The sequence below is a fragment of the Danio rerio genome, chromosome 7 (genome assembly GCF_049306965.1).
Source record: "Danio rerio strain Tuebingen ecotype United States chromosome 7, GRCz12tu, whole genome shotgun sequence".
In the NCBI taxonomy this organism is placed as follows: Eukaryota; Metazoa; Chordata; class Actinopteri; order Cypriniformes; family Danionidae; genus Danio; species Danio rerio.
In genome coordinates this window covers 3447452-3500299 of record NC_133182.1, presented here as the reverse complement: position 1 = coordinate 3500299, position 52848 = coordinate 3447452, and the positions used below count along the sequence as shown (strand labels likewise).

Sequence of the window (52848 nt, the reverse complement as noted above, 5' to 3'; positions counted from 1 at the left end):
AGAGACAGGACAATCACCAGCAACTAGAGCCGCGTCTTTATTAGGAGAATACTACAAGCAAATCCGATCTCAGCGTTTGCAGATGAGAACAGCTCTCAGGTAAACAATGTTCCTCCTTAGACACATAAGTTATTATTGTCGAGCGTCGCGTACACTGTTAATCCACACGTAAGACTGCGCTCTCACAGAGAGAAAATAAAAACAAAACCTAACGGCAGCAAACTATAAAAACAACACTTCACGCTTGTTTTGCCAACACAACGTGGCGTCTATGTTGTGTAAACACAGTAATGAATATTAATGAAGTTGCACAATAGAGCGCGCTGATTGGTTTGAACCAAGCTTTACTCATGCATTAATGCATCACACTGTAAGACGTAATAAGACACACTCTGGCACAGGCATCCAGTCTGCACGCTGGAATACACGCTATTATCTCATGACCGTGACGCAGCTTCAAAAATTCGTTTTAAACAGGAAGTACGAATTTGCTTGAAATAACACAAAAACAACCAATTCACACTTTTTAGTGAAATATAGGTGTCCTAATAGTGTTTTTAGCAGTGTGGGACACATATACGACTGTCAACAGCTCAAAACATGTGTTTTGGTGTTTCATGACCCTTTAATATGGAAATTTCAGCTTCCTGTATGGAATGCTTTTCCAGGGATGATGGTTTTTACTGTGGCGCCTCCTGCTTGTGTTTGATAGTTTGACAACAAGAAGAATTCAGCTCTCAGTTTCCTGAAATCTAGTGTATTGTTATATCTTCAAATGTGGTTCAACTAAAATACGTATTTTTCATGCACAGTAAAGTGGACGGTAATTATATAGATATACACATATACATACTCGCCGGTCACTTTAATATGTACACCATACTAAAACCATTTGCTGTTTGAGTACAGTGAACTCGTTGTCATGTTCAAGAGGGGGAGTTGGGTGGCTTGAGGAATGCTCCTGCAGGAGCTAGAGCTGGGGAGTGACAGTAGAGCGCTAGTATAGCTGTAATCAAGCGATAAAAATTAGGGCCCGACCCCGACATGTACATTTTGATTGACAGCTTTATAAAGCTTGAACCTGTTTATAGCCCGACATTATTCAAACGTGCACAAGCACAGCTCTTTTGCTTTTTTTTCAAGAATGAGTCCTTTATACGTTTTAACATATTTTGTTTTGTAACAAACACTGGCTATAGCACTTGGAAAAAAAGTTGGAAAAAAGAAACAAAACAAGTGCTCTGTAACATCGTAACATCTCAGCACTCTAAACAGGCCTAGGCACATACATTTAGCCTTTAAATTGGCCAACATGCCAATGAAAAGAAACCTTTCCTAACAAATTCAATTCTAAGTTATGACGGGTATTTGTCAATAACTAAAGTAAAATAAAGGCTGTGCAAGATTTGTTTCGCCACTTCTCTTCACAATCTGGCCTGAAGGCGACGGTGAAGTTGAATAATAAAATAATAGCCTAATGCCAACATTAGCCTGCATACTCTGTCTACACTGAAAAAAATATTACCCCATATCTACTCAATAAATTTGAGGCAACAGATTCCAAGCAGTGTTATTAATTAAATTCAACATATATAGATTGAGTAACAATTAATCAAATTAGCTTATTTAAAATTAGTCATTTAAATTGAGTAAGCAAAAATTACTTAAAGAAATTAGCAAATTTTAAACAAAAATATTAATTAAATTGAACAGAAAAACTGACACCATGTTAATGAAAACTACTCAATGTTTTTATTTAGATTTAACATGAAAAGTGTGGAGCCTGTTCATCAGCTCTAGAAAATAATGCTTTATATCTACACAATAAAATTGAGGCAACAGATTACAAGCAATAATATTAATTAAACTCAACAAGTATGGATTGAGTAAAATGTAATTAAATTTAGCTCAAATTAGTGGAGCCTGTTCAGCAGTGTGGAGCCACAATACAGACTAACAACAATCTCATAATAGACAATACATCATATAATACACAATAAAACATGTACATTTAAACAAACTGATCATCTTAACAAGGACTTTGATCATCTTTTTTTAAACAGCAGTTTCAAACAACTGGACATTTAACAATTATTTAAAACAATAGACTTAGAGTGAAATTTATCTGATTTGATGCATGAAGGGTATTATTTGCCAGAATAATGCAGATTCATTGAAGCAAAGAGGACACCACAGTTCATGGGAATACTACCCTCTAATATCTTCCAGTGTTCACCAGACAGTCACTTGTAAAAACACATTTCTTTGTCACAGTTAAAATGCATATGTCAAACCCAGGTGGACACAAGCTCTGGGAATGTAGTCAAGAGCCGTGTTTTCACTCTCGCGACTTAAGTTAGCGTGCCAATACGAGCCAGGGCCAGTCACGTTTCCACAGTCACTTCCGGGGGCCTGATCGGATAACCTGGGCCAAAACAGTCCAGCTGGGGCTTTGGGCGAAGTGAAAGCAGAGTTTGCCTGAGTCTGGTAAAGATGAGGTCTATAAGAACTTTAACACCTTCAATGATGATGATGATGCTGCCAGTATCTTTAGGCGGTCCCCTGTAGAAGGCCCCTGCTCAGGTCAACATTACTGCCCTCACAAGCCGTTCAGTTCCTGTCGGTTCTTCTTTGTCCAGCTCAATTAAGCAACAGTAAGAAAAAAAAAATGAATAAAAGAGAAAATAAGTTAACAATCTGTTATTATGTTATGACACAGTTAGAAACTGTAAACATGATAAACATCGTAAACTCTACCTTTAGTCTCAGACCTCTGTCTTACTCCAAGAGCTCCTTAGCAGCTGTGAAGATCCACGGTGCACAGTGGCTTCTCTCTCCAATTCAGCGCTCACCTTATAAAACAGTTTTATTGATACATTGTAAAATATTTGACCCTTAATTAACAGTAAATTACTGACTAATAATTGTATTGCTTTCACAGTAAGCCACTGTGATTTGTTTTACAATTAATTACAGTGAAATTACAGCCATATGTGACTTCAAGGTAAGGCTCATTTCTGTGATTTCACCGTATTCTCTTGTAGAATTAACTATATTTTACTGTGAAGTTACAATTAATGGCAAGATGGTTACTGTGATTTAACAGTATCTTGTAGCTGAAATACTTAAAGGTTCAGGACACCCTGGAGAACTTTTTTTTTTAATATATTAACAGATGTGTGTGTGTTGAGCATCAGTTAAGACAATGTTAGCACCTGTCAGCTTTAATTGTGGGGAAAACTGGATAGTTTTGAGCTTATGTCAGCTAATTTCAGCTTCCGGGTTTAAAATGATTTTTGGGGCGGGATCAAAATCGGCGACGTAGCGCAGTACTGCAAGTGCAATGACGCGTCGGTTTCTCATTATTTTTCATAGTGGAGTTTTCTTATCCTATGAGAAGAGCCGGCTGCTTAATTATTCATGAGACCTGCCAGTGTCAAGCCCAAGCTGTGAGACACGTCACGAACCCACGGCACACAGTATTTAGCCGTTCATGAAGGTTCATATGCGTTAGTTTTCATGATCCACGGGGTTTGTTGCATGTTTTCCCCCGCGAGAATTAGAGAATGGCGGACGCTGTCTTTTATCAGGAGTTTGTTCACATTTAGACACATCGCCGTGCTGCTGTGTTTGCCTAAATCCTCCAAATTACCAGCAGGGCTAATGGTTAAAATAGACACTTATGCTGCACTGAGTCTGCTGGATACGGGGATTGAGGGAGAAGTCCTCATTAGTGTTTACATGAACACGATTATCTTTATAATGATATAAATTGTGGTTATGTGTATATGAAATTACGAATAACAAATGTTGCAGGGTATTAAATCACTGTTCATTTCTTTGCATTTTAACTTTGTAAACTATAAACTCATGCGTCTCCTATATTTTACAGTCTATGGTCTCATCACGGTTTGTCTCATTTTGTGAGCTAACGGACAACAACAGTTGTTTGCTCACGTTCTCCCCTGCTGGCCACGCCCACTCCTGCCCGATGCTCGCGGAGCTACACGCCCATTAATCATGCATCTTTTAAAAAAAATTCTGAAGTAGACTTTAACCGAACTTCAGGGGGTGTCATGGCCCTTTAACTGCAACATGTATGTCCTGCTTGCAACCTAGACAGTCATCCATTCAGTCAGTCATTTTCCTGATAAAGCCTGGTTTATACTACTGCGTCAAGTGACCGGCGTAACTCAAGGCGCAGGCAACGCGCGCAGCTGTGCATTTATACTTCTGCGCGCTGTCTCTGTTGGTCTGCATAAACACTTCCGAAACGCTAGTTGGCAGTAAGGTGTAAATGCTCCTCTGTGTCGAGTTTCTTCGCTTCTATTTTGCTTTTCCTGAACACTTCCTGGTTGTACAAGTGACTCAAACTCGATCATTTTGAGGCAGGAACCGGCGGACGTGCAACAACTTTAACTATGAGGTAAAAACAAAAAAAAACTTTCCATCCGGAGCTCCTTCACAGGACTCCACACTTGTAAACAATCGCTACATTGAGTTCGCGCCATTCGCGCGGCTCTCGGTCCCGCCCAGACTCGTCAGCGCTACCAAGCCGACCAATCACAGAGCTTGCGCTACGCGTTGTTGCTACGTGTAGCTACATTTTTTGAGAGGTGCACGTCAGCTTCGGCGATGGCCATGGCGAAGGGCTATGCGTCAACGCCGTAGCATACGCCGGCGTTTGACGCAGAAGTATAAATCAGCCTTAAGTTACACACTTGCTGGTTGATGTGTCTCCTCTGCCTCTGACACTATACAAAGTTGTAATTAGTAAATAGTGTTAGACAGTACTATTTTTGTTTTGGTTTGATAATGAGGTTCATAATGAAGTGAAGGCCAGTGCTTACCTTGCTTACTTTATTCTGTGGTCACTTTAACTCAATGCTGTGCTGAAACAAAACACAGTTAACAGTAAGTTAACAGAAAATTACCTTTTTAAAAAACTCAAACATTCTCTAATACCACGAAATTAGCATTAACGTTACAAACACGCGTTCTAATCTTTTCACTCATCATAGCGCAGGTGCTGCTGCTGATGTGACAATAAAGTGATTTGGTAACCTCGTTTATAAATAGACAAAAGAAGCTAAAGTTACTTGGTGAATTACATGCTATAAAGAAATATATAACATTTAATTAGCAAAGTTGGACATTTCAACACTTACCGATAAATCCGTTTGGATGAGACCACGACATCTCCGCGTTGTCTGGTGAAGCGAGTCGGCGTTGTTTGAGTCGAGTGACTCGGTTCGGTTCTAGGAATCGGCTCACTTAAGTGATTTGTAAGAGTCGGATGCCACCTGAAATCGATTGCATTTTTTTGTAATTACCAACACGATTGATTAGCATTTCGCTATAACTCAGTCACACGCATTTACACTATACACTAATTACATGTTGATGACTATAAGCTTTTGAACACGTGCGATAAAAAGATTCCCGATCTCCCAGCAAACAGTTCAATCCAAACACGGTTCAATCCGATTCAATCTCACACTGAACAGAACCAATACAATAATCAAATATTGCTCTAAATGTACCATGAAACAAAGTTTTAACGGTTGTTCATGCGAGAATGTAGTTGTTTAAAACTCAAATCCACTGTTTATTTCTAAAGATTGTGCGTATTTTTAAATGTCCTTTGAAAATTGCTGACATGTCCACCTCCAGGTCATGACGGGCGCTCATCACTCTGGTCCTCGGCGACTTGTGTGCCCCTGGCTAATCTGAAAATGCTCATTTTAATCATGTTGGATTTAATTATTATTTTCTCTTTCTGAAACTATTCAAAAATAACAGCTAAATTCTTCTAATAAAATCACGTTGGATTTAATTAATATTTTCTCTTCTGAAACTATTCAAAAATAACAGCTAAATTCTTCTAATAAAATCACGTTGGATTTAATTAATATTTTCTCTTCTGAAACTATTAAAAATAACAGCTAAATTCTTCTAATAAAATCACGTTGGATTTAATTATTATTTTCTCTTTCTGAAACTATTCAAAAATAACAGCTAAATTCTCATAATAAAATCACGTTGGATTTAATTAATATTTTCTCTTTTTGAAATTAATAAATTAACAGCTAAATTCTTATAATAAAATTGATTAGATTTTATTACAGACATTTTTTATTTATTTCAAAGCAAAAAAATGCCCTAAAATCAGGAAATTAATTTCATTAAATAAAGTGTACATCTACAAGGCCACAGAATGACTTTTTACAGTGTACAATATGATTTCATGGTTTAATTAATATTTATTTATAATTTAAAAAAACTGATGGTGCTGCTGGATGGTGCGTCCAGCAGCACCGAACACCCTTTCACCGCTGCTGCTACAGGCCGAGATGCAGAGTTCTGATCTGGCTAATTTTGCAACTTTTGGGTAGGATTGTTTGTTCATCTTTCACCAGCCAAGAACATCCATTTAATTTTTCATGACAGCGGTTTCAATGTAGTGAGTTGCCTCGTCATCTTTCCTGTCAGATTGCTGTGCTGTTTAGTGCTCTACCGTATGAGTGACCGCCGAAATACCTTTGCGACTAGAATGACAGGTTCTTTCTGAACTCGTGGTTGGCCTGACTGCAGTCAAAATTTGCTCTTTTTGACTTCTCTGTCATCATTTGTTTCACCTTTGCAGGGAGGGAATGTAATGTTGTAACAAACGATTTAATTTCTTTCTCGCGCTAATCATAATGCATCACATGACTGTTCATTTACTGGGCAAGCAAAGCCCGGCCTGACCCAACCCAATCAAAAATTATATAAATTAAACCCGAACCCTTCGGGTTCCATCATGTTCGGACAAAGGTCTTCAGCTCTACTCTCTAGTGCTGTCACTAGAGTGACACTAGAGTAACTCTTGAGTGAAAGGGGGGTGTTGGGGTGGGCAGGAATGACAAGGGGGGCTTGGAAAGGGGAAGAGTCCTGCTGGAGTTAGGGCTTATTTAAACTCAGCATGACCCATGGTGCCTGTCATGTGTGTAGTCGTGCATTTATAATTCTACATGCTGTTTGTGTTGCTTCCAAAGTGCTAGCTGGCAGGAGGTTTTTTTATGTTACTCTATGTTGACTTCTTAGTAGCTATTTGTTATTTATTTTTTTAATGCTACAAGTAGCTCAAACTTGTTCATTTAGAGAAGGGAATTGGCAGACTGACAACTTTTCTGTGTCAGCTGCAGCAAGAAGAATCAGCCTTTAGGTAAGTGATATGGGTAAAAAGCTGAGTAGTACTGGAAGGAAGGAAGAAAGGGAAGAAAAAGCGGCTGGGTCATGCCCTCACCCTCGGGTGCTAAATGGTGAGTGTCGACTGGTGAGGGTCTTCTGGCCTTCTTGGAGGCACTGGCTGAGACGTATGCAGATCTTGGAGGCGTCAGGTAACCATCTTTCCAGGGTCTGTATTTGCTGTCGCGAGAGAACTTTTAGCGTTGCCGTAGTGGCTGCTCTGATTCTAAAGGAGTGACTGGAGTATGAGTCTTAAGGGAGGCCTGAAAGGCACATGGCTTCTTTGGGGTGTTTCTGAAACCAGAATCATGTTACTGGCCGATTGTTGTCTTCCACAAATAGGGGAGAAAGAGGTAAGGGATTTTGGAATTTTTCTGAAATGTAAAAGTCTTAAGGCTCCTACACACCGGGATGCTTTTCGTTTGCATTTATCGTCAGCATTTTATGAGACGTTTTTTTCTGTATTTAAACCCAAATGATTTTCTCTGGCGTCAAGCAGAAGAGTATGCAAAATTACTCCATGACATTAGATGGCGCTACACAACTTTAAGCTTCCTAAGCTAACCTAAGAGGAGGAGAAGTTCACAAGCTTGTTGTTAAAGTTACTGGTGACTCAAACAAGCATGTATGGTTCAAGCAGCAGGTCCTGCTCTAGTGCGGAAGAAATAATTAGCGTTCACCAGAGCAATAAGCAGCTCCATGTTCATATCACCTCTGGGCATCTTCTTCAGTGTGCGCTCATATTAACAGTTTTGCGATTGAGCGCCTTCAAGTACTGTTTACTGTAACTTCAGCAGCTCCATGCACATGAACAAAAGTGCCGATCTGATTGGTGATGAAGGATTTGACGAGGCGCGTCAAAACAAAACAATGAGCATGAGGCGTTTTTTTTTAAAAATGACGCTTTTGTGCCTGGCGTTTTGTGCGTTGGTGCGCATGATCACATTGATGCCCTTTATTTAGTCACGAGGCGTTAAACGTCAATTGAAAACACGAGCAAAAAACGTCTCGGTGTGCACGGGAAAGTACTTTTCTAATCAATAAAGGTAAGATCTTAGACCATGAGGTGGATGGTTGGATTAAAATAAGAGGTTATAGTGATTTTTTGAGCATCTTAGGAAACCAAAAAATAAAAGGGTGAACATAGCATTGAGAGTTACTGTCTGCATGGGTAGACAGATAATCACTATGGAGAGTAAAAAATGCATTTGGAGAGGATATTGAGGGTGATGGACTGCCTGGAGTCGATGTTGAAATCTTCTACAATTAGTATATTATCAGTTTTAACTAGTAAGTCAGAATTAAAATCAGAAAACTCTTTTAGAAAATTGACATTGGGTTTATAATCTGTGATTAAAGAGAGAGATAACGTGTTTGTTTTTTTTAATATCCAGAAGCCTCTGTAAACAAGTCTTTAAAAACGATGTCATGTGCATGTGTAATGGAGGCCAGCTCTTTTGCCTTCTTGTTAGAGCAACCAATTCTCATGCAAACAAGGACTCGCGGGTTACACATGCAAAGTACGTGTTTAGGGGAATATTGTGGTACTTTCCATTAGATTAAGTTGAACTTTAAAGCAGCTCTTCAGTTTTACATTTCTGTTCCCATCTGACTTAGGAGATAAAAAAGCAAATCAACCTCAGAAGAGCCAAATCTACCGATCACAACATTTCCACAAACCAATGATATTTTCTGCTCATTTGTTACTGATGTTTAGAAGTAAGATAAAAAGAGGCTCATCAGAAAAGTAGAAAAGCCAAACGTATAGGCCACACTAAACCAGAGATGCCCAAACTTGGCCCATGGTAAACTTTGATTTGGCCCGGCATCCCATCTGAGAGGGAGAATGATGGGGATGGTTTAGAGATCGGATTTTTAAATTTTATTTAATTTAATCGTTTGTTTGTTTGCTGTATTGTTAAGCTACAAAAAGCTTACTTAAATTAAATATTTCAAGTCAAATGGTGCCTTTTAATTAGGTTTAACTTAAAATGTACATACTGTCACCCGTTGGATAGAGGCAAAATTCATAAGTAATTAAAGGGCGAGCACAAAAGATTAATGCATTTGTGACAATTATGGATTTTATTGTTATTCTGTAATAAGCTTTAGATTGCGAAACACGATGGCAGCGTTTCATAAATTAATGAATCGTGTTGTGTCGGGGCTTTCGGGTTGTGCAGTTTATTTAGATGACATAGACGTTACATGGGAACAGCATCTGGAGCGTGTTTGTGCTTTATTCTCCTGATTATTGGAAGCAAAACTCCCTGTAATTTTAGCAAAATGTGAGTTTGTCAAGGCAACGGTGTTCCTGTTTATTTTGGTTGTGGGTGGGTTATTTCACCTGAGACCCATTATGTGGTGCCTATTAAAAGTCCATCATTTTACTTGGGAAGGGAGCGTGATTAGTCGGACTTCCCTGCCTGGCATTTTTATAATTATATTTATTGTATTGTATTTATTTTCAAATATTATGATATTAATAAGGGAGTAGGTACTGCTGTCGCAAGAGGGTCGCTGGTTTGAGCCTCGTCTGGGTCAGTTGGCCTTTCTGTGTGGAGTTTGCATGTTCGTCCTGGTTTTTGAGCATCCTTTCACTAAACAGATGTTATATAATGTTTAAAACCATGTTATTACTTCACAGTAGTTATTTTTTGTGACCAATGAAGCATACAGTACATTATGTTATATTAAGTATGTAATTAATACTTTGCTCAATGTATACATTAATGACAGTAATGTCAGCATGCGTATATGGGAAGAGGACAAAACATTAATAAGGAGAAAACTAAATATGAACAGGGTTTTTTGGTGTTACAAATGTAAACAAATGTGATACAAAAGGTTATCCAAACAATTATACAAATGATAAAACAGCAGATTAGTTCTGAAATTTAAAATGTAAACTATGTTTGAAATATATTTTTCATAGATTATATGTAACATTTCAGAATTAATTTGCCGTCTTTATATATATATATATATATATATATATATATATATATATATATATATATATATATATATATATATATATTATTTCATGAATGTTTATTTTGCAAATAATTGTGTGACGTACTGAATTACGAATGAGCATATATAAAATAATCACATAGTCTGAAGCTGCAAAGTTAAATATACAAATCCTCATTGAAAAATATACAAATCCAGTTTATTATCTGGCCAAATCTGAAGGATAATAAAATTTTGTGACTTGTAGGGTATTTTTCTGTGTTATAAACACAAGGAAGACACAATTGTAATAAATGTGTATTTATTAACAAAATAGTAATCAAGGATAACTACAATTACTAAATGTACAATTCAAGAGTTCACACTTAGATATTGCTTGACAACTGTTAGCAGGTTTGGCATGCTTTCCCGGGAGAGAACCCTGAGCTCGGAGATAGTTGACTCCAGGGCTCCCGCCAGGTCCATAGAGCAAGAGAGGGGAGTATGAGATCAGGTGGTTTTCGAGAGCTCCCCAAATGCATGAAGCTCGGGACAGCAGCCCGAGATGTATTCGAAGAAGTTCCCCAAAAGGCTTGACAAGCTATATCCAGCTGCTGGATATAGTGATTTTGAAAAGGAAAGGTAAAGGGGGCTCCTTTTGGAGCAAAGGGTGAACCCGAGCAGAGTTGGCGTGGGCTATGAATACTCCTGCTGGAGTAGAGACTCGGGGAGACCCATGCGAGAGTCCGAGCCATGGGGTGGACGGGTATCCTGCTGGAGTCATTATGAGGTATGGGGAAGGAAGGACTCCGGCTGGAGAGGCGGGAGGGGGGCAGGGACTCAGAAGGAGTAAATTGCTTGAGGAACATTAATTGCGGAGATAGAGCTGGGAGGTGGCAGGACTATATTTAATTATATATTTATATGAAACATAGATATATAAATATATGATGGGGTAATTTAGGGCTTGGGGGAGAGTCGAAGCTCTTGGGCACTCCTGCGGGAGATAGAGCTGTATGTGCTGTCTCCAGCTGGAGTCGGGAAAAGGAAGGGTGGAGGGTGAATGGCAGTTGGGCGATGTTGAGTGCTCGGGATCATCTCAGGCGGGAGTTAGAGCTTGAGGGTGACAGCACTATATATAAATATATATTTATATGCGTTATATATATAAAAATAAATTAGAAAAATAAAAGATAAATGTGAAAAATAATCCATAATAAAAAAAATATAAGCTAGGGCCGAGGAGGGTCGGTGACGTGACTCGTGTCACAGCTCGGGGTTGGTTGAGCTATTTTGGCCAGCTCGGGTAGGAGTCGGGGGAGGTGAAGACTTCTACTGGAGGGTGACCGGCAGAACAGGTGCTCTGGGGGTTATCCTGCGGGAACAGAGCGTGAGGGTTGGGGGGAGTGACAGGGGGCCCTGGGGGGTGGTGGGATGGTTGACAGGGGGGCCCTGGGGGGGGGGGGGGGGGGACTCCTGCTGGAGTTAGGTAAGTGAAAAGGGAAGAGAAGGCTGAGTGCAAGTCAGCTGGATGGAAGAGAGTTAGAAGGCTGGGTCGTACCCGCGCCCGCGCCCTTGAGGGACTGAGTAGTTCCTCCACCCTCAGGAAGCTGGGATGGCTGGGTCCTTTCCTCTCCCTGGACTAGGCCCGTGCCCTTGGCCACTGGGATTACTGCGTCTGCTGGTGAGGGTCCTCTGGGCCTCCCTGAGATGGCTGTGGCTGAGTCAGATATAAGATTTGAAGGCGTCCCTCAAATCAATTTGAAGACCACCCTCCTAGTGTTTGTATGTGTTGTTGCGATAGCCCTTTGTGTGCTGCTGTGGAGGCGGCTCCAATTCTGAATTGAGTGACTGTAGTATGATTCTGGAATATGATTCTGCATATGAAGCCTGAATGGTGTAGGACTTAAAGGTGTTTTTGGAACCAAAAATGTATCACTGGGTGGTGTGTGTCGTCTATGAAAAGGGGGGCTAGGGGACTTGCGCTTAGTGTTTTCCTATAGTGTATGAAAGCAAGGAGTATTTGGAACGGGCTTGTGGTGGAGGGAATATTGAATATGAAGATGCAATGTCCCTTTCTGTATTGATCTGTTTTACTTTGCTTGATGAGGAAGGAAATTGTTTCCTCGTCAATCAAGGTCAGATCTGTGATGGTGGGGTGGATAGTGGGATCGAAATTTGGTGTTACTGTAAATTCAGAACATCTGAGAAATCCAAAAAAATACATGCATTTGGAGAGTATGTTGTGTGTGTGTGGTGGGCAATCTAGTATATGGGGGGGGGGGGGGGGGGGTAGTTCTGAATGCCTTTAATAAGGCTGGTTTGTGAATTAGCAATAGAATCAGAAATGGAGCCGTACATGAGTTTGTAAAAGAGTTTAATTCCACTTAAATAACTCTTGATGGAGTTGTCTTGAATGTGTTTGTAAGAATGTGATATATAGACTGATTGTAAGCGAGGAAAACAGAAATAAAGTGTTGTGTGATGAATGGAATGTGTGGATGTGTTGAGCAGTGAGAAACTGTTGAGGGTAACTTAAAATGTATATATGAATGTTGATGCAAATTGTGTATGCTGCGATTATGGGATTATCATCTTAAAAGGAGGGATGGGGTCGGCTGCAGCTCTGCTTCTGGTACCAGTTTCTGAAAATAAAGCAAAAAGAGAGTCAGCGATTTCCTTATGCAACTAGGAACATGTACAACAGTTATAATGAATTGTTTTTTGGCTGAATTCTGAATGTAGCGATGGAGAAGCCGCCTTAAAGCGGGATAATGATAACGCCCTTTATAAGTGCAGTCAACGGCAGCCTCGTTGTAACTGTGCATGAGAATATTGGGGCGGACTATTCATTTCTCCGCGATACGGCCTGTTAGAAGCACGTCGGTCGCCCTGATAATATCCCCTACAGAGGGGGTGGCGTCTGTGTAAAAATGGATATACTGAGTATGAAATTGGATCGCTTATAAATGAATGGGTTCCTATTCCAGCGCTTAAGTAAGGAAAGCATAAAGCAGGTCACATGCTTGAAACGCCGCTCGGTGGCGTGCCTCATCGCGCCATGCATTTAGGATTCTAAACATGTTCTATCGGGGTACGCGCGCCGGCGCCGCAAATCTGCAGTGCCCAGCAACAATTCAGGACACTTCGTATTCTGCTGCGGCACGGAGCGTTTTTTTTTTTTTGTACATTTAATTAGTTTAATTTTGAATAATGTATGAATGCATGTGTCTGGTGTGCATTAGCCTACTATCCCCTGTCATGTGCGCGCCGCATCAAAGCGACAAGCGGCGCCTCCGGTGCGCAAAGCCCCTCAGGCCGAGTTTGTTACGTCCTAGTGTAACAGGTTCTGCGTTGTGTTTTCTTTGTTTTATTATGGAATAACCAGTCGGAGATCTGCAGTTGTGACGGCTCTTTACTCACTGAGAATAAATCAAAAAGCACAGCTTTTACAGTGTGTCTTCGCTCTTACAGCTTTTTTTCTCCCATGCGTAGTCAGTGCAGAAAGGGGAGAGAGATAGAACAAAACTCCAAACAATATTAACAAAGTGCCAAAACATACCTGAGAATAAATCAAAAAGCACAGCTTTTACAGTGTGTCTTCGCCCTTACAGCTTTTCTGTTAAAAGTAAAGTGCAATGCATTTAGCATTCACATGTTTCAGTTAGGCTAAAGTCAATCAAAACCTCAATTTAAGTGATAACACAAAAATAATGAAATATATGTGAAAAATAAAGGTATAAATATTATTTAAACATGAACACTGGCTTTAAAAGTTTCTTATAAAATAAAGATGATTTAAGATTAATTGGAGCTTAGCAGACACCCACCTCTCCCATGCGCAGTCAGTGCAGAAAGGGAAGAGGCGGGCGCAAAACAGGAAATTAAACAGCGTGAGCTCCCTTAGAAATTTAAAGGAAAAGGCACACACTAACAAACACCTCAGCTATACTTACTAACACATTAGATAAAACACATATTTTGTGTAATTCTATACTTAAAGCGAATAATAATTTTCATACCTGTTACACGAGATCGGATATAAATACTTTCTCCTCTACTCCGAGGAGTGATGCTGCGAGTTGAAGAAGGTGAGTGACGAAAAGGCATCCCTGCGGGATAATGCGCATGTGTGTTTGATGTCCTAAGATGGACAGCAGTTTGTGCTTAGCGTGATCTTGTTTCTTCTAGAATATAAAAGGGAACTAATTTGTCGATTTATTCAAGTAGCCTATGGATGCTTAAAATTCTGTCACTCCAAATTGATGCTTAAGAATTCTATAGAAGTGCTGAAGCCCGAGGTTCTTCTGCGATGGGAATGCCAATATAAGAAAACCGGTCACTAAATTTAGCTGGAGGATATTAGGGGGAGAGATACAGGAATCTTCTAGTAGATGAACTACATGCAAACGCCATAGTTACTGGCGAGAATCCAGCAAATCGTTTTTAAAGCATAAATGTGTGGGCTACTTCGGCATCCGAATGTTAAACGGACTACGAAATAGAATTGTGACCTCCAATTAATGCTAGAAATCGGGTTAAATAGGAAGGCGGGTGTAATGTTGACTTGCAAACCAAGCATTGCAGCCGTCTAGATTAGTTTGAGAGATTGCTTGGTTTATATTGTGGTAATTTAAAGCATCATTAGGCGGAATCATGCTGTTAATGCTGAAAAAGGCACAATTATGATGAGATGAAAAAGCCGTTATTAGACGTTTTTAGAAACGTCATAATGCCCATTTCAGTAGGGCTGATGGGAATGTGCTAAACAGGGGAACGAGATAAAAGGGACCGATCGTGAATTTATGGCGAACTCTTTCTTGATTAATTGCTCTGTGATTATTAGTTCAGCGTTGGTGGACGTCTAGTGAGGTTATGGGAAGGGAGCGCCGAAATTGGGCTGTAATCCAGTAGACAAACCTGGAATAAGAAATTCAGAAAATTAGATCACGTAGCAAATGTAATTCAGTAAAAGCTTAAACGTATTGACAAAATATGTATGCGTCGCCGCAGTAGCTGCAAGTGTGTAAAATTAGAGGGGGAAAAGCAGGGATATAGCAAGGTAGAGGGGCGGGGTACGTAGCCCGTAGGTGGTAAGGATCGCTGGAAGGGAAGGGCTGGAGTTTGCACTGGATTGGGAAGCTGCAAGCTGTAAGAGGTGAGGTGGAAGTCCAAGAGTTGCTTTATTGTCCAGGAGATTAGTTTTATTCCTGTTTAGAATTAATGGTTGCTGTAGTATGTCCAAATCCAATATTACTTTAATGCTTTCCTTGATGCCCCAGGGTGGCAGAGTGTTTGCGGGGCTGTAGTCTGTTGGGGATAGGGGGCGTGGCAGGAGCGTGTTATGTCCTGGGGGGCGGAGTCGGTGAAGACGTGGATTCGTAAGTCTTTTAGGTTAATGCAGCAGCTCTGAATTGTGATCCCGTAGTCTAGGAGTCTGGAGGAGTTCAGTGACAGTCGTTATTAGATATGAGTGACGCATGATGATGCTGGAGCAGGTACGTAGCGGAGCTGGGGATTGCATTGTGATCTGGCTGGAGTGGATAGGCCTTCGGCCTCTTACTGGAGCCTCAATCTTGAGCTGACTTCCAGGCTGGGCTGGGTGTTGTTGAGACGGGAAACTAACGAATTTCCCTACTAAAGAATACTGAACAAAGGGGGGACAACAGAACAGAAATCACATGATCTAACACAACTACATGCACAGAATCATGACAACAGTCATTTTTTAATCAAAGCCATATTCAGCTCTGAACTTCTTGTCTCCAGCTTCAGGATTCTCCTTATCAGTTCTGGGCTTTAAAGCATTAATATAATTTAATTAAACTAATAATTTATTATTTCTGTCTTGAAGTAAACTCTTATCTAGAGGTCAGATGGTCATTTAAGGTTATGAGTAAAAGCACACACGCACACACACCTCTGTGAAAAGACTGTCATCATTCACTGTCAACACGAATGCACACACCCACACAAACACCACTAACAAATACTGTACACAATACAAGGCATTTCTTGAAAAACAAAATACATATTGTAAACAAATAAGCAAGCATGATTTTTGCATTTCCTTGATATTGTACAACATCATGTTCAATGATCTATTGTAAACTGTCACTGGAGCACTGTTTACCATTGACGTCAAACACACAAATGAAGACAAACTCATGTTGTTTTGTCTTTCCATTAGACAAATCAGGTGGTATCAGTGTCTTGCTGTTGACAGATATTTGTGCTCTGTGCTGAGATATTTACGCATCTCAGCTAAACACTCTATAAATGAATTATAAGTGCAGTTTATTTATAAACTAATTTCGAGAGGATCATGTGCTTATGATTGATTGCTTGTTGCTGGTCCATTATCCAATTTATGATTCACCAATCACAAGATTCCTAAGCCACTAAATATCCTAGGTTTCATATCACAGTCATTTTCGTTTTGAAGAATCCCCCCTTCCACCCCTACTCCTTTCCTAGATGGATGGCACGGTGGCCCAGTGGTTAGCATTGTTGCCTCAGAGCAAGAACGTTTTTGGTTCTAGTCCTTACCAAGCCAGCTGGCGTTTCTGTGTGACGTTTACACATTCTCCCCATGCACACGTGGGTTTCCCCAGGGCTCCCTGTTTTCCTCCCACTGTCCAAAGATATGCAACTTCAGTTAATTGATAAGAGTGACGCAGTGGCGCAGAAGGTTGTGCTGCCGCCTCACAGCAAGTAGGTCGCTGGTTCGAGCCTCAGTTGGGTCTGTTGGCGTTTCTGTGTGGAGATTGCATGTTCTCCCTGCATTCGGGTGGGTTTCCTCTGGGTGCTCCGGTTTCCCCCACAGTCCAAAGACATGCGGTACTGGTGAATTGGGTAGGCTAAAGTGTCCGTAGTGTATGAGTGTGTATGGATGTTTCCCAGAAATATATATATATATATATATATATATATATATATATATATATATATATATATATATATATATATATATATATGAGCAAAATTTGGAACTAATCTAACAAAAAAATAAACGTTGATCACAGTTCAAAAATTAGTACACCCTTAGTACACCTAAATTGATATGTTGGGTGATAATATTAAATCAAATTTGAATAAACAGAAGAAAAAAAATCTACAGAAACATAAAAATTATCAAATTTAGTTGAAATTAGTGTGTGTTTGTGTGTGTGTGTGTATGTATGTATGTATGTATGTATGTATGTATGTATGTATATATATATATATATATATATATTTTTTTTTTTTTTGTATTACTATTCTATTCTCAACCATGTTTGGTGTTGACTATTGACTACAAAGTTTTAATCATTATTAAGAGGTTAAGTGAAATAAAATGGCATCAAATTACAGCAGGTGAATGTTAATTTTACCTTAATTAAGCTTGAACTTAAGACTTAGCCTGAGAGTTATTCTTCCTCGAACCAGGCTAGTTTTCCAGCATAATTTGCCAAAGTAACTGAGTTTGAACTTGATCATAAATTTGATATATGAAACCAAATCCACCATTAGTAAACCTGACTTACCAAAATAAGCCTGGCTTTTTCGCTAAGTTTGGTTTATGGAACAGCCCCCTGGTGTGAAACATGCCTGTACCTACGATTAAAACTAGTGTTTAAAATGACAATAACCCAGGATTAAGTGCCGTGTGGAAAGCGGTAAATGTACCCTAATGGTATCAATATGGAGCTTTACATGCGAATACCTACTTTTAGATACTAGCTTTTGAAACGGTACTGCCTCAGGGACAACATGTGTACCTTTATTTCTGAGTGTACAGGAGACAACAACGTAAATAAAATCTTGCACATTCCACAAAAATAGGTGGCTGAGTTATTAACTAAAAGAATAATGCAATAAACAATACAATTAATGCTAAAATATTGCTACAAACCAGTTGGTTTATGCCAGCGGTAGATCTGTTTAGCTTCAACCTAAATCTAAACTCCTGATCCAGCTCTTCAGGTACTGTATGTGTGTTGAACATTAAAAATGAAATATGTAAGATAAAATTAAAACAGCACAATAGAAAGTGATTCTATTAATAGAATGACACCAGAAAGATAAGTGAAGTTTATTTAGAAACTAATCTCGAGAGGATCACGTGCTTATGATTGCCTCCGGCTGGACTCGGATTATCAAATTTGCAATGCACCAATGAGACGATTCCTAAGCTACTATAAATACCCTGTGTTACGTATCACAGCTATCTTTGTTTTGAAGAATCCCCCTTTCACGCCTACTTCTCCTCCCCCTAGATGGGTGGCATGGTGGACCAGTGGTTAGCATTGTTGCCTCACAGCAAGAATGTCTCTGGTTCCAATCTTTACCAAACCTCGAAGATCATCATCATCAGCTTAATCTCACGAAAACGGAAATAATAGAAGTTTCTGCCAACCCGACTCCACATCACAACTTTTCAATCCAGATGGACGGGGCAACCATTACTGCATCCAAAATGATGAAAAGCCTTGGAATAACGATTGATGACCAACTAAACTTCTCTGACCACATCTCTAGAACTGCTCGATCGTGCAGATTCGCACTCTATAACATCAGAAAGATCCGACCCTTCCTATCTGAACATGCAGCTCAACTCCTTGTTCAAGCTCTTGTTCTTTCCAGACTGGACTATTGCAACTCTCTACTAGCCGGGCTCTCTATTGCAACTCTCTACTAGCCGGGCACATAGATCTGCAGAAGTGAGAGCAGATAAGAAGGAGCAAAGCCAGAAACCGCTTTGTAAGCAAACATCAGAGCTTTGAATCTAATGCGAGCAGCAACTGGTAGCCAGTGCAAACGGATGAGTAGCGGAGTGACATGTGCTCTTTTAGGTTCATTAAAGACCACTCGTGCTGCTGCGTTCTGGAGCAGCTGAAGAGGCTTGATAGAGTTAGCTGGAAGCCCGGCTAGTAGAGAGTTGCAATAGTCCAGTGTGGAGAGAACAAGAGCTTGAACAAGGAGTGGAGCTGCATGATCAGATATGAAGGGTCGGATCTTTCTGATGTTATAGAGTGCGAATCTGCTCGAGCCGTTTTAGAGATGTGGTCAGAGAAGTTTAGTTGGTCATCAATCGTTATTCCAAGGCTTTTCATCATTTTGGATGCAGTAATGGTTGCCCCATCCATCTGGATTGAAAAGTTATGGTGTAGAGTCGGGTTGGCAGAAACTACAAGCATTTCCGTTTTTGCGAGGTTCAGCTGAAGATGATGATCTTTCATCCAGTGTGAAATATCCAACAGGCAGGCTGAGATACGAGCTGGAACCGAGCGATCATCTACTATCTGCTCTTCAGCCACCATGACAGGGGAATCCTTGAGATCTCCCTCCAAACGGGAGGAAGCCCCAGGCTCGAGGATCTTATGAGCTCAGGGCTCTCTCCCCAGACAGCATGCCAAACTAGCTTTATTATCAATCATCAGCTAAGTGTGAACTCTTGAAATTATAATAAAAGGAAATGCAAATTTTCATTATGGACTTTTCCTCTGTAGCCATTATGAAAATACTTTATGAAACATACAGACTCTTGACCACATTCAAATGAACATAATCCTACAGAAGTTCAGAAAATATGTGAATGAGAAAGAAAAATGAAAAAGGCCTTTGTTTAGAGTAATAAACAAACAATGTGACGTTCTGAGAGAAGAGCAGATATAGAATAATCACACAGTCTGAAGCTGCAGATAAAAACACCAGACTGAGGACAGAAACACACCAGCTCTGAAGTAAGAACAACTCCCATCGACAGTATTTACACACAAAGACACTTCTGACATATGTTGACGCTCTTATTGATTGTGTATTCTGCATTAATGCTTCTCTTTTACTGACATGTTTTACTCCTAAATGGATGTTTTTTTTCTTCCTCAGAAATGGCTCAGACTCTATATCTCTCTCTTCTCCTCATTGGTGAGTGTGTTTGTAGTTTTATTTATGGTTTATAGTTTCATTAGGTTCGACTCTTCTGAAAAGCATTAAAGCAAAGTGCCTCTTTCACAGCTCTCTGCTCCATATCTGAATGTGTTCAGCGTCAGTATCACTTTATCAATGAGAACAAGACCTGGACTGAAGCTCAGAGATACTGCAGAGAGAAATACACAGATCTGGCCACCGTTGACAACATGAACGACATGATCCAGCTGAAGAAGAGTGTGAAAGTGAATGATGGATATGCCTGGATTGGTCTTCAGAAGATGAGTGTTTATAAATGGCATTGGTCTTCAGGTGATCCTGTGCTCTTTCTGAACTGGGCATCTGGACAACCAGCTGAAGGTGATAATTGTACTGTTATGAGAAATGGAAAGTGGTTTGTTGCACCATATAGTGACGCCTGGACTTTCATCTGCTACAACAGTGAGTACAAACCCTTATGAAATAAAATATATATGTTATTATTCTAGTGTAAGGGTTCATTTATTAGTCCTATGAGAAAACTAACAGTATGGGTGAAGGTTATATGCGTGTGAGCGTTTTCAACACATGTGAAAAGTAATATCTTGTTAAAATAAATTTTCATTTGTTTCAAACTCCGAATTTTAATCTGACTCCAATTTATACTAATTTAAATGTAGATTCATCTAATTCAAGTTGATCACCTTATAGGTTGTGATTTGGTCTAAATTAGATTTCGATTAACCTATTAAATCTTTATTTTCAGTTAATGGTTCATCGTTTACCCAAAGTCGCTTAGAGTCAGTATGCTGGCCAGCTCTATCTGCTCACAGACACATCCTCGGCAGTTTTGATTCTTAGATAGAGGATATAACTGTAAACTAATTTCCTTTAAGTAATATTAGGCTGCCCCATGCTTGCTCATACATAAAGAAAGTTTGATTTAGTGACTAGATTATATCATACTAAGTCAGTTATTGTCAGAAATCTCTAATGCTGTGCCCATGCTTCATCCATTGAGCCTGAATGTATGACTAATTCTGGTTGTAGACTGCGGAAACATCAGCCTAAACAATCTACTAGATTTAAATGATTTCAGGAGATATTAGAGGTAAACAAGAATTTGACATTTATTTGTCAGGCAAAGATTTTCCATTCCAATTCACATAATTACACAAAACAAGAGTCGCACTCAAGATGATATGCAGTGAAAAGCTTTAACAACCACTCGTGACCTTAAAATAATAACAACAAAAAATAATAACTATAGACAATAAATTATGGAGAAATACTTATGCATTAGAAAATAAAATAAAAAGTAGTGCTGTCAAGCGATTCAAATTTTTAAAATCTAATTATTTACAAGATATAGTGATTCATTAATTACATATAATGGCACAATAAATTCAATTTATCTTTATTTGTATAGCGCTTTTACAATGTAGATTGTGTCAAAGCAGCTTCACATCGAAGTCCTAGTCATTTGAAACTGTCAGTTAAGGTTGGGCGACGTCGACCAATTTGGCATCGACGAAGGGACGATAGCATCGTCATCATAGGTGGAGGTAAATTAATTATTTATGAATAATTAATGAATTCATAATGAATTAAGTATATGTAGCCTCAGACATTATCAGGAAGGTTGTTCCAGAGTTTAGGAGCCATAAATGAGATGGCTCTACCTCCTTTAGTAAACTTTGCTAAACCAGAACCCCTAGGTTTTGTGATCTTAAGGAGCGAGCTGGATTGTAGCAAGACAGAAGGTTGGTTAGATAAACAGGAGCTCGATTATTTAAAGCTTTATAGGTAAGAAGTACTATTTTATAATCAATAAGGAACTTAACAGGCAGCCAGTGTGAGGAGGATAAAATTGGGGTGATATGATCATATTTTCTAGACCTGGTAAGAATTCAGACAGCTGCACTAGCTAAAGTGTATTAATAGAGAATGCTGGGCAACCAGCGAACAGAGCATTACAGTAATCCAGCCTAGAAGTCATAAAAGTATTTTAGATGGATAGCATACTTCGTAACTTAGCAATATTTCTCAGTTGAAAGAAGGCAGTTTTTGTGACATGGGGTATACAAACCTGTCAACATTGGGACGTGAAAATAAGCCCACCATAATAAGGGACAACCCCCCCCCCCCACCCCCTTTAAGAACAAATCACCAAATTACTAAAATATGTTCATTTGGAGCTGTTTTGTTGTAAATATACTGTTAAATGGTCAGTAATTTGTTTTAAAATTATTATTAAAAAAGAAAAATAAATATATACATTAGCAGCAAATACATTAGCAAACAGTTTAGCTTATTAAAATTAATAGCTATTATAATGAAATAGAATCAAGCTAACAAATCTCATGAGCTGTTTATTCACTGTATAACTTATACATTCTGATTAAAGAGCAACAAATGAATCTCTCATTTATTTAGATTTTTCATTACATTAAATAAGAGGTGTCACTTTAAAAATGCACACATCTAACGTTATAATGAAAGCATTTGACTGCTTTCCAAACTTTTTATGCTTATTTAAGAAGAAATTAGTTGTGTTCGGAAAAATAACCCCACCAAAATTTACATCTTTATAAGTTATTATTATTAATTATGTGTATATGTCTGTTTAAACACGCACCCAAAAGCCAGACTCGTGGTTCCATCCCAAAGAGGGAAGAAATCACTTTCGCGAACGCTCACGCTCAATCTGCCCAGTTGGTGGAATGAACTCCCTAACTGCATCAGAACAGCAGAGTCACTCGCTATTTTCAAGAAACGACTAAAAACTCAACTATTTAGTCTCCACTTCACTTCCTAATCTGCAATTGCCTCTCTGGATATCACACTAACTGTACCCAAAAAAATAAATAAATAAAATTAAATTAAATAAAAAAAATACTAATACTTTCCTTCTTAGACTTTACAGACCTGAAACTTGCCTATAGCACTTATTCATTGTTCAATCAAGCCTTTATTTTTTTTTATCAATCAAAAAAAAATAAAATGTTGCTCTTAGTTGTGTAAATTGCTTCCTTGTCCTCATTTGTAAGTCGCTTTGGATAAAAGCGTCTGCTAAATGACTAAATGTAAATGTAAATTGTGTGTACAGAATCCGTTTGGGAAACAGCATGCACCATTATATGACTGTTTTAAGGATTGTACAGGATGCGTGACGGTAACCTGGTCCCCTGTAATCAAAAGGAACAGGAATCAAGACGTTTTTAAGATTTATTTATGAGTGTTTTCATTCCTAAACAAAGCGAAAGCACAGAACAGACTCACGTTTACGAGCAAGGGGCGACCCCTGGTGGTTCGGCGGTATGGGTTGTGTATAGGGAGGCTCGGCTGTTCAGAGAAAGACTGAAAATACGGGAAAATACCTTTACAGGATGATAGCGGGATAGAACTGTAAAATACGGGAGAATCCCGGAAAAAACAGGAGGGTTGACAGGTATGGGTATATGATTTTCAAAAGTTAAGTTGCTGTCTAATATAACACAGATCTTTTACAGTAAAGCTAATGCTATCTTTGAATCTTTTTAATTGACGGATGGGGATTTAAGGTGACTTCTGAGCTTGCTAAAACATGCTTTGAGTTCAGGTGAAGGTCTATTTCAAACTGAACAGCTTTGATGATAGGCAAAATGGGGGTGGTGTGGGGTAAAGAGCGGTGGGGGTGTGTGTATGCGATGTAACTGAAGATCGGTGGGGGCGAGTTGCGCGTGACGTATCTGAAGAGCGGTGTGGGCGAGTTGCGTGCGACGTAGAGCTGGGAGGGATGTGGTGGAGAGGGGTGTGCGACCTATTTAAGGACCGAGCGGGAGACGTGCAATTTCCGGGAGATTATCATTCGTTTGGAGATGCTGTCTTATTATGCTTTACTGGTGTTCACTCTCTTAAAGGCTCTTCTCCTGTCATGCTCAGATATGATAAACCCAGTTTTGGTGCTGGCACTTAGGGGTACCTTTAGCATTAGCAATGCTAGCAACATTGCCTGCAGCCTCGACGCGAGCATGAATGGTGTTCAGCTCGCCTGCCAGAAACACATCTGTGCTCTTCATACTGTATGTTGGTGCTTTATAGTCTGTTATCCCTGCAGAAAAATCCAGCTTAAACCAGCCTAGGCTGGTTTGCAGCCTGGTCTTAGCTCGTCAGGCTGGAAAATGATCAGCCAAATCCAGCTAAAACCCGCTTGACCAGCCTGGTTTAAGCTGGACATAGCTGGTTTTGGCTAGGCTGGTCAAGCTGGTTTTAGCTGGTCATCTCCCAGCCTGACCAGCTAAGATCAGGCTGGAAATGGCTGCCAACCAGCCTAGGCTGGTTTAAGCTGTTTTTTTTCAGTAGGGATTGTTTTTAGTCCCTACCACAGGCTCCTAGAGTCACTTTGTTGAGACGGTGACTCTAGTCCTTGCCTGTATTTTTGCTTCACTGCTTTCCGGACATTGTATGACATGACTTTGTATGGGATCAAAGTAGCTTCCTTATTGTAGGTGGCGGTACAGGATCCTCGAGTGTCATGAGCAGGTTTTATCCTCCTACAGCTTCTGGTTGGGAAATGTTCTGATAGTAGTTTTCTCTACAGTGTCATCCATGGGCGTGGTAGTGGGGGGAAAAGTGGACCTGACTACCCAGGGCCCCGTCTAGGGAGAGGGCCCTTTGAAATCCCACCAATTTTATATTAGTATTTTTTTTTGTAGCCTACTTCGAATTAATTGGCCCCTCCAATTGATGTCAATGTCATTATTTATTTCAAAATATATTGAAAAGACTCCCCCACCAACCTCCCCCCCAACGTCTGGCAGACGTCTGTATGATGTCAGTTTTACACACATTCTGAATTGCAAACATCTTAAAGATGTCTAATAGAAGTCTATTTCACATCTGATAGGAAACGTCTTGTAGATGTCTTGCAGATGTGAATGCAGACGTCAAATAGACATCTCCGAGATGTACGTGTGCTAATCAAAATCGGCCATTAAGAATCAAGATCGGCGCATAACTAAAAAGAAAATGGGTGCTCCTAAATTTCTTGGGATGCTCCTAACTTTTTGAAGTTGGGAGCATCAGTGCTACCAAGTAAAAAAGTTAATTTCGAGCCCTGTAATGTATGTCTGCTATTGTTAAATCTTGAGCTTAGTTTGTCAACCAGGCTGCTTGTTGCTGTAAGTAAATTATGGGCCAGGCCAGCTAACGTCAGGTTGCCAACATTAACCAGTTTCAGAAGCAACCAATAGTTCCGACATACCAGCAGAAGCAGCACTCAATGGTGGTAAATGAAAGAACCAGTCATTATTATAATCTGATTTGATTATAGATTAAAACACTATTTGTGCATGTTTATATTCAAATAATAAAAAAAAATGTGTAGGGGGCCCACTGACATTGAGAGGGTACAGGGCCCAGAATTTGGTGCTACACCCCTGGTGTCATCTGTTAGTTTTCCTGTAAATCCCACAACCATTTCTGTAAATTTGCTTATGCCATCAGTACTGCGTTGGAACATGTTCCAGTCTACGTCATCAAGGCGGCATGTAAGACGGCAACCGATTTTACAAATGCAGCTGCATATTTTATAACATGCAATAATAAATAGTTGTATTACGGAATATAAACCACATCAGTTAATCTGGGGTCACCACAGCGGACTGAACCGCCAACTTATCCAGCATATGTTTTATGCAGCGGATGCCTTTCCAGCTGCAACCCATCTCAGGGAAACATCCGTACACACTCATTTACACAGATCACCCGTAGAAAAACCCACGCAAACACGGGGAGAGCATGCAAACTCCACACAGAAATGCCAACTGACCCAGCTCAGGCTCGAACCAGCGACCTTCTTGCTGTGAGACGACAGCACTACCTACTGCGCCACCGCTTTGCCAAACACATACTTGTATACATGTAAATGTATTATCAGAATTTTCTAATTATAAATTCTAAAAAGCTTGATATATAACACATATTCTTTAAATATGTATGTGAGATGCTTGGTTGTGGCAGATCTCAGTAATATTTATAAATATAACAGCTCACTCAATTGGTAACAAAGGCATTTCTGATGATGCTCCTGTTCATTTTTCATTCATTAAAGTGAGGACAGGACTGGTGTTTGTCAATCAGATGATGACCTGGAGAGACGCTCAGAGTTACTGCAGACAGAATCACATTGATCTGGTCAGTGTGAGGAACCAGAATGAGAATCAACAGCTGGAGAAGTTCATTAATGACAGAAACTCATCTGGATCTGCAGTCTGGATCGGTCTGTTCAGAGACACATGGCAGTGGTCAGATCAGAGCAACTCCTCATTCAGATACTGGGATACTACTCAACCTGATAATCAAGGAGGCATTGAAAACTGTGTAGGAATAAGTCTGTATGTTCAGGGAAAATGGCATGACATCTCCTGCACCAGCTCATTTCCTTTTGTGTGTCATGAAGGTGAGCAGATCCTCCAAACACACTCAATCCATCATCAGCTCCAGATCTCTTAAAGTTGACTCTACATGTCTGACATGATAAATTCCTCCACAGTGTTTGTTCTGCATGTTGTTGTTGATCAGTCTCTCTCTAGTTTCTGCTTTGTTTTGTGTCCAGATAAACTGATTGTGATCCAGCAGAATCTGTCGTGGTCTGAAGCTCTGAGACACTGCAGACAGAATCATGTGGATCTGGTCTCGGTTCAGTCAGTGGAGATGCAGCGTCGTGTGATGAACGTGGTTAAACTGGCGTCTACTGAGGCGGTGTGGTTGGGTTTACACAATTTCTGCAGCGTAAACATGTGGCTCTGGCTGAGTGGAGACATGGTGTGCTATCAGAACTGGGCTCCAGGGAACGGCAGCACACCGGAAAACTGCAAACTGGAGAACAGAAAAGGAGCAGTTCAGTCTGGAGGAGATCAGACCTGGATCAGCCTTCCTGAATCTCACAGACTCAATTTCATCTGCACTAACCACTGAGAGAAGATGTGTCTGTGTGTTTACTTACATTCACTGTTTTCAACTCATTATTGCTAGACTTGTTCTTGTATAAGTTCTGAGTGAATATGCAGTTTGTACTTTTAAAGTAGCCTACAGTTTTATTTCTGTATTTTATCTACCATTATATAACATTCTTTTAAAATTTTAACACAAATGTTTAAGATTTAAGGTTCTTCTGTTAAAGATTTTAGTCATGTCTAAGGCCCAATACCAATTCTACCCCGTAGCCCTTCATTTAGCGCATGCATGCCAAGGGGTAGGGGTGTCCCAATTATCTTTAGCTTGAAGGCGTAGGGCTAAGGGGAAGAGGTAAATAGCCCTTAGAACAAAGATTTTTCAGGACCACACTTGAAACCAAGGGGTAAGAAAATCTCCTAGAATACACCAGCCACAGCAGCCGTATTGCTGAACCCGGAAGTATAGGGGATCCACAAATAATTATTTTTTGTCATTATTACAAATTTTTACAACAAACAAACAAGCCCATGTTTTAATATATTAATAACCGCGTTCGTGTTTTACCATCATGCTTAAAAATTAAAAAAAAAAAAAAACGCTAAATTTCGCAATCTATAATCCCTATTAAATAACTCCTATACAGCAGTCCCACAGCATTCTGACACTGGAATACCCTGTCAATAATTTCTAGTGGCTGTCAATGGGCTTTTTACAGTGTCTGCTATAATGTTAATGTTATTTTTGGTGTGTTTAAATTGATGGTTTTGGCCACTGTGTAAATGCACAGTACAATTACAATCTTATTGCCACATTAGATCGTTATGGTGAAATAATATATGCCTTCAGTGATCTCTTGAAGATAATACCAAAACATAACACACCTGGAATCACTACAGCAGTCGCCATCGTCTGATCTCACAGGATAAGCAGGATATCGCGAGGACATATGATGACGTGTGCAGGTGCTGTAGTGCTGTCCCAATTCTTAGGGGTAAATTTTGAAGCCCTTCCCCTTAATCCTCGGTTGTAAGGGCGAAGGGGTAGGGGTACAAAAATAGAATTGGGATTGAGCCTAAGTCTGTTTAAGTATTTTTATGAAACTGTTTTCTAGATCTGCTGGTGTTTGGTCTCTTTATGTTTTGCTGAATGTGATTCTGTGAGCAGCAGATCTTCAGTAAATCATGATTTGTGTCTCAGCTGAATGAAATCTGATTTAATCTAAGAGTATACTCACATTAAACTATCCAAACCATGCCTGAGTGCATTTGACCTGTTTCCTGTTTCATTTGACAAGTGTGAGTGGTCTGTGCCATGTCTGGGTGTGGTGTGGTTAGTCAGCACTGGTCCGGTGGGGTGTTCCAGAGTGTGGTTCGGTAAGTACACATTTAAAAAGGCTGAAGAAAACGTTATACAGTTGAAACCAGAAGTTAACATAAACTCTAAAAAAAAAAGGGACATAACCATTTAAAAAAAAAATAATAATAAAAAACAAGATTTTCTTATGTTGTCACACAAGGAAGCAGTGTGATTGAGGTTTTCCTTAAGTACTATTCTACAGTTGTGCCTCCAATTAACTCAAATGTTGTCAATTAGCCAATCAGAAACTGCCAAAACCTTGACACCATCATCTGAGCTTTTACATTCTTTCATTCATTCATTTTCTTTTTCGGCTTAGTCCCTTTATTAATCCGGGATCGCCACAGCGGAGTGAACCGCCAACTTATCCAGCAAGTTTTTACCCAGCGGATGCCCTTCCAGCCGCAACTCATCTCTGGGGAGCAAACACAATCACTCATACACTATGGACAATTTAGCCTACCCAATTCACCTGTACCGCATGTCTTTGGACTGTGGGGGAATCCGGAGCCCCCGGAGGAAACCCATGCGAACGCAGGGAGAACATGCAAACTCCACACAGAAATGCCAACTGAGCCGAGGCTCGAACCAGTGACCCAGCGACCTTCTTGCTGTGAGGCGACAGCACTACCTACTGCGCCTGAGCTTTTACAGTGGCATAATAATCTTATTGTATGTAAACTTGACTTTCAAGAAAAGTTATAACAAATCTCTCTCTCATTATTCTGCTATTAAGCATAACAGACACAAATGTAACAATCCTAACTTACCTAAAAGACAAAAAGTTTAGTCACAGGAACATCTGACATTTTTTAAAAGGTTATGTGCCTTTTTATACAGTGGATGTAAACTTTTGGTTTCAACTGTATATAAAATAAGATTGTTCAAAAATCATGAGATAAAGATGTTAACCAGCTGAAAAAAAACATCTACAGCCAGAGTTGTCTCATGACTATTTGTTATTTTAAATACAGAAAACACTTTAGATATTTGGTTTGTTCTGTGGATGTTTGTTTTAAGGATAGGGAATTTTTTTATTATTTTTTTTTGAAGTGCCACCTATTGGTGCGAATGTAAGTTGCTGTTTGAGAATTAGTCCTAACTGTGACTGAAAAGGTGAACTCTTCTTTTACTCTTTCCTTTGAGAGAGTAATCAAAAGGTGGAAACATAACAAACAAATTTGATTTTGTTGGTTAAGATTTGTTTCAGAACTATTTTTAAATGCAGTTCTAATCTCAAAATAGTCAAAATAAACAAACAATAATAGTGACCCCTGCTGAAAAATCCAGCTTAAACCAGCCTAGGCTGGTTGGCTGGTTTTAGCTGGTCGACCAGGCTGGTTTTAGAGGGGTTTTGGCCACTTCCAGGCTGGTTTCCAGCCACTTCCAGCCTGGTCTTAGCTGGTCAGGCTGGAAAATGACCAGCCAAATCCAGCTAAAACCAGCTTGACCAGCCTGGTTTAAGCTGGATATAGCTGGTTTTGGCTGGACTCCCAGCTTGGTTAGGCTGGTCAAGCTGGTTTTAGATGGTCATCTCCCAGCCTGACCAGCTAAGACCAGGCTGGAAATGGCTGGAAACCAGCCTGGAAGTGGCCAAAACCCCTCTAAAACCAGCCTGGTTGACCAGCTAAAACCAGCCAACCAGCTTAGGCTGGTTTAAGCTGGATTTTTTTAGCAGGGACAGGCTAGGAGGACGAAGAACACAGGGCAGGAACAGACAGGATAACAGGGTCCAGGTAATTCTCCTCAGGGGCCTAAGCACAGACAACACACACAAGCAAGTGTAACGAACTGACAAAGAAACATTGAAACTTCGCCCAGATATAGGCACAATAATGAGCCTCAGCTGGCCAGCTAATCAGACCAGCTGAGTGTCGTCATAGCACGTGAGCATAACAGAGACACATGGACAACCAAAACAAAACAAACACACGTGATCAAACAGACACTCCGGAAAAGCGCACAAACCTGCAACCGAGACACAAACACACTTCCTGCTCTTATGCCCCATATAGTATTGCTGACGTCGCCAAAACTCCACAGATGGACGAATCTACACTTGTGTTTATTAAAACAAACATAAGTATGCAGATAATAAATAATACTGCTAGTAATAATAACATTATACAGATAGAGATAGTCATGAATAAACTGAAAAAGCCCCCTGAGGTAAAGAAGGCATTCTGATCATTTTGATCCTTTAATTGATTTCATCTGTAATGATATTTGCCTATTGCTGTACATCCCGTGTGTAATAAGCAGTGTGTAAGCGTTTGGAGCTGCATAGGCACATAATTAATGCGGTCTGCTGGACTTTAGAGCAGTTTTAGTTGGTCAATGGTGCGGTCTATTTCAGTTGCTCAAATAGCAACATCTCAACAGTGTGCCTAAACACACCTCCTTTATAACAGCCATGAGTCCACAAAGTGGTGCAAATGGATTTGCTATTTAAAGAACGTGGTGCAAAACGTGAAAGTTAGGGTTGCGGTGGCAGAAAATAGTAACAAATTGCCCCATACACGTCTTGACCTGCTGTATGATAGGGCCCAGTAACTACAAATTTAAGTATATATATATATATATATATATATATATATATATATTTTTTTTTTTTTTTTTTTTTTGAGCTGTCAGGGAGTAGGGGAGTCTCCCTTACATTATTAGATTTAGTAAGGAGGTACATGTTAGACTTAAGGCTCGTACACACCGGGACACTTTTCGTTTGCGTTTATCATCAGCGTTTTTCAAGATGTTTTTCCGGATTTAAACCCAAGTGATTTTCACAGGCCTCGAGCAGAAGAGTATGCAAAATCACTCCTTGACGTTAGATGGCGCTACACAACTTTAAGCTTCTGACACACGCTTGTAACACAGAAGAAGACATACTTGTTGTTATGGATGGCTCAAGTAGCAGCTCTAGCCATGAAGACATGATTATTGTTCACCAGAGCAATAAGCAGCTCCAAATTCATATCCCTCTGTCACAGTCTCGGTCTGATCACCGGTTCGATCTTTGTGTTACTCTTTCTTTTTCACTTGTATTGTTTTGATCACTCATACCCTGCTTTGTTTACCTCTTGCTCCCCCACCCATCTGCTCTATTACTTTCCATTATTCTATCAAACTAATTTCACTCACCTGGTTTCCTTGATTTCTCCCCCTATTTATCCCTCCCTTGATCGTAGTTCTGTGTCAGATTGTAGTTTTTCCCCTTCCGGCATGTCTGGCGATCTCCCAGTCTAGTCCTGTTCCTTGTTAATCCTGTGAGTTTTGTCGTGTCTGGTGTCATCCTGTTGATTTTTTCTAAAGTGTTTTTTCTCCGTCTGCCTTCAAGCCTGTTCTGTTTTTGTATTGCTGCTCATCTGACTCCTCGTCTCTTTCCAGCCAGCCCTTATCTCTGGCTGTTTCTCAATATGCGTTCTTCAGCGGTCTTGCGTCCTCGTGTTCTCGTGAAACACCATCATCAGCTGCCTAAGTTCAGTTCCAATACTCAAGACCGCAAGAACAGAGGACGCATGAAACTTCCCGGATGTGTTCTTGATATCGAGGACTCACCGATGCAGACTTGAGCACCGAACTCGCTCTGGAAGTCCCATAAGTCATTGCGACTGGAGGTGGGAAACGCTGCATTTTATCTAGATTTATTATTAAAGTTCAGAGATATGATTTTTTTACCTCAGGAGTTTCCCTAAATGAAACGGTGAAAGTAAACATTACCATGGACATCTTAATAAAGGAATAAACACATTAAGGGTGTTTGTTTGCTGAAATTAAAATCTGTTTTATTTATATTGTGCAACATAGATTTATAATGTTTTTAAGCAAAGTATATACTTTGAAAAGGGGAAAAACAATAAATCGTTGTATGAAGGCTGTAATGTTTAAATAATTTACCATTTAAAACGCATGAAGGTCACGTGACCATCAGGAAGAACGCAGCATTCCATTTCTCAAAGGACGCGTTCTCTGCCCTCGCGGTCTCCTGAGTTCGTTCTTCCGAGGACACCTGGCAAGACCGGTCTCCAGAAGAACACAAGTCCGTTCTCTGCGTTCTTGGAATTGAGAAACAGCCTCTCTCTCGCCAGCTTCCAAGCCTCACTCTTCTTCATGGCCATTCTGTTCCAGTCAGCGGTGGCCGGATTCATCGCCCCCTGTCGGGTGTCAGGGTATTGCACCCTCTTGAAGACTTCTAGCCTCTCCGGAGTAGTTTTATTTAATCAATTTTGAAGACTTTATTTCTTTATGTCTCAGATTTTTTGAGTGAACTTTGGGCTTCTTTGCCAGCTCCATTACGGAGGAATTTTTAGTTTCCTTTTTGAAGATTTTGTTTTGTTGGCAATTTTTTCTCTTTTTGCCCCCTGAGTGTTTGGGCTTAAATAAAACTTTGTTGAGACCTGCGTCTGAACCATCTTCTCTCTCACCCAGACCTTGACTATCTGGGCATCTTCTTCAATGTGCGCTCGAATTGACAGTTTTGTGCTTGACCTCCTCCAAGTGCTGTTTACTCTAACTTCAGCAGCTACGCGCATGTAAACAAAAGTGCCAATCTGATTGGCGGAGAACGTTTTGACGCGGTGAGTCAAAAAAAAAAAATGAACATGAAGCGTTTTTTTTTTTTTTTTGAATGACACTTTTGTGCCTGCTGGTTTGCGCATTGGTGTGCACAATCACATTGACGCCCCTTTTTTCAGTCACGAGGCACTAAACGTTGCAGAAAAACGTGAGCAAAAAAGTCACGGTGTGCACGGGCCTTTAGGCTCACATATGTAATTTATCTTTAGGAATCCACCGTGTATAGCATGCTGCACCCTTACACTTCTTTAGAGTTTCAACAAAATAGGGTGAGCAACCTTATACACCCATTTTTGTGAAAGAAGACATTAAAAAAAATGGAAAGTGAAGACCATGATCCTTTGCCTATTCAAATTTCTAGAGCAGCTCCAACTGACTTCCCCCTACACAGCAGGAAATCTGTGTCACATTCAGATATTGTATAAGTTAAAAGTTGTATAATTAACTCTGTAAGATAACATAAACACTGCACAAAAGAAAGTATTTTAACAGGTAAAATGGCTTTGAACGACAACAGAAATTTATTCATTCATTTTCATCCACTTTTCTGGGGCCGGGTCATGGGGGCAGGGGTCTCAGGAGAGAACCTCAGGCTTCCCTATCCCCAGACACTTCCTCCAGCTCCTCCGAGTCTGAGCTCCTCCTGGGTGACAGAACTCCTCACCCTATTTATAAGGGTGCGCCCTGGCACCCTGCAAAGGAAACTCATTTCTGCCCCTTGTATCTGAGATCTTGTCCTTTCGGTCCTGATCCTAAACTCATGACTATAGTTGGGAGTAGGAAAGTAGATTGACTGGTAAAAATGTTTTACCACAACAGACCAGTACATCAACTGTATTATTGCAGCTGCTACACAGATCCGCTTGTCAATCTCACGTTCCATCCCTCCCTCACTCATGAAAAAAACCCCAAGTGAGGTTTTTCTTTGTAGCTGGTATGTAAATATATGTTTTTTTATGGAACACACAGTCTCTTGACCACATTCAAATGAACATGCAGCTACAGATTTACAGAAAAAAATATGTGAACAAGTAATAACACTGAATGTGTCTTTTGTTTAGAGTAGTAAACAAATGATGTGACATGCTGAATGACGGATGAGAGCAGATCTAGAATAATCATATAGTCTGAAGCTGCAGACAGAAACATCAGACTGAGGACAGAAACACACCAGCTCTGAGGTAAGAACTGCTCATCTTCATTCTTTACACACAAATATTTCTGACATCTGTTGATATTCATATTCGATTGTGTAAAGCTCTCTGCAGTTATTGGCTCAGAAACAAAAAAAAAGGTATGTCTAAGGACAATTTCAGTACACCTAAAAAGAAAAAAAAAACTGGCTTAGAGGAAAATCCAAATAGCTCTTAAATTAGAAATGTCTGTTTACCAGTAAGTAAACAATACTGGAATACCAATACCAGAATACAGAGTCTCAGATAAAAATAAAGTGTTGTTTAGACTGTGAAAGTGACTATTTACATAATCTAAATTGCATAATGTAATTCAAATTTACTAATTTACTTCATATTTCATTTCTCTAAAACTTTATATTGTACTCCTTGTTTAACAAATATTATGCACCTACAATCACTTCTTCTCTATTTTTATACGTACATCCTCATATACTTTAATGCTAAAATACAAAACGGTTTAAGCCATGTTTCCTGAATAAACATTATATCTGGATTTTTGCTAATCTCTTGTATAAAACCTTTAAACTCTTTACCATTTACTAACAGGTGTCTTGCATTCCATTCTATAACCTTTAGGTTGTTTTATCTCCAGCTCCTTCTGTCTTTCCATCTGCTTCCAGTCTTTTATTGATTATTTCCCAAGACATGTTGATTTTACCCAAAAACATTTTAAAACTTTTTTGATTATCTGGGTTTTGTGTTGGACTTGTTTTAGTCATCCACCGTCACCGTCACACTTCTTTCTTCTCTTCGCCATCCTCTATTGTTTCTTGTTTTGTCAGTATTTTAAGATCAGTATATTTAGATTACAACTTTCATTTGCTTAACTTCCACAGCTCTCTTCCTTACATCACATCCACTGTATCTTACCCTATTTTCTCTGACAGCATCCTTAATTACTACAAATCACTACAAACTTCATCTCATATTATTATTTATCTCCATAAATCACACAATCCGGCCACAAAGCAGTTTATGTTCATCGCCACATACTCCAAACACAGCAGCAAACCTCCATCCTGCCTTCTTTTCTCCGGATTCTTTCTCAAGTCAAGCTGAGCATATTGAATGTATTAAGTTTTAAATATGTAACATTTTTCTGAAAGAAATACAAGTTCATATTTAAAATTTATTTTAAACTCCTTTAAAAGTAGAAGAAATACACGTTTGTTCAATAATAAATTACAGGAATAAACAAATTGCTTAAATTATCAGATCTAATATTAGCAGGGCTCTACAATTGTGTCCTTTGTATTCATGCTTCTTTTTTACTGAAATGTTTTTCTCCTAAATGGATCTGTTTATTATTATTATTATTATCCCCAGAAATGGCCAAACCACTAAATTTCCCTCTTCTCCTCATTGGTGAGTGTTTGTAGTTTATTTATGTTTTATGGTTTCTTTGGGCTTTTAATCTGTTCTGAAAAGCATTAAAGCAAAGTGTCTCTTTCGCAGCTCTCTGCTCCATATCTGAAAGTGTTCAGCATCAATATCATTTTATAAATGAGAAGAAGAATTGTACTGAAGCTCAGAGATACTGCAGAGAGAAATACAAAGATCTGGCCACCGTTGACAACATGAACGACACTATTGAGCTAATTAAGTCTGTGAATAATGCACGTGTTCAGAATATCTGGATTGGTCTTCAGAGAACGAGTGTTTATAAATGGCATTGGTCTTCAGGTGATCCTGTGTTCTTCCTAAATTGGACGTCTGAAGAACCAGCTGGCAATAATGAGTGTACTGTTATGAATAATGGACAGTGGATTAATGAGGCATGTAATAACACTCGTGTCTTCGTCTGCTACAACAGTGAGTACAAACCCTTATAGAAAAAAAGGGGATCATAAATGAAAATGTGAGATATTAATGCATTTTCATTAATTTAAATAAAGGGTCTATATATAAGTATATTTATATGTAACGACAGGGGGAAGTGACAGAGACAACTGGAGGTAAGATCCACAATGCAGGTTTATTCAGCGTCAGGCAAGCAATGATCAAACAGATGCAAACGGGTATATTCAGGCAGTCCAGAATCGTCGTCGTATAAACAGGCAATAGGTCCAAAGGCAGGCGGCTAAACAGGAAAACAAAGGTAAACAAGGCTAGGGTCTAACACGGAGAAACAAGGCAGGGAGAACGCTATGTAATGCTATCACAGGATAAACAAGACTCGGCAAACTAGATGGGTGAATGAGTGGATTATGTAGAGTGAGTAATCAGTCTCTGACAAGGCTCAGCTGGTGAGAATGCAATCAGTGTTGATGAGTGAACATGTGTGAGTGTTACCGGAGAGCATGTGTGAATATGTAGTCCAGAGGAAGGCGGAAGTGTAGTCCATAGTGTTCATGTGAGAACCAGCAATCTCTGGCGAACGATCGCTGGTTATGTGACATATATATTGTTTTACAAAAAAAATTTTACCAAAAAAAACTAACTGGAATAATTAATAACTGAAAAATATAATTAACTGCTGGATGTTTAACATGTTGCATATCTTACAATATGAAGTATATATGTAAATTATTTTATGTTTTCAAATTTTAAAAACTGTGTAAAACTAGTTATGGATGAGAAGATTCCCCCTATGTGTAAAGCGATTTGAGTGTCTAGAACAGCACTATATAAATGTAAGGAATTATTAAAATACTAAATATATATTATAAAATATAGCACATTATATGTTTCTCTGTAAGTTTTTTTTCAGATGTTCTGTTGTGACATGTCTGTAATAGTAATAAAATAACCAATTTATAAAATAACGCAAGCATTTCTGATGATGTTCCTTTTTATTCATTCACTCGTTTTTTTAAAGTGAGCAGAGGACTGGTGTTTGTCAATCAGATGATGACCTGGAGAGACGCTCAGAGTTACTGCAGACAGAATCACATTGATCTGGTCAGTGTGAGGAACCAGAATGAGAATCAACAGCTGGAGAAGTTCATTAATGACAGAAACTCATCTGGATCTGCAGTCTGGATCGGTCTGTTCAGAGACTCATGGCAGTGGTCAGATCAGAGCAACTCCTCATTCAGATACTGGGATACTGGTGAACCAAATAATGGTGGGGAGTATGATAACTGTACAGTGATTGGGGCGAATGCTCAGAGAGGATGGGCAGACGTCCCTTGTGATAACCGCCAAATTCCTTTTGTGTGTCATGAAGGTGAGCAGATCCTGCAAACACACTCAATCCATCATCAGCTCCAGATCTCTTAAAGTTGATCTACATGTCTGACATGACAAATTCCTCCACAGTGTTTGTTCTGCATGTTGTTGTTGATCAGTCTCTCTCTAGTTTCTGCTTTGTTTTGTGTCCAGATAAACTGATTGTGATCCAGCAGAATCTGTCGTGGTCTGAAGCTCTGAGATACTGCAGACAGAATCATGTGGATCTGGTCTCGGTTCAGTCAGTGGAGATGCAGCGTCGTGTGATGAACGTGGTTAAACTGGCGTCTACTGAGGCGGTGTGGTTGGGTTTACACAACTTCTGCAGCGTGAACATGTGGCTCTGGGTGAATGGAGACATGGTGTGCTATCAGAACTGGGCTCCAGGGAACGGCAGCACACCGGAAAACTGCAAACTGGAGAACAGGAAAGGAGCAGTTCAGTCTGGAGGAGATCAGACCTGGATCAGCCTTCCTGAATCTCACAGACTCAACTTCATCTGCACTAACTACTGAGAGTGAGAAAAGATGAGATTGTCAGTGTGTTTATTATTATTTTTTTCTGATTAACTTTTAATATAGGTTTGGTTTGTTTCTTAAGTTCTGAGTGAATCTGCTATATGTGCTTTAACAGCCTCAAAAGTCTGTTTTATTTCTATATTTTATCATGATATTATCTTCTCTTATTAACACAAATGTTTAAGATTCAGATTCAATATACTTTAGATGTGATAAATATGTTTGAAAACGTCTCAGGTTACGTATGTAACCATGGTTCCCCAAAAGGAACGAGACGCTGCGTCTCTATTAGGAGACACAATGGGATACAATCCCTCTCTTATAACCTCCTGAAGCACAGGTGAAATCAATCTAATTTAATTGGTGGAATCGTGTGTGTGTGTGTGTGTGTGTGTGTGTGTGTGTGTGTGTGTGTGTGTGTGTGTGTTTGTGTGTGACGTCAGACCGGGAGGTATAAAAGCACCATGGAAGCATACTCCAGCTTAGAACCTCTCGAACGAAGCGCACCAGGCTTGAAAAAGTATGGCAAAGCGACGCAGCGTCTCATTCTCTTTAGGAAACCATGGTTACATGCGTAACCTGAGACGTTCCCCGCAGGGAACTCTACGTTGTGTCTCTATTAGGAGACACATTGGGAACGCTATCCCAAACATGCCATAGTTTGATATGCTGGGTATGAGTTCTCCTAATTCAAGAAAAGATACTGGTTCTCAATGTAGGGTCCAGGTCTAATTATTAAAACCTTTTGAAAGCATGCAGGGTAGATCACCGTGCTGTTTCACAGATGCCAGAAGTACACTGGCCAGAATAAAGAAGCTTTTGAAGCCGCCATACCCATGGTAGAATAGGCCCTTATTGCCTCTGATAGAGAATGTTCCAGGGCCTCATAAGTCATTGAGATAGCCTCGACTATCCACCGGCTCAACGTCTGCTTAGACGCAGATGCCCCCATGTTAGGTGGGTTATAAACAATAAACGTTAGTTAGATTGTACTGCATTCAGCCGTATGTATGCATCTAACGACTGCACTGGGCAAAGCAAAGCGTCATAAATGGTGGAGGATTAAAGGCCTGCAGCTCCTTAGGTCATTCCACCTCAGTGGAGACCTTAAAGAAGTACCCTGTTCTGGGGTACAGTATTGCTCTCACCATGCCAGGTGAGAATTCCAAACAAGATGGAGCTCCTCGTTTGAGAGAAAAATGCCATTTAGGCATTTGGAACTTTTCTGACACCACAATGGGTTCAAAAAAGGGACTGCCGATAGGCCCTTGAGCACTATCAACAAATCCTGAATAGGAATTCCACTGGTGCAATTAGTCCTCAACCTCCTGGGTCCATGGAGGAATCTGACCACCAGAGTGTCTCTGCCGAGACCATCAGTACCATATGTGGACATTACTGCCACATATACATAAAGCGTCAGACGGGGGGTGCATCACTCTCCCGCCTAGGACAGAAGAACTCTGAACAAGAATCTCCCATGGGAGACCATTAAGGAAAGACATTAGGTCTGAGAACCACACTCATGTAGGCCAAGGGGCCACCGATAGTAGGTTGAGTCCCCTAAATGGACTCTCTCCAGAACTCCCAGGAGGAGAGCGATCGGGGGAAAGCATACAGACAAAACCTTAGCAATCTCTGCACCATGACAACCAGCCCAAATGGTGCTGGGTGTGTCAGCAAAAAAACACTTTGGGTATTGTTTGTTTTGACAGGTATATATGCAAGTCGGTTCTGCCGAATCTCTGTCAAATGGTCGCCACCACTTCTGGGTGCAGTCACCATCCCCAAGGCGCCAACCCCTGCCTCAACAGGAGGTCCGCTCCTATATTTCTGGGCCTGAGATGTAAGCCTTCAGTGAGAGCAGCTTCACCTGAGCCCACCGAAGGATCTGCTCCGCCAACCTGCACAGAGGGCGCGGATTCAGACCACCTAATAATTGACAAAGATCTCCGATGTGTTGTGGGTTTCCACTAACACATGGTGACCTATAACTTGAGGGAAACAAGTGTTTCAGAGCCTGAAACACTGATAACATCTCCCAGCAATCGTTATGCATGTGGAGAAGATGGTCCCTTCTTTGCCCCAATGTGGGAAGGCACCTTCCCAACCCTCGCAAGCGGCTTCTGTGGTCAGGGCCATGCGCTGAGAGATTACTCCCTATGTAGGGCTTTGGGACAGAAACCAGGGCTGTCACTATATTGATAAAGCTTGTAGATAATGTCACAAGGCTTTGATTATGCAAATTCCCTGGATTTGAGCCACCACTGTAACTATGTCTTGTTAGCAGACTCAAACATGTTGGTGGCTGCTGCTAACCAGCCTCTGAAACGGTTTGACAGTGATAGCTAGGCCCAGCCTGACACTCTTTACGGCAATCCGGATTAACTCAGTTTGAGTAGGGGACACACAAACATCGTTGTGGAGTTCCATAATACACATAAAATATGTCTGTCAACTTCTGTCTCAACAGGAACTGGCACATTTAACACTTTTCTGTAGGATTAGCCGCAACCCCAACTTCTCTATATAAGCAAGAACAACACCTTTATGTGGAATTGCTAACTCCTTAAACTGGAATTAAATTAGCCAGTCATTGAGAAAATAGAGAATACAAGTCCTTTGTAGCCAAAGCAAAACCAATGGCATGTTTACTACTTTGGTGAACGTGTGGGGTGAGAATGCCAGACCGAATGGAAGAACCCTGTACGCCTTGCCCCTGAAGGCAAAACTCAGGAACTTTTGGTGACTTTAAAAGGATGGATATGTGACAAACCAGCCCTCAGACTGTATTTGTGACACAAAGGTGCTGATAGTCATAGTTTTGAACTTCAGCGTTTGTTCAGAGCGATTCACTTATCTTAATGTAATATAGGATATAACCGTCCATCCTTCTTTGGAACATTGAAGTAATAATATAAAAACCCTGACTCCATGTCTGGAGGAGGATCTGTTTTATGCCTTCCTTCCTCAGAAGGGAGTCTACTTCCTTTTCCATAACTAGAGCCTGCTTTAACTTTACTAAAAATGTAAAGCAAATTATTGCAACAAGAGGGGTGTGAACCAAACTGCATTATATAGCTCCTCTTAAAGGTTAGCAGGACCCTACTGCAAAAATTTTGGCAGCTGCTCCCATTCTGCCAGAAAATTATGCAGGGGTGCCAGTCCCTCAAGACTGGCCTCTACACTTCCCTAGGTGGCTAACTCTGGGCACTAAAGTGAACTCACGACAGGAGGCCACAAAGTTAACTGCTTTTGGACCCTCCGTAGAGGTGGTGAGTCCACTATCGCCAGCACTTCTGGGATAAAACAATGGTGGACAACACCGGGGATCTCCGCACCCTAAGGCACCAGCGGTGGGGGGTTGGCGGATGGACCCCCTGTGGCGCATGAGGAGGCCCCCTCTACGGCCTTTGCTCCTTGCAGGGGCTGCCTGAAGAATTCCTAATACTAGAACTTCTTCGGAGACGATGGCCGTTTTACAACAATGGTTCTTGGCCATAGTACATGACGGACTTTGTCTCCTGAGGGTGCTGCTTCTCACCCCAACTGTTTTTTGGGGCTGAATAGATGCAACGCACTCTCTTACCCAACACAATGTTGAGCAGATAAACTGGCTTGCAGCTGGGGCTGGTCCCCCCTAGCCGCCCCAGAAGAATGTTTTCTTAGACACATAAACATAAATCGTGTGTGTCCTGATCTGTGATTACACAAGGACACAGCAGGATTTAAATAGTATTTCTCTAATAGCCTATTATTTTTAATAGTGATGCAAAAAGAGAGTGTATGCGTGTAAGTCAATTAATTGCTTTAATGTAGTGCCTTTTCAGTGCTTGTAAGTAGGAGGAAAAAGACTCATCCGTCTGAGTGAAGAGAGAAAAAGCTGGAGTTGTATGCTTCCTTGGTGCTTTTATACCTTCCGGTCTGACGACAAACACACACACACACATGCACGCACGCGGTCCCGCCAATTAAATTAGATTGATTTCTCCTGTGCTTCAGGAGGTTATAAGAGAGGGATTGTATCTTATTGTGTCTCCTAATAGAGATGCAGTGTAGAGTTCCCTGCAGGGAACTCTTCTATATCTGGTGGTGTTTGTCGTGTTTTGCATATATTAATGTCTATTTGAATGTGTTTCTGTGAGCAGCATTACTGGAGAAACACATCATGAGTCTCTCAGGAAAATGAAATCTGCTTTATTACTGTAAGCCTGAAGTAAAGCTTTTGTATAAATCATAACTGACTCAAAATCCTGTGAGAAACTGAAGATAACAGAACATCAGCTGAAATAAACTGATCTACAGCCTGTATTTTTTGTCTTCTGACTGTTTGCTTCTTTCCATCATGAGTCAAACTAAACTAGAATCAATATGAATAAATGTACAAATGACATCTGATTGTTGATTTGTCTGGCTCAAGACTTAGGAAGTGAATGTTTCTGCAGTGACAGGCTGTTTCTCAATTCCAAGAACGCAGAGAACGGACTTGTGTTCTTCTGGAGAGCGGTCTTGCCAGGTGTCCTCGGAAGAACGAACTCAGGACACCGCGAGGGCAGAGAACGCGTCCTGTGAGAATTGAGATGCTGCGTTCTTCCCAATGACTGTAAAAAGGTTCTTCCTGATGGTCACGTGACCTTCACGTCTTTTAAATGGTAAATTATTTAAACATTGCAGCCTTCATACAACGATTTATTGTTTTTCCCCTTTTCAAAATATATATTTTGCATAAAAACATTATAAATCTATGTTGCACAATATGAATAAAACAGATTTTAATACGAATTTCAGCAAACAAACACCCTTAATGTGTTTATTCCTTTATTAAGATGTTCATGTTAATGTTTACTTTTACCGTTTCATTTAGGGAAACTCCTCAGATAAATAAGTTATATCTCGAAACTTTAATAATAAATTTAAATAAAATGCTGTGCTTCCCACCTTTAGTCGCAATGACTTCTGGGACTTCCAGAGGGAGTTCGGTGCTCAAGTCTGCATCAGATATCAAGAACACATCCGGGAAGTTTGTCCCGTCCTCCGTACTTGCAGTCTTGAGTATTGGAACTGAACTTGGGCAGCTGATGATGACGTTGCATGAGAACACGAGGACGCAAGACCGCTGAAGAATGCATATTGAGAAACAGCCAATGTTTTTATTGTAGCGCCTCGGTGTCTGTGAGTGAGAACTACTGAGAGAATGTGTTTACTGTTGTGGAAAAAGATTCTGGTCTGCAAAAACATTCTAAGTCTCTAAGTCAAACTTTTCAAAAAATGACAAAGTCTGAGATATCCGAAGTCTTTAGGCAAAGCAGTTTATTGTTACAGCATCAGTAACAACAGAGACAGGTCGTTCGAGTGTCTGATGAACATAGGCTTGCACACAGTTTAAATACATTTCTGTGTCTTAATACTCAACTCAAATTTACACATTACACACCTCCATCAGCTTCTCCGCTAATGGGATCTTAAATCTCTCAGGTGCCTGCCACCATTAGAATCTCAAGGTCTTTCAGGGGTCTTACCCATGTCCAGTTAAGGTCTTTCCTTCATGTTTTAAAAGTGATCACTCAGCCAAAAAAACAATGCTTAACAATATATCTTGTTCACTGTCGACTGAGCTGTCAACTGTAAGTTCAGCTGAAGTTCATAGGTACTCATAATTTTTTAGATGTCAGTACAAGCGCACATGCAGGTGTGCTTTATCATGAGTTACAGAACAGAACGCAGGTGTCCTTTTGGTCTTGCTTCCATAAAACAACCCTCATTGTGGCACTGCATTTACACAGAATTACTTTTTTTATTTACCAAAGCACACATACCTGATAATAATGGCACAGGTATGGGTTATAATATAATAGATAATAATTCTAAAATCACTCAAATAAGCGTATTGAGAATACGTTTATCAGAAATTCATGAAGACACAATGAACTCCCCAACGTTACTCACACTCATTGTGTTTTTAACTTTTATGTTTGATTTGTTCTTGTATAGATTGAGTGACTCTGCAGTTTGTAGCTTTAAAAGTAGCTAATCATCCAGTAATCTATCATGATATAGTGTGCTGTTAAAGTTTAAACGCCAATGTTTAAGAGTAAGGTTCTTCTGTTGAAGATTTTAGTTATGTCTAAGTCTGTTTGACTGTTTTCTAGATCTGCTGGGGTTTGGTCTCTTCATGTTTTGCTCTGATCAAATCAATGACTGGCTGAATATGATTCTGTGAGCAGCAGATCTTCAGTAATACATGATTTGTGTGTCATCTGAATTAAATCTGGTTTAATCTAAGATTGTACTCAGACTAGGCTATCCAAACCATGCCTGAGTGCATTTGACAAAGCGTGAGTGCTCCATACCATGCCTGGTTGTGGTTTGGTTGGTTGGCTCAGGTCTGGTGTGTATTAAACAAGACTAGAAGTTGTGGATGTAAATAAATAATTGCAATATAATTGGATTGAGAAGACTTATTTGACATAATTTAAGAAGTTGTAGAGACATAGGAAATGGAAAAATTCACTTTTCCCAGAACTTCACTTTTAATAGGCCTCAAGAGTGGGCCACATAGCAACAGTGCTTCACAAGGTACAGGGTAGCCACGAAGGTAATGGGGGAATCTAGAGGCGGAAAATGTCTTCAACTAGTTCACGTTCGCAAGAGACGAACTGAAAAATGACTGACAAAGTTCTGGATAAGTACAATCAATACTTAATGCCGAAAAAAACATAATAAATGAGAGAGTATGTTCTGACCAAAAATTACAAAAGGCAGGGGAAAAGGAAGAAATGTTCATACAAGCACTTCAAGTTAGCAGAGAGTTGTGACTTTAGCCCACAGAAAATGGAAAACATCAGAGAAAAGCTTGTAGTCGGCATGAGAGATAAGGAGCTGTCAAGGAGGCTACAGTTAATGACCGTCCTTAACTTAAATACTGCTGTACTGATGGTGAGACAGGCAAAAGACATTGCTTAGCAGGTGAGCCAGCAGAAGAAGGGTGTGTTGAGCAGTGTTCAAGAGGTTTTCACAGACGACGTGAAAAACAGAGGTACTTGAATGAAAAGAGACCGGTGAGAGGAAATAACGACAAAATGTTAAGCGGTAATAAATGTAGAAAGTGTGGGAAAATGAAACCGAAAGACAGAGTAAAATGTCCTGCAGCAGAATCAGAGTATAGAATATGTAAAAAGAAGAGACACTGGGAACGCATGTGTAATGCAGGGGCCATAAATGAGATTAGAAATTAGACACGTGCACAGCCGAATAATGAGGTTGATACATATTACCTGGGTACAGTAAACAAAGCGGGATGGGGGATATGGAGAACTAGATAGTGAAGTTGAAAGGTTCAGCATTTAAATTTAAGCAGCCAATGTAGCGGTCATTAATGAAGAGACTTTCAACTCACTTGAGGAGAAAGTGAGATTAAGAAAAATGCTGTTGGGATATGACAGCCTAGAGGAAAGGATTACGTATTTGGAACAATTTAAAACAACAACAGAATACAAAGATAAAAGGTTTAATCTCATAATCCATGTCATAAAAGGCGATACAGCAAATAACCTTTTGAGCAGAAAACAAGCTGTAGAAATGGGTCAAGAGAATAAAAAATATCAGCACCGTATTCAGGGAACAAGTGTGACGGAGGCCAGCTAGTAGGTGTTACATTGGTGCCGTGACTCGGATGGGAGTAAGGTATAGGGGGGTGAGTGTAACGGAGGCCAGCAAGTAGGTGCTGTGCAGGTAAACCTCACTCCTCTGACCTCTAAAGCTGCACTAGCGACAGACGCTAGAGGCCATGGTCTTTAGCCTCCTTGGTAGAGCAACCGACTCCCATGCGAGACGCTGGTTCGATCCAAGCCTTGAGCGGGTTGGGTGGTGTAGAACCGGCGGGATTACACAAGGAACGATGAAAACTCAAAATAAGCCTAAAATAACATGCAGAGCCTTATGCAGTTTACACTGCAAGAAGGGTGCCTCTAAAAGAACTTTAAAGAATGGATGAGAATGGAGGGATTGAGAAAATAACATAACCAACGGACTGGTGTTTTGATGGTGCCAGAAACGGAAAAATATGCATCTGCGTATTCCTGCATACTGAAAGCAGCCTCCTCACAACCTTTATGACACAATTCGTGAAATACTTTTTCAAACGTTTCCTGTTCGGCATAAGAATAGCACCAGAAATATTCCAGCGGAAGACGAATAACCTCTCAGGAGAGGCAGAAGGAGTAGTGGTGTATGGATGATCTAATTGTGCATGGGAAAAGTCAAGAAGAGTACGATGAATGTCTAAGGCTCATTCTAGAGTGAATAAAATGACCAGGAGCCTGTTTCAGAAAGGAGGCTAAGTGAAAACTTAGAGTATTTTAACCCTAAAATAAGGGAAACTCTGGGTTTTCCGTTTCCAAATGGCAGGTTTGTTAAACTGGAGAAGGCAGGGTAAGTCAAGCCTGTTTCTAAAAGATAGGTAACTTTAACTCAGAGTCAGTTACTGTGGTAACTTACTCTGTGAACCTAACCTGGTCAGGAGCAGGTTTTATTCTCTAAACTCAAGAGTTACTGTCGGTCTCCTCCCCTTTTTTAAAGATAAAGCAGTATTTCTTGCCTTAGCCTTACGTTTCCACCCACCAATTTTAATGCTCATTTTGGAGATGTGCATAAAAACAATTGATTGAAACATCATGATGCACACAACTTTGGAAAATACACAATAAAAACATGCATATAACTGAGTAGGATAAACTTTTATTCGATAGAAAAGATGCGCCTAAACTATGATAAAAACAATTTTACTAAACAAATTACAGTAAAAAAAGTTTGTTGTAAGAGATCATATGATGATAAAAATGTGCGTGAATGGACAATCCAGCAGGCTGAGCACACTGTAAGACATCTTAAATGTTGTTTTCCTCATTCATTCTAAAAAGCCTTAACCGTTTCAGTATTAATGTTATTATATTATTAATGACCTCCAGAGCGTCTGGAGCATGTCAAGAGCATCTGTTCTCTGCGTCTCACGGCTTCAGATGCCCCCACGCGTTCATTGTGTGTGAGCATTGTCTTCTGAGGTGCAAGTACATTTATTAAATGTAGAAAAGATTGAAGCAGCTTCTTCTACCGCAGTAAATTCTGCTTTTACTGTTGATATTTGGTGTCCGTTTAATTAGGTAGTGATAATTTTGTTCTCTTTGACTCTTTGGATGGAAACACTGCTTTATTCATACATATATTTTATGCGATATTCCGGTTTTGCACATAAGTGAAGTTTGTTTATAAACTAATTGCGAGAGGATCACGTGCTTATGATTTATCACGGCCGGTCTCGTATTAGCTAATCATTATCTTTCAATCATATGAGCCCTAAGCTACTATAAAGAACCACAGTTTTCAGTCCACTTTATCTTCGTTTGGAAGACCGCTCCGCACTCAACTGCGCTTCAGCTACCCTTTACAAACAAACAGACAAGCAAGCAAGCTAACAAACAACCATACTTCAGAACAACAACAACAATAACAACAACAACAATAACAACTACAAATATCTTCATCTTCATTATCTGCTCACCATCGTCTCCTCCCTTAATTATCCGGCACTATCTCCAAACTAAATTCAACATCATGAACAACGACCAGCAAAATAACCAACAAAACCACATCCTACAAGATAACCCTGATCTCATCGCAACTCAACCTCCCACAGCACCGCCAGGATGCACCGAGGCCACCATGAGAAGCCGGCACATAACACGCTCCATTTTAAATCAACTTCTCCGCCGCAGATCTCCAGCTCCGACCACTACAAGAAACCAAAATACTTCACCTACCTCGTCTTACGTAGGCCACCTTCTCAGTCCATCCACCGAAGAGAATCACAGTCATGGAAATCAGGAAACTGCTCGCCGAATTTGGAATTCATGCACCCAGATCGCTCAATAAACCGGAACTCCTCAAGCTCTACAATAATGCAACGATTATTGTGCACGAAAAAGTGCACAATTTACTCCATATTCACAAGCCTCATGCCCGCTTCAAGGAAAAAGGAAATCCAAACAAAACAAAAACACACAGCAAGCCACTCCCCCGCAAGAACGCAACTCCAGGAAACCTGGCCGCTTCTGATGACGTCACGCACTCTCCCGCTCGAAGACTCCATTCAAGGAAACCATGCCTCCCATCCCCTTCCTCATTCCTACTCCACCCCTTTTTCCTGGCCTCCTGCTCCCTCTAGCTCTCTTATCAGTCCTCATTTCCCTTCTACCTCTAATGCTTCACCTCATTGTCATTCTGCAGCCCCTCCTGCCCCTCCTCAAAATCAAACTTTACCTTTTTCTGTCCAACCATCTACCTCTGCTCCCACTCCATCCAACTTGAATTTTTCCTCTCAAAACCCTCCTGCTAATATTCCTCCTTTTTCTTCCTCTTTTCCTACTGCTCACTCAAGCACTGACCCGGCCCATATTTTCACCCCCCCAACCACCCCCCACCCCCCCCCCCCCCAAACCCCCCCCTCCCCCGTTCACCCTGTCTTCCGCCACGCCCCTCCCTAAATGCTCTAGCACTCATACCTCCACCCATCTCTAACTCTGCATGCAACCAGATCCTTTCAGGTGCTGACATAGATCTTATTTCACGCCTCTCACCAATTGCACCTCCCGCAGCAGAACGCCAGGTTGATTGTGGCGAATTCTCATTCTCCCTCAAACCATTAGTCAGTAATCAGTCCCGTATATTAACATTAGCAGAATTTTCCATTGCTTTCTCAAGATTAATAGATATAATTTGCTCTGCGTTTCCCCATAGGAGACGTGAGTTAAATGATTATATGGCAATCATCGCTGAGCTCGCGCTTTCCTATGGGGGCACACACTTCTACACCTACCACAAACTTTTCTCAGCCAAATGTGCACTACAAGTGACCCAGTGCAATCAGTGTACTTACTGGGGGGCTTTGGATACTGAGCTCCACAATAGGGTATTTTTAGGATGCCGCAATATGACCTGTGTGGTCTGCCTTTCTAGTCAGCACCCCACTACCTCCTGTCCTCTAATCACCCCCTCCTCTGATCCAGCCAAACCACCTATTGATTCTACCAGTTATGTTCCTCAACCACCCAGCCACAACATCCCTTCTCTTCTGTCTGCCTACCTCAAACCTTCTCTCCCTAATCGTGACATCTGCATGAATTTTAACATCAGCAGATGCAATAGAATGCCTTGCAGATACCTACATTTATGCTCCTATTGTGGTGGCGCCCACGCCAAAATCATCTGCCAAGTCCTCAGGGCAAACATCAGGGGCCTCATCCGTCTTTCGGATGAGACTTTAAACCGAGGTCCTGACTCTATGTGGTCATTAAAATCCCATGGCACTTCTCGTGAAAGAGTAGGGGTGTAACCCCGGTGTCCTGGCAAAAGTCCCTCTATCGGCCCTTACGATCATGGCCTCCCAATCATCCCCATCCACCAAATTGTCTCTATCACTGTCTCTCCACTTTACCAATAGCTGGTGTGTGGTGAGCGCACTGGCGCCATTGTCCTGTGGCTGCCGTCGCATCATCCAAGTGGATGCTGCACACTGGTGGTGGTGTGGAGAGACCCCCCCCCTCATGATTGTAAAGCGCTTTGGGTGTATGGCCATACACAATAAATGCGCTATATAAACACACATTACATTACAAACAATAAAAAATAAAAAATTACTTGTCGGCTCCCGTGAATATTTCTAACCTTGCTGTAGAACTATGCTCTCACCCTGATACTAATTTCTCTGATTTTCTCATTTCAGGTCTAACTCACGGATTCCACCCAGGTGTCTCAGCTTTCCCTTCTCACAATCTCTTTTGTCCCAATTTGCAGTCTGCCATCACTGAACCTGAAACTGTCGATTATCTTATTAAAAAAAGAAATCAACAATAACCATTCAAGGCCCCTCAATTCAACATCTCAAGCATTAGCCCCATAGGAATCGCAACTCGAAAATTTTCAGACAAAAATCGACTAATAATTGATCTTTCGGCCCCCCACAATTCTATTTTTCCTAGCATTAACAGCACCATCCCTTTAGACAGCACCATCCCTTCGCTTAGCTACCATGACATTGAGCAAGCTATAACCCTCATCAAAATAGCCGGTCGCAACGCCTGGCTAGCCAAAGTAGACATTTCATCTGCCTTTAAAATCATGCCAAATCACCCAGATTTTTGGCATCTTTTTGGCATACATTGGCATTCCCAATTCTTTTTTGCAGTTCGACTAACTTTCGGATGCAAAAGTAGTCCAAAAATATTCAACATGATGTCAGATGCCCTATGCTGGATTTTGTCCAATAATTACAAAATCCCTCACCTCATTCACCTCCTACACGATTTTCTCATAATTTCCCCCCCTTCCTCACCCCCAGCTAAGCACCTAGCGATCACCCAACAGGTTTTCGCTAATCTAGGAATTCCTCTCGCAGAGGAAAAAACCTCAGGTCCCAGTACTTCAATTGAATTTCTGGGCATTAATCTAGACTCGCATAAATTCCAAGCATCCCTTCCTAAAGAGAAGATCGACCGAATCATTTCTCTATCATAGATATTCCTAGAAAAACAAACATGCACAAAACGCAAACTCTTATCTATTCTCGGCCATTTCAATTTTGCCATGCCATAATTCCCCAAGGCCGCCCATTCATTACTCACCTCCTCCAACTCTCCACCACAGTCCATGGTTTAGAGGAAATAATCCTTCTCTCTAAACCCAGTCGCGAAGAACTTAGCTTATGGATCTCCTTCCTTAAGCAATGGAACAGATGTTCCTTCTTCTACAGCAACTTAGTAGCATCCCCCATTGACATTAATTTATTCACAGATGCTGCCCTGTCAGTTGGATTCGGAGGCTACTATAATGGGCTGCCCCATGGCCAACCCAATTGACTTCCATTCCAAAAAACCAAAGCTCTTCGGCTCTCTTTGAATTCTACCCAATAGTTGCAGCAGCCATCCTTTGGGGAGATGAATGGTCCACACCTAGCATTCTAGTACATTGTGATAACCAAGCTACCGTACATTGCATTAATAAAGGGCGTTCCCACTCCTCTTCAATTATGCTATTGCTAAGACGCCTAACTTGGTTATCTGCTCAAAAACAATTTATCATGACTGCTGAATATGTGCCTGGTTGCGAAAACCAAATTTCTGACACTCTTTCTCGTTTTTCTTTCAAGAAATTCCGGCTATTAGGCGGACTACCAACCAACGCCTGTCCCTCCTTATTCAGAAATTATATTGCCATAAACCATCCCCTCTACAATTTACACCAAACCTTCATATCTCTCATCCTACAAGCGGTAGCCCCCAGGACCCTTCATTCATACCTCACAGCATGGAACTCATTCAAACATTTTCACACCCTCCATCACCTACATTTCCCAGATTTTTCCTTCCTCTCCATTACCTCCTTCATAGCACACCTGCACACTGCAAAACACATCCAAGCAAGTTCAATCAAAAGCTATCTCAGTGGGATCCAATATTTTCACAAATTAATTCATGGGTCCCTCTCTGATACCATCAACAATTCGCAAACCTCCCTCCTTATTAAAGGTATTCAAAAAGCCCACCCCACCACCCCCGATTACAGACAACCCATCACACTCAAAATCCTCTGCTCATGCATTCATACCCTACGCAAAGGTTACATTTCCACCCACACCCTACTGTTTACCCTAGCCTTCTTTGGCTTTCTCATATGCTCCGAATTAACAGTTGCATCCAAATTCAATCCATCACTCGACCCCACTGTGTCAGATCTAACTTTGCAAGATAAGGAAACAATTTCTTTCCTTATCAAACAAAGCAAAACTGATCAATTCCACAAAGGACACTTTATTTACATTTTCAACATACCTTCCCCCACTCTCCCCTTCCAGACCGTCCTAGCATTTCTAAATCTAAGGAAATCCCAAGAGGCTAACCCTCTAGCACCACTCTTTACTGATGACGCTAACCGTCCAGTAACTCGCTTCTGGTTCCAAAAACACCTTAAAAAGTGCTCCGCCTCTCAGGTTTTTCCCCTGAGCCGTTTTCCAGCCACTCATTCAGGATTGGCGCCGCCACCACAGCAGCCTTCAATGGTCTTTCCAGCATCAGATCCAAACCCTAGGTCGTTGGTCCTCTGAAGCTTTCAAATCCTACATCTGCCTTATTAAATACCACCTCAAAGAAGCCACCTCTACATCTGCCTTATTAAATACCACCTCTAACCTACCCCTAAGCCCTCCCAGCTCTGACTCTCACAAGAGTCTAACAGAGCCTCGATTCTCGCAAGAGTCATCCAAATCAAAATCCATGCTTACGTTTGTTCTCACATGTATTTTATGTGTGTATAATTACTTGTACATGTTCCCTCCATCCAGCTTCCCAACCTTTCATTCTTCTAGCATTATTATTAGCATTACTAGCCCACCTTTCGGCTTCAAGTTCTTTACTTCTCTTCTACATTCTACTTGTAACTATCTCTCTTCTTCTTTTCAGACACCACCCCCAAAACTCTGACCCCCGCAGGGGTCCCTGTGAGCTTCAACTCCCGCAGGAACCCAAACTCCCCACTCCAAACCTTATTTTCTTTCCGTCCAAACCAATTTAGCCCTGACCCCCGCAGGGGTTCCTTTCATGCTCCAACTCCTCCAGAGTCCCCCCCCTTATGTATCAGCCCTGATTTCACCCACCATCCCTCCACCCCCACCCTACCCATCTCTCCCAGAAGACAAAGCCAGCCCTCTGGTTCCCCTCCCTACCAAACACAGCTTATGTGTTGGTTGCTGGACAACCAACCTCTCAGCTTTTCTTTCAGCTCCCAATTCTATTAAACCCCTCCCCAGCCCTCCCTGCCAAGCCTCCTGCAGGAGCCTCACTTTTACCATCTCACTATATAATGTCCAGTTCCCTCATATAGCTCCAATCCCCTTACTCTTCATAGTCTCCATTTTATATCCAGCAGCCCGACATAGCTCAATTCTCCTTGCTTTTTGGGGGGTTTTCCTTAAA

General features: G+C 40.7%; 2 protein-coding genes and 1 long non-coding RNA gene across 7 annotated transcripts; 2 read left to right on the top strand and 1 right to left on the bottom strand.

Annotated features, from left to right (window-relative positions):
• Positions 1 to 4709: 4709 nt before the first annotated feature.
• On the bottom strand, positions 4710 to 5203 carry LOC103911320 (uncharacterized). Its single transcript, XR_662040.2, has 3 exons — positions 5169 to 5203; positions 4851 to 4892; positions 4710 to 4754 (listed from the first exon to the last, which is right to left on the bottom strand). It is a non-coding gene; the product is annotated as an uncharacterized lncRNA (long non-coding RNA).
• Positions 5204 to 18945: 13742 nt separating this feature from the next.
• On the top strand, positions 18946 to 28231 carry si:ch211-282j17.11. Of its 3 annotated transcripts, XR_012382439.1 has the most exons (6): positions 18946 to 19910; positions 20056 to 20094; positions 20185 to 20538; positions 26171 to 26518; positions 26675 to 27259; positions 28103 to 28231. XR_012382439.1 is itself a non-coding variant. In NM_001328058.1 (5 exons), exons 2-5 carry the CDS (start codon positions 20058 to 20060, stop codon positions 27034 to 27036), a joined length of 1101 nt encoding a protein of 366 aa, NP_001314987.1. In that variant the 5' UTR covers positions 19879 to 19910; positions 20056 to 20057; the 3' UTR covers positions 27037 to 27339. The 3 variants fall into 3 exon arrangements, 2 of the variants coding, with proteins under 2 accessions (NP_001314987.1, NP_001025280.1); NM_001328058.1 differs by lacking the exon at positions 28103 to 28231 and having other exon boundaries at positions 19879 to 19910; positions 26675 to 27339; NM_001030109.1 differs by lacking the exons at positions 26171 to 26518; positions 28103 to 28231 and having other exon boundaries at positions 19887 to 19963; positions 26675 to 27044.
• Positions 28232 to 31253: 3022 nt separating this feature from the next.
• On the top strand, positions 31254 to 42158 carry si:ch211-282j17.10. Of its 3 annotated transcripts, XM_073906636.1 has the most exons (6): positions 31254 to 34124; positions 35466 to 35504; positions 35595 to 35951; positions 36958 to 37308; positions 37464 to 38058; positions 41900 to 42158. In XM_073906636.1, the coding sequence occupies exons 2-5, from the start codon at positions 35468 to 35470 to the stop codon at positions 37823 to 37825; spliced, it is 1107 nt and encodes a 368-aa protein (XP_073762737.1). In that variant the 5' UTR covers positions 31254 to 34124; positions 35466 to 35467; the 3' UTR covers positions 37826 to 38058; positions 41900 to 42158. The 3 variants fall into 3 exon arrangements, with proteins under 3 accessions (XP_073762737.1, NP_001026840.1, XP_073762738.1); NM_001031670.1 differs by lacking the exon at positions 41900 to 42158 and having other exon boundaries at positions 34081 to 34124; positions 37464 to 37838; XM_073906637.1 differs by lacking the exon at positions 35466 to 35504 and having other exon boundaries at positions 34094 to 34124.
• Positions 42159 to 52848: the final 10690 nt, after the last annotated feature.

Excerpts from the sequence above, each read along its gene's own strand:
- si:ch211-282j17.11 (NM_001328058.1), top strand. The coding sequence starts at position 20,058 with ATGGCTCAGACTCTATATCTCTCTCTTCTCCTCATTG. Across the intron at positions 20,095-20,184 it reads TCTCTCTCTTCTCCTCATTG|CTCTCTGCTCCATATCTGAA; the intron begins GTGAGTGTGTTT and ends CCTCTTTCACAG. Across the intron at positions 20,539-26,170 it reads GACTTTCATCTGCTACAACA|TGAGGACAGGACTGGTGTTT; the intron begins GTGAGTACAAAC and ends CATTCATTAAAG.
- si:ch211-282j17.10 (XM_073906636.1), top strand. The coding sequence starts at position 35,468 with ATGGCCAAACCACTAAATTTCCCTCTTCTCCTCATTG. Across the intron at positions 35,952-36,957 it reads TGTCTTCGTCTGCTACAACA|TGAGCAGAGGACTGGTGTTT; the intron begins GTGAGTACAAAC and ends GTTTTTTTAAAG. Across the intron at positions 37,309-37,463 it reads TCCTTTTGTGTGTCATGAAG|ATAAACTGATTGTGATCCAG; the intron begins GTGAGCAGATCC and ends TTTTGTGTCCAG.